At 59.2% G+C, this 59,048-nt stretch overlaps 2 protein-coding genes and 3 long non-coding RNA genes across 8 annotated transcripts in view; all 5 read left to right on the top strand.

The window, feature by feature from the left end:
* Window positions 1-2,501: 2,501 nt before the first annotated feature.
* On the top strand, window positions 2,502-5,092 carry LOC142823397 (uncharacterized). The gene is made up of 4 exons (XR_012898614.1): window positions 2,502-2,871; window positions 3,278-3,309; window positions 3,921-4,003; window positions 4,287-5,092. It is a non-coding gene; the product is annotated as an uncharacterized LOC142823397 (long non-coding RNA).
* Window positions 5,093-6,772: 1,680 nt separating this feature from the next.
* LOC142823386 (maestro heat-like repeat-containing protein family member 7) lies at window positions 6,773-49,335 on the top strand. Of its 4 annotated transcripts, none has more exons than XM_075914394.1 (12): window positions 6,773-8,504; window positions 18,174-18,607; window positions 18,896-18,999; window positions 19,314-19,436; window positions 46,690-46,757; window positions 46,872-46,977; window positions 47,247-47,342; window positions 47,508-47,612; window positions 48,002-48,137; window positions 48,367-48,461; window positions 48,710-48,862; window positions 49,215-49,335. In XM_075914394.1, exons 2-12 carry the CDS (start codon window positions 18,175-18,177, stop codon window positions 49,230-49,232), a joined length of 1,437 nt encoding a protein of 478 aa, XP_075770509.1. In that variant the 5' UTR covers window positions 6,773-8,504; window position 18,174; the 3' UTR covers window positions 49,233-49,335. The 4 variants fall into 4 exon arrangements, with proteins under 4 accessions (XP_075770509.1, XP_075770508.1, XP_075770511.1 ...); XM_075914393.1 differs by lacking the exons at window positions 18,896-18,999; window positions 19,314-19,436 and adding exons at window positions 45,614-45,717; window positions 46,033-46,155 and having other exon boundaries at window positions 6,778-8,504; XM_075914396.1 differs by lacking the exon at window positions 18,174-18,607 and having other exon boundaries at window positions 7,626-8,504.
* On the top strand, window positions 21,672-22,921 carry LOC142823395 (uncharacterized). Its single transcript, XR_012898612.1, has 3 exons — window positions 21,672-21,746; window positions 22,275-22,427; window positions 22,781-22,921. It is a non-coding gene; the product is annotated as an uncharacterized LOC142823395 (long non-coding RNA).
* LOC142823396 (uncharacterized) lies at window positions 30,856-35,371 on the top strand. Its single transcript, XR_012898613.1, has 3 exons — window positions 30,856-30,944; window positions 33,176-33,293; window positions 34,660-35,371. It is a non-coding gene; the product is annotated as an uncharacterized LOC142823396 (long non-coding RNA).
* A 9,524-nt stretch (window positions 49,336-58,859) lies between the features above and the next one.
* Window positions 58,860-59,048, top strand: part of LOC142823394 (DELTA-thalatoxin-Avl1a-like) — a 15,047-nt gene continuing 14,858 nt past the window's right edge. The window contains exon 1 of the mRNA XM_075914429.1: window positions 58,860-59,048. This exon is cut by the window's right edge and continues 55 nt beyond it. The gene's annotated coding sequence lies outside the window, so the exon portion shown is untranslated.

Here is a 59,048-nt window from a genome sequence, read left to right as displayed (position 1 = left end):
GCGGGTAGAAATGGGGAGGGGCAGGAGAAGGGAAAGGGGAGGAGATGGAGGAGAACAGGGGACAAGAGTGGGGGCGGGGATGAGGAGCAGGACACAGGCAGGGCAGTGGTGGTGATGGCTGAGCGATGAGAACAGCTTGCGGGGAACTTAGCTCTCCCCCAGCTGTACACGCGATACTAGACTGACTCTAGTCTCTCTGCGGCTCCCCGGCTGGGCTCTCTCTCCCACGTCTCCCCTCAGGGTGCCTGCCGGCTCCCCTGCTCTCTCTGAACGCGTCCCTGGGGCCATTGTTACCATGAGGTGTCTGGTCCCTGGAGCGTCCCCTGTGACCCGCTTTATCTTCTGCAAGGACGGGCGGGAGGCTGCCAGCCAAGTGTTCACCCCCGGGCCATTCACCTACCACCTCACCCGTCGCGTCTCCGGCCCGGGGGACGCTGGGAATTTCTCCTGCTGGTACCAGCACAGGAGTGACAATAAGGAGCTGCTGAATTCCAACCTGAGCCTCTCCAGGACGCTGCGTGTGACCGGTGAGGCCCTGAGGCCCAGACCTGCCCCACCCAGAGCAGCCGGACCCCACTGCTGGGGCAGGAACCAGGGGCTGTGCTGAACAGAAGGGGCTCCGGGGCAGCTGGCATGTGTGGGCAGCAGCCCCCGTCACACCCCTCCTGCAGGGCAGGGACTCCCTGCCCCCCATCACTGTGTCTAGGGGAGCTGGCTGGGCCGGCACAGCCCAGAACAGCCCCGGTTCCTGGAGCACCCCAAGGTGCCAGAGAGCCCAGCAGGATAGTGACAGCCTGGGCTGGCTGGGTTTTCACAAGCAGGGCCAGGGGCTCTGCGGGCCCTTCCCAAACTCTGCTCATGACTGGTGCTGCCAGTGGCTTGGGGGCTGGGATTAGAGGAGCGGTCTGGTGCCCAGCTGGGGGGCTGGGATTAGAGGAGCGGTCTGGTGCCCAGCTGGGGGGCTGGGATTAGAGGAGCGGTCTGGTGCCCAGCGGGGGGCTGGGATTAGAGGAGCGGTCTGGTGCCCAGCTGGGGGGCTGGGATTAGAGGAGCGGTCTGGTACCCAGCTGGGGGACTGGGATTAGAGGAGCGGTCTGGTGCCCAGCTGGGGGGCTGGGATTAGAGGAGCGGTCTGGTACCCAGCTGGGGGGCTGGGATTAGAGGAGCGGTCTGGTGCCCAGCTGGGGGGCTGGGATTAGGGGAGCGGTCTGGTACCCAGCTGGGGGGCTGGGATTAGAGGAGCGGTCTGGTGCCCAGCGGGGGGCTGGGATTAGAGGAGCGGTCTGGTGCCCAGCTGGGGGGCTGGGATTAGAGGAGCGGTCTGGTGCCCAGCTGGGGGGCTGGGATTAGAGGAGCGGTCTGGTGCCCAGCTGGGGGGCTGGGATTAGAGGAGCGGTCTGGTGCCCAGCTGGGGGGCTGGGATTAGGGGAGGGGCGGGCTGGCATTATGGGCCGCCCAGCTAGCCAGCAGGCAGGTTGCTTGCTGGCCCTTGTTCTTGCCCAGGTCTCTGCGCAGCTGGAAGGGGGCAGGATAGAAGGGGGCAGGGGCTGGAGTTCAGGGATTCCCTTCACACCCTCTGCTGGTGTCTGGCTCCTTCCCAGAGCCAGTTGCAGCCCTGGCCCCTCTGGCCCCCTCCTCCCTTTACTGTGACCGTTCCTTTTGCTGCAGGTGCCCAGGACGGAGCCGTCGCCGCCAGCCCAGGTACCCGCATCCAGCACTAGGGCTGTTCTCAGCCCCCGAGCTCCCTGAGGGTCTGTCCTGGCCTGGGGAGGGCTAATCCCTGCCGATGACCCAGGATGGGGGAGGAAACAGGTGCAAAGTCCCTGCACAACACGGCCACTGCCAGAGCCAGGGATAGAACCCAGACATCCTGGCAGCCACCCCCCACTCTAACCACTAGGTCTTACTCCCCTCCCAGAGCTGGGGATGAAACCTGGTTCCCAGCCCTCCTGCGCTAACTGCTAGGCCCCATGGCCCTCTGTGCAGTGGGAGGCTAACCCCCCATCCCATTGCGTGTGCTGGTGTTGCCCTCTAGTGGTGAGCCCAGCTGGCTCAGGTCAAGCCTCTGAGGGTATGTCTACACTACCCTCCTAGTTCGATTTGAATTTCCCGGGCTTCATTTGCATAAGCGGGGAGCCGCCATTTTTAAAACCCCGCTGGTTCGAACCCTGTGCAGCGCGGCTACACGGGGCACGAACTAGGTACTTCGAACTAGGCTTCCTAGTTCAAACTACCGTTACTCCTCATCCCTCTGCAGCCACGGTGCAACGCCCGGAGCCCAGGGATAATGGGGACAGACAGAAGGGCGGGGGCTCAGGGTGCATATCGGAGCCCTCTGGGCGCTGGCCAGCCCCTGCCTAGATGGAGGTCGTCTGGCAGCGGGTGCCAGCACAGCCGCAGCGTGGTGGGGGCAGGAGGGGCCTGCGCGGTTCCTAGTGACGTTCTCCCTCTTTCTTCCAGTTGTGTCGTCCTGGCGAAGACCCAGGTAGGTGGGCCCCGGGGAGGAGTCCCCCTGGCACGGTGCCCCTGGGCTTCCCTTGCAGCAGGGATCAGGGCGGGGGGATTTTGGGGGCACAACCGAACTGCGCGGGAGGGTTCCGATGTCCCTGACAGCTGGGTCCCCTCTGCAGCCTGCTCCCCCGTCCCACGGCCCTCTGATCCCCTGGCCGAGCTTGGGTGCGGGCTGGGCCATGCTGCAGGGGTGCAGTGGGTGGCAGGGCAGGGGGTCGGGGGTGGCATGCGCTGAGCCGGCTGTGTTTGTCCTGCACAGGCAGCCGGGCACGGGAGGCCCTGGCCATGACGCTGCGGCTGGTGTTGGCGATCGTCACGGGGGCCCTGGCAGTGGCGGACACACCGAGGGGCAGCTGCACTGTGAGGGCCTGCCAGGCTCCCCCATGCCGCTGGGGGGGGGGGGCAACACGAGCTGGGTCCTTTTCATCTGGCAGCTCTCACTGTCCCCGCCTGATGGAGACGGGGCCCCCTCCCTCACTGTGACCGTCCACCCCCACCCCGTCTGGGGGTCCCAGCAGTGCACCTCCATAGGCTGACGGGGGCACCGTGTCCATGTGCAGCGCTGGGCCTGCCGCTGCAAGGGCCGGGGAGCGCTGGTGGGGGAAGGACCCCCCAGTGGAGCTATAGGTGGGGGAGTCTGGGGGCTCCCCGGACTGGGGCTCCCCAGGGATGGAGAGGTTAGGGGTGTCTGGCTGGAGGGGGAAGAGGGTGGGAAACTGTGGGACCTGCCCATGTGATTCAATCTAACCCCCCATCTCTCTCTCAGATGCTGACATTGGCCAGTTCTGCACCTCCAAGGTAGGTGCTGCACCCCGGCCCTGGCTGCAGTGGGGGGTTCAGGCCTGGATGACCAGGGGAAGGGGGAGCAGTGAGGCAGGGGCCCTGGGTTTCCCCTACTAAAGCCAGAACTGACCCTGTCCCGGCACCCAGGGTGAGGCTGAGCACCGGGTGGACCCTGCTGCCATGGGGCTAAGCATCTGGGGGCCTTGCCTCCATGGGGCTGAGCACCTGGGGGACATGCTGCCGTGGGGCTGAGCACCTGGGGGACCTTGCCTCCATGGGGCTAAGCACCTGGGGGACATGCTGCCGTGGGGCTGAGCACCTGGGGGACCCTGCTGCCGTGGGGCTGAGCAGCTAGGGGACATGCTGCCGTGGGGCTGAGCACCTGGGGGCCTTGCCTCCATGGGGCTGAGCACCTGGGGGACATGCTGCCGTGGGGCTGAGCACCTGGGGGACCCTGCTGCCGTGGGGCTGAGTATGTGGGGCAGCCCACCTGCAGGGACTCTGCGATGGGAGTTGCTAACCCCGGTTGGGGGGCTGGGGGGGGGGGCGCAGCAGCTCCCAGGCAGAGGGATGGGCCTGGCCATGGGCAGTGCAGCCTGAACTGACCCCTCCTGCCTCTCTTCCAGACACTGCCCCCCGTGCACTATGACATGGTGACCTACGAGCACTGAGGTGATCCTGTGCTGCTGCCTCCTGCCCCAGGAGCCTGGTGAGTGGGGCTCAGTGCTGGGGGTGAGGGGGGGGCACCCACCCAGCAGGGGCCAGCAGGGGGCGCTGGGGGGGTAATGGGGGGAGGGGCTTGCACAGTTGCACACACCCAGGATGGCTGTGGGGCACATCGGGGGCTCTGGGGATAATGGGGCAGGTGCTGGGGCAGTGGGATCGGAGGTGGCAGGACAGGGGGCTGGGTGCCCCTAGCGGGGATAAGGGGGGAAGTAGGGCTGGGGGTTGCACTGTGCATAGCTGAGCCCCCTCCCATTTTCTCTCCCCAGGACGTGGAGGGGACGTCCCTCGCCCGGCTGGCTGAGGGGCACCAGGACTCCTGGGCGCAGGGAGGGCGCTGGCTGGGTGCTGGGGCTGCGCTGGAGCCTGGGAGCGGGCTAGAGCCACCAGAGCCTCTCTGCCCCCCGCCCCCGATCTCCAGTGAGGCTTGTTCCCGGCATGACCCCCATGCCTGCAGCTGGGCCCTGGACACTGCTCGGCCCACACGGGAGAGGAGGAGGCACCTGCTCTGCCCTTGGATCTGTGGGCACAGGCAGGCTGTGAACCAGTGGTGCCAGCAACCTCCCCCAAGCGCGCTGGTACCAGCCCCTCAGCAGCCTGCGAGCCGGGGCCCTGCCCAGCCCCACAACGATGGCCAGGGCCGCTGGGGTTAATGCAACGAGACGCGCCCAGCTGCAATGGCCGAACCCCCCGGGCTCCGGCAGCCGTGTCCCTGCGTCCCTCTGTCCATCTGTCGGGCGCTGGGGCTGGGCTCGCCCTGCAGGTGGCAGCTGGTTTCTCTCCATAACTCTGCAATCGAGAAAGGGCCCTAAGCCCGGGGTGCAGCCAGCGGATCCCAGGCTCAGTTCCAGCAGCCTTGGTCACAGCAGCCAGGAGGCGGCATGAGGAGCATGACTGGGACTGGGGGGGGGGGGGGAGTGTGAAAGAGGCTCACGGTGCTGGACTCCACCAGAGTCCTCCACTGAGAGGGGGACACTGCACAGCATCAGCCTTCTACCCCACCCACTGCAGCACAGCGCCCCCTGCTGAGCCCCGTCCCGCCCACTGCAGGACAGCGCCCCCTGCTGAGCCCCGTCCCGCCCACTGCAGGACAGCACCCCCTGCTGAGCCCTGTCCCGCCCACTGCAGCCCCGTCCCACCCACTGCAGCTCAGTGCCCCCTGCTGAGCCCCGTCCCGCCCACTGCAGCACAGCGCCCCCTGCTGAGCCCCGTCCCGCCCACTGCAGGACAGCACCCCCTGCTGAGCCCTGTCCCGCCCACTGCAGCCCCGTCCCACCCACTGCAGCTCAGTGCCCCCTGCTGAGCCCCGTCCCGCCCACTGCAGCACAGCGCCCCCTGCTGAGCCCCATCCCACCCACTGCAGCACAGCGCCCCCTGCTGAGCCCCATCCCACCCACTGCAGCACAGCGCCCCCTGCTGAGCCCCATCCCACCCACTGCAGCACAGCGCCCCCTGCTGAGCCCTGTCCCGCCCACTGCAGCACAGCGCCCCCTGCTGAGCCCCCGTCCCACCCAGTGCAGCACAGCGCCCCCTGCTGAGCCCCGTCCCGCCCACTGCAGCACAGCGCCCCCTGCTGAGCCCCCTCCCGCCCACTGCAGCACAGCGCCCCCTGCTGAGCCCCGTCCCGCCCACTGCAGCACAGCACCCCCTGCTGAGCCCCCTCCCGCCCACTGCAGCACAGCGCCCCCTGCTGAGCCCCATCCCACCCACTGCAGCCCCGTCCCACCCACTGCAGCACAGCACCCCCTGCTGAGCCCCGTCCTGCCCACTGCAGCACAGCACCCCCTGCTGAGCCCCCTCCCGCCCACTGCAGCACAGCGCCCCCTGCTGAGCCCCGTCCCGCCCACTGCAGCACAGCACCCCCTGCTGAGCCCCGTCCCGCCCACTGCAGCACAGCGCCCCCTGCTGAGCCCCATCCCACCCACTGCAGCACAGCGCCCCCTGCTGAGCCCTGTCCCACCCACTGCAGCCCCGTCCCACCCACTGCAGCACAGCACCCCCTGCTGAGCCCCGTCCCGCCCACTGCAGCACAGCGCCCCCTGCTGAGCCCCGTCCCACCCACTGCAGCACAGCGCCCCCTGCTGAGCCCCATCCCGCCCCTTGCTGAGCCCCGTCCCGCCCACTGCAGCACAGCGCCCCCTGCTGAGCCCCATCCCGCCCCTTGCTGAGCCCCGTCCCACCCACTGCAGCCCCGTCCCACCCACTGCAGTACAGCGCCCCCTGCTGAGCCCCACTTCCCCATGCCCTGCCTCCACTCACTGCCCTCTAGGAAGTGACTGCGTCTGAGCCGACAGGGCAGGTCCTCGGCAGGGAATCGCTCCAGCAACCTGGGAGTGATACAGGCTCCCTCAGGACCCACTTGCCTGGAGGGGCCCAGCGAAGCCGCCCCACGCTCCCTCCCGCAATGGGCTGAGACTGGTCAGACTTCTGCACTGGTCCTTAGTGGCTCAGCTCCAGCGAGACAGGTGGGCCCCACAGGTGGTCAGATGCAGAGACTGCTCCGAGCCGGCATCCCACCAGCAGGCAGAGAGAAGCTGGCGGGCGAGACTGGGAGACAGAAAGGAGCCCTCAGCTGACCAGCAGGCAGGCTGAGAGTACGTGGTGGGTGGCCGGGGAGAGGAGCCAGTGGGCTGACAGGGCTTCAGGGCACAGTGCAAGCAGAGCAGGACGGAGGCCCTTCTGGGCATGGGCTCAGCTCCATGGTGCCATTGTAAACCTGGCTCTGCTCCCACGAGGGAATAAATGTGTGAACCCCCCACCCCCCACTCCAGGACAGGCCTAGCCTCATATCTCCTTGATGCCGGGAGAGTCACCACTGGGGGCTCCTCTTCGGCCAGTTCGACATTACCTAGCCCAGCTGCAAACCCTCGTGCTGGCCACCCGGAGCCCTGTGAGTGTGTGTGAGCTGGGCACGGCACGGCCAGGGAGCCGCACGCCTGGTGCAGGGCGAGTTGCCAGAGCGCTGCCTGCTCCGGGCTTTGGCACAGGCTCGGGGGGTGAGAGCAAACACCTCTGCACAGCCCCATGCCCTGGCAGCGACACGCCTCAGCTCGGGGGCAACGCTCATCTTAGGCCTTGTCCACAGTGGGGAGCTCTCGGTTCTCGTCACCTAGCTCAGCTGCTCCCTGGGCTGGGGCAAGACAATATCAGCTTGAGGTCTTGGTAGCTGAACCCAGCGTCCCCCCCTCCCCCCCGCCAGCTCTCGGTTCCAGCGGCGGCTCCCTTGGAACAGACCAGTGGATGATGAAGCGCGTTTACCAACGAAAGCTGCTCCGCAGCCGGCGATCACACAGGCGCCAAACGCCTCCATGGTCCACTGAGAGCCCCAAGGGTGGGCATAGACCCACAGCCCCCAGAGAGCATCAGGGGCTAGCAGGGACTGGGCCACTGGGCCCTCGCTCCGCAAGGAAGCCGTGTTCTCTGGGATTTGCCGAGATAGTGACATGGGAACAGGTCTTGGGTATAAGCTCAGGTGTGATTGTGCTCTAGGTACATGGGGTACCCCCCAGGGTGAGGCCGGTGCCGTGATGCCCCTGCCCTGGGCAGACAAGGGCTGTGTCGACCCTACACGTGCAGGACTGTGCCGCTGGAGTGTTGTAATACAGACCCTGCAGCAATGGAAGGGGCTTTGCTGTCACTGTAGTTAATCCCCCCTCCAAGCGATGCTATCCAGGTCAATGGGAGAATGTTTCTGTTCACCTTCTGCTGGCTACACCAGGACATAGGTCGGCTTCACCACGTCCCCAGCGCTCTGGATTTTTCACACACACCGATGCAATATAGCTGGGTTGACCGAAGTTTTAGGTGGGCATAGACCCACAGCCTTCAGCTGGAGTCAGGGTGTCCTCACGGCCATCAGCCTGGCTTTAACGGCATCGGCTGGTCCTCGCCCCCTCAGCCAAACCCGGGCACCTGATCCTCGTCCCCTCAGCCAAACCTGGGTGCCTGTCCCGAGTCCTCCAGCCCTCCGTGGGTCGTTTCTACTGAGTCCCTGCAAACCTGCTCCAGGAACTGCCCCTCCTGCCCCATGTGTCCCAGAGCCAGCTGTTCCAAGAGGAGTTTGCTCAGCATGTTCCCAGAACACGGATTTCACAATCCAGTGATATAAATAAGGCCACAGCGCTGGGCACGAGGGTCACTTCCCCTCTGTGGTCTCCATTGCACACGCCCATTGGGGCAGTGCCAGGGGGTGCAGAGGGAGGGGTCTCAGCAATGAGAGGCCTGTCACACACCCTGCCCCCTTGGGTGCCTGCCCCATCTCCCCCACCTTCCAGCCTGTGACCGTCACACCGAGCTCAGCCTGCCTCTCTCGCTAGGGCCATCGCCTGCACTAGTGCCTGGCTACGCTGCCCCGCAACCTCTGCTGTGGGGCATGGGGTTTCCTGGGCACTGCCTGCTCCCAGCTGGACGCCCCCGTGGCAGGAGTTCAGCTGCCTGCTCTGGAGCTGGGTACACAAGGATCCCCATCCTCCTGGCCTGGCTGTGGGGTGAGTGGCCTTTTCCCTTTGCTCTGGCTTTGAGTAGCCCCGTGGGCAACCTGCTCTCCTCCATCCCCACCCATCAGGCACAGCATAGCTGTGTCCTGGGAGCCGGGACTCCTGGGTGCATTGCTGCTGGGGCCAGGAGAGTGGGGGCGATGGTTTGGGGAGGGTCTTTCCAGGGTTTATCTAGCTGCATGTACGATTTTACAGCACAATAAGTTTAGCTTTTGTTTAACGTCTGTCAGTGACTCCTGGAGGTGTTTCCCAGCCCCCCTGGGCTGGTTTCTTTGGGAACACGGGGCATCGGGCTGGGAGGACACGTCATACAATCCCCGTCACACGCTTACCAAGCGCCATCTTCACGCGCGTGAGGCTGTTCTCCCCTCCCCCGTTAGGAGGCTGGTCCCGACCCCCCTTCTCATTTCCAGCCTAACGTGATTCCTGGCTAGTTTATCCCCAGTAGCTCTTGTGCCAACACTGTCCTTTGGCTTCACTGGTTCCTCTCCCTCCCCGGGGTTCCCTGATGGGGTCCTACAGAGCAGTCAGCTCCCCGCTCAGCCTGCGCTGTGCCAGCCAAACCCGCCCTGCTGTGCTTGGTGCTGTGCACCACACGGCCAGGGAGAGCTTTTACCCTGCTGTGCTCACAACCAGCCATGACACGTGCTGTCCCCAGACACAGCCCTTCTCCGGCTCTGGCCATCACTGGGGGACAAGGACACGTTACCATCCCAAATCGCAGCTCCCTCTCAGCCCCCACTGGCATTTCCAGAGGGCTGGCCAGCCGCTCTGTGGGCCCACACAGACCCGCCGGCCCCGTCGCTGGGGCTGAAAGCAGAGCTCGTCGCTGAGAACGTTTGCAGATGACACAACCGGGGAGTGTAAATACGGAACGGGACAGGTCACGGATTCAGCGCAAGCTGGGCACTTTGTAAACTGGTGCAAGCAAACAATCTGTGTTTTAACAGAGATACGAGCAACTGTGCACAGCTAGGAACCAAGCCCACGGGGCTGACGAGCGGCCCGCAGCCCCCTTGGCCTAGGAGTCTCTGGCTCTGAACCTTTCCCTCGGCCCCTGTGCGGGGTGCGCGGGCTGGGCAGGGTCTGCGGAGCCCAGAGACTCTCGCAAGGCTGCAGAAAAGAGGCAGCACAGTGAGAGTGGGACCCGCGGATGTAGCCAGGAATAGTGGGGGGATGGGCCAGGCTTGGTGAGGGGCGTGGGTCATGGGGTGCTGAGGAGAGCGGGCGAGGGTTGGTGAGGGGGCATATGTCAGTGAATGGGGGCGAGGCAGTGGGGCAGGAGGGCCCGGGCCAGTCAGGAGGTGGGGTGAGGAGAGGTGAGGGGAGGGGTTCAGTGAGGAGGGTGGGGAAAGGGTTCGTGGGGGGTGAGCCAGGATCAGTGAGGCGTGTGTAGCGAGGGTTAGTGAGAGGTGTGAGGTAAAGGTCAGCGACGCGGAGGGGGAGCCAGGGTCAGTGGGGGTGGGCCGAGGGTTGGTGAGGGGCCAGGGTCCCACTGTGATATAGCAACAGGCCCAGCTGGACAGGGCCCTGCAGAGGGAGCGAACCCAACAGCAGAGACGGGGTTGCCAGGGGCTGGAGGATCAGGGCCGTGCTGTGTGGGAGCAGGAGACAGGCAGAGACCCCGCAAGGGGGAGCAAGTGGGCAGCAGGGCGGGCTGAGCTGTCCCAGAAACATCCCCCCACACGCTGCCTTGAGACCCGCCGTGCAGGGAGCTGTGACTGCCCCGGCCTTGGGGGCGTCCAGCAGCCCCTGAGCCGGGCAGATGACTGCAACTGGCTCTGCAGAGGTTTGCCTGGTCCTGTCCTGGGGAAAGGCCTGTGTTAGCCGTGTACGGCCTGGACAAAGGCAGCCCCACCTCACAGCAGGCCGGAGCTCAGAGGAGGAAGGGTTTTTCTTTTCTCGGTTTCTTTCCTTTTCCATTGACTCTTGGCTACAGGGGCTGAGCACCCACTGACTGGTGAGTACTCGGCTGGGGCAGTCACCAGGCATTCATCAGCGGGGGCAATCACCAGCATTCACCTTCCAAACCAGGCTCTGTTGGGGGGGAGATGTGAGGCTAGTGCAAAAAGAGAAAAGAGGCGGGAGGCTGCTGAGATAATTGGTATGGAGAGAGCAGGTGAGTGAGGGGAAGGGACACAGGAGATACGTGAGTGTTACTGAGATCAGCTCTCCACTGTGCCCCCTCCCAACAGAGGTGGGAAAGCATCAAGGGAAGCCATAACCCAGTGGATGAAATATCACCTCAGCACACCCCCTTCTGGGGTGAGCAGCCACAGCACCGAATTTCAGCATCCCAGAGAAGAGAGTGTGACTGCTGAAGGTGTGTTGGTTTGTATAGAACCGCAGAGACGCAGGACTGGAAGGGACCTTGGGAGAGCATCTCGTCCAGTTCTCTGCACACATGGCAGGACTAGGTATTATCGAAACCTTTCCTGACAAGCGTTTCTCTAACCCACTCTAAAAAGTCTTCAGTGAGGGAGATTCCTCAACCACGCTAGCTCCCTAGGCAATTTATTCCTGTGTTTAATTGAATTTCATCCTGTTTACTTCAGACCGTTACTCCCGTTAGCCCAGATCATTTTGACTTTTAATCTTGTCCTCCAAAGCACAAAGCACTGCAACATGTACATTCAGAGTCAATCATTCAGTATGTTTCCCATGCAGGTATCAGCTAGAGTGTGACGATTGCTTTAGCATGTTTTCAAATCTTTCAGCTGCTTAGTGCACCCTTAAACTTGCTCACAAATTCTCACCCCTTGCCAGGCTGTTCCAGGCAGAGAGAAATCTGTTGTGTTTGTGTTGGCGTTTTGTGTGTGCTCTTCTTTACATGTCAGATGTGGATAAAAGCACAACCCCAGATAGCCCCGCCCATGTTACTGATTGGAAAGCTGTCCAGTAGCCAGGCAGGAGCGCTGCAGCTCACAGACGCCGACATGTGGACAGCAGCTGGGGAGGGGGTGCTGTGTGGTGAGGGGACAAGGTGATCTGGAAGCCCCTTTGCCATAGTCTACAGTGTTCAGGTTCGGCCTTCGGGATGCAGGAGCAGCTGTGAGGTCCCTCAAGAGGGAGGATAGCTGGTAACAGGGCAGTAGCCCAATCCCAGAGTGTTCTCGGGGCCCCGTAGGCAAGGCCCTGCTGGTGTAGCCTCTCTAGGTAAATTGGGGCAAGAAATCTCCTGGAGTTACTAGTGTCCCTCCGCTTCCCCAGCCTGCTTCTCTGTGTAGCGGATAGTGAGGGGTGGGCTGCTTCCTGTCCCCCCAAGATAACTTAGGGTGGGGTAGGGTCCCATTTTGCAATACCCCGCCCCTAGTGCCATTACAGTATGTCAGTGTAGCCCAGGGGTGTCCAGCCTAAACCTGAGAAGGAGCCAGAATGTACCAGCGCCCATTGCCAAAGAGCTACAGTTCTATGTCACCAGCCCTGATCAGCTCCCCAAACAGCTCTCACCACATCCCGCCCACTGGCAGCCCCACCGGTCAGCGCCTCCTTCTCCTTTTCCTCCTGCCCACTGGGATCCGCTCTCGCTCAGTGGGAGACACTGGAGGGGAGAAGCGTGGGTGTGACAGGCTCAGTCGGAAGTGGCAGGATCCTGGGGGGAAAGGGCCTAGGGCAGAGCTGGGGTTGAACAGCGAGCACCCTCCGGCTCAGTGGAAAGTTGGCACCTGTAGCTCCAGCCCTGGATTTGGTACCTATGCAAGGAGCCTCATATTAACTTCTGAAAAGCCGCATGTGGCTCTGGAGGTTTAACTTTTTTATCTTATTTGGCATCTTCGTGTCTGGTCCCTTTCCTTTGGAGAGCAATTCTTTTCCAAAGTTGGACTGGTTGATTTAGTTGGGTCGGTCCTGCTCTGGGCAGGGGGTTAGACTCGATGACTCCTGAGGTCTTGTCCAGCCCTAGGATTCTAGGATTCTGAATTGTCTTCCCATCAGGAGCTGTGCTGGACTGTTTTCAGCAGCTGCTATGGGTGTGGCTCTGTAACTGAGAAGAGCAAGGAATGGATCTTCCTGCTATCGGGTTTTCTTGGTTCCCTATACAGCTCCTTCAGCCTCTCCATTTGCTTGGGGTAATGTGGGGAGCTTGGGATAACAGTTTGTTCGGAATGACAAATGCTGCTGCAGTGAACTGTGGTCCATTGTCTGTCACTGGTTGCTCTGGAATACCAAGTGAGCAAAAATGCACTTCAGTGTCTCGATAACACCGCAATGTGCCTTTCAATTACATTGTCTCTATACACCCGGAAAAATAATCCATGGTGACCAGGTAATGAAGGACTCTGAATTTCCCTAAATCTGCAGCTAGTCTCTTCAAGGTCTCTCTGGTGGGAACGTTTGTGCGCTATATAGTTCAGTATTGTCTCTTATGTTGAGTTGTACTGGTTCCCCTTTCAAAAGCCCAGGGTCCTAAGAACATAAGAATGGCCATACTAGAGCAGAGCAATGCTCCTAGCCCTGTACCCATTCTGTTTTCAATTGGAGTCAATGCCAGGTGCTTCAGAGGGAATGAACAGATCAGGCGATCATCAAGTGATCCATCCCCTGTTATCCACTCCCAGCTTCTGGCAAAAAGAGTCTAGGGACACTTCAGAGCATGGTGTTACATCCCTTCCCATCCTAGCTCATAGACCTGTCCTCTATGAATTTCTCTAGTTCTTTTTTGAACCCTGTTATAGTTTTGGTCTTTACAATATCACCTAGCAAGGAGTTCCATAGGCTAAGACTAGAGCTTTGCATTGAGAGTGAATGTGATCAAAGAACCACAGACAACCAGCGACCTTCTGAGCTGCAGTGTGGCAGCCAAGATGGGCCTGGTGAGAAAGGCAGAAGAACTTGCTGGAAGATTTTCTGATATAACACTTATTTCTGTGGTGAACTCGCACAGGCAGGTCAGATAAGTCCAGGGCTAGTTACAGCTGTTTTAGGTGACTTCTACTCTGGGAGGGACTGGAGGGCTACATCTAGGCTGCAGCACTTTTCCGGGATACCGGCGTATCCTGGAAATCAATGCCATGTCCAAGGAGCGTGTCTGCTTTTTCAGAAAAAAATTCAAAAAAGCAGACGTGCTCTTTTGCCATCCCTATAAACCTCGTTTTACGCGGAAGAGGGATGTGTCAAAAGAGGACTTTTTTTCCAAAATGTGGCACCATGTAGACATGCCAAATTTTGGAAAAGCCTCTTTTAACAGTAAAGCGGAAAAAGATACACAATTTGCGTACTGCAAATGGTGTTTCTTTTTCCGATTTATCTTTGCAGTGTAGACCTAGCAAAGTGTAGATTTTAAGTCCCATCTGAAATGCCAGAGACATCAGCTCAGGAGTCAATTTTATAGAGAATTGTCTTGCCATTAGCATTCAGTTTCATTCTCCAGACATGCTCTCTGTGATCACCGGTGACAGATCCCACAAACAATGGCTCTTGGTTGTTTGCGATGAGTCAGATCCCTACGTGCTCTGGTGCTGTACACAGCTGCAAAATGCCCATAATTCATGTAAATATTATACCATGTGCCTCTGGCTGGACAGGCTGAATTTTTCCCTTCTGCATATAGGCTGGGATTTGTCCCTCTTAATCTGAGTGGTCTCTCTCCTGGTCTCAGGGGGGGGTCTTACCCCAATACGTTCTAACACACAAGTGTCTGTTTATGGCTTCTGTCATGGTCATGAGGGATGACCAGCAGCCTGGGAACTAAGGAGTTAACTATGTCCCTATACCTAGCCAGGTAGCATTCAGCCAATAGAAATGCAGGTAGGGATTTCAAACTGAGACAAAGGGATTTTGGGGGTTTCCCTCCTTTGTCTCTGGGCCGGTTTGCTCTAGAATACTGAGGGAGACAGAAGACATGTCTCTCTCCAAGAAAAAGACTCTTCAGAATGTGTCAGAAGGGTAAAGTTTAGATAAATCTGGGTATGTCTACGCTACAGCACTATTTCGAATTCACTTATTTCGAATTAGTTAATTCGAATTATGCTCATTCGAAATAACGCATCTAGACAAAAAAACTAATTCGAAATAGAATTTTTCTAAATAGCACGTCCACAGTGAGTGGACCCTGAATTGAAGGTAAGGCTGGCTGGAACCAGTGCCGGCAGGGCATCAGGGTCGGACTTAGTGTATGGGGCTGTTGCCTCAGGCTAGCCGAGGTCTGTGATTAAAGGGACCTGACTCCCATCCTGGACAGACAGTTCTCAGGTTTCTCCGCTTGCTGGTCCACCTCGCTAAGTGCTCTGCTTGCCCTCACTCGGGACACCACGGCACGCTGCAACATGGAACCAGACCTGCCCCCGGGGACTCTGCTGCGTCTCGTGGACACGTTGCCGGCAGCCTGGCTGCACTGTCTGCAGGCTGCCATCCGGGAGGACCATCGAGGGGATGTCAGGATCCAGGGGGCCCTGCGGAAGCGCTTCCACCCTGGGGCTTGTGCCCCACTCCTCCCTCTCATCCTTCCACTTACCCTTCCCTAGCCCCCCCTTCCTGATGTCAAATAAAAGACACGTATTTTCAAAAATAGCAACGTTTATGGCTCGGTCCTCAGCCAGCTGCTCCCGGCGGAGCTGCAGGTCTTCCCGCGTCCAGGCCTCAATGGTGTGGTGCAGGGCTCTCAGGACCCCCAGGTGCTGGTCCCAGTACTCCTGCCAGGTGTGGGAGCGCCCTGCACAAGCAGCTGGTGCAGCTGTAGAGAAAGAAGAGAAGTGGTCAGTTCTCCCTGGGGACGCAGTGGACGATGCCCAGCCCGCCCCTGCGACGTGAGGGCACCCGTGCCCTGCACTGTCAGAACCGATGTGCTTGCACAGAGGCCATGGTCAGGATGTCTGGCTCTCCCCGGGATTGGGAGCTGCCCCAAGACTGCACCCATGCCCCTGTGCCGTGTATAGTGTGGCCAGGGCGGGGGGGGGGGAGATGTCCCCTGACTCTGTGTAGAAGGGGCCTGTGAAGGGAGAGCATCCTGCAGGGTCCCGCCCCGGGGTCGGGAACGTGTCAGGTCTCTCCTCACACGCATGTGCCTATTGGGCCACGGCCCCTGGGTGGCAGGGCATGTGCTCGCAGGTGCACAAGTGGCTGCGTGATCTGTGGGAGGCATGGCCCACGCGCGCGGTCCCTGGTCTCCCTCCCGCCTCCCCCCCCGGGCAGGGGACAGTGCTGGCACTTACCTGGTATGGCCTCCCTGGACGACCCTGCCGACTCCAGTGCCGGGACAGCTGGTGGTGGCCCCTCTGCTGTGCCCAGGTCGGGGCCCTCTGGCCCCAGGTCGCTGTCTCCCAGGCTGGCACAGACCGCCCCGCCCCCCAGGAGTCGGTCGAGGGCGGGGAAGTAGGGGCAGGTGGCAGCCCCTGCGGCGCCGCCCCTGGTGGCCCTGGCGTACGCCTGCCGCAGCTGTTTGACCTTCACGTGCACCTGCTCCGGGGTGCGCCTGTGGCCTTTCCTGGCCATGGCGGCCGCTATGCGCCTGTAGACGGCCGCGTTCCTCCGCCTAGAGCGGAGACCATGGAGGTTGGGGGGCTGCCCCCAAACCTCAATGAGGTCCATGACCTCCACACTAGTCCAGCAGGGTGCGCGCTGTCTAAGGCCCCTGGCTGGCTCCTGGGCAGGGGAGAGCTGGCTGCTCCAGGCTGCCATTGTGTGGCCACTGGCTGAGGGTCTGCAGCTGCTGGCAGGCCTGGCTCTCGCACGTGCCCAGTGGCAAGTCTACCCCTGTAAGGGCCCCAGGGCTGGGGAGGGGAGAGGAGTTTTCCTGGTTTGGCCCTTTAGGGCGCTCCAGGGCAGTGGTGGATTCTCCGCGTGTCGATGGGTCTAGTGCAGGCCAGAGGCCTCGCTGGGATGCGCTAGGGCAAAATCCAGGGCCGGGACCGGACAGAAACCCGTGAGAGGCAGCGGGGCGAGTGGGAGGCTCTAACTCTTGCTCCTGGGCCAGGAAGTCCAGTGCTGGGTGACACCAAGGCCACGTCTGCATGGCAGGCATTTTGCACAAGAACAAGTGTTCCTGAGCAACAGCTTGTGGCGCGTCTACACTCTATGTGTGTTCTTGCGCAAGTAAATTTGCAGTAAAGCATCAGAGAACAGGGCTTCTTGCACAGGAGTTATTCCTCTCCCCACGATGACTAAGCCCCCTTTGTGCAAGAGCTGTTGTGCAAGAAGGCAGTGTGGACGGGCACCAGGGGCTTCTTCAGCAAGACACTTTTCTGGCTAAAATGGCCAGCAGAGCTTTCTTGCGCAAGAGAGCGTTCACACTGCCATGGACGCTCTTGTGCAAAAGCCCATGGCAGGGTGGAGGCGCTCTTGCACGAGACCTTTGGCGCAAGAACTCCGGCGTGAAACAGTTCTCGTGCAAGAAGCCTGCAATGTAGGGCAGGGAGCAGCCTATGGGGCTACTGGAGCCGCTGGCTGCAGGGTGCCCAGTGAGGGAGGGGGAGGGACCCCTAGGAATGGCTCCAACTTCCCAATGGCCAGAGGCAGGACATTTGCCTGGCAGGGTGAGGTGGGGGGGCAGTGACCTCACAGGGGCTTTGGGCAGCCCTCAGCACATAAGGCTGCTGGGATTTTGTGGTTCCCAGAGAGTCAGGAGCTGGGCAGAATCAAGGGTCTTCAATTCAATTCAATACTTTATTCAATGTGCACAAAGGGAAGGCCCCTGGCACTAAAATCAGCCAGAGCCCCTCAAGCAAAGAGCCCCTCCCCTTGCTGTTCTATAGCACATGGTTACAGGTTACATAACACAAACTTCTAAACCAATCAGATTCAACCTTTCCGTACATGGCTTTGTTTGTCACATGCTTGTGCTTCTCTACTCCACATGTTGAGTTCACCCCCCTCCCCCTGGCCTTTCCTAGGCTGTTGCTAGGGTGGAGCCACAGCATGCGTCTTTCTGCACAGCTCCTTTCCAAAGCACGTTCTGTTTAAAATGAACACATGCAAACCCTTCAAGGCAAAGGGCAGGTGGGGAGGTGGTGACCTCACAGAGGGACCCACATCTCAGGCTGATAAAAGCGGGGGGCGGGCCCAGGGGACTTTGGAGACCCCCGGTTGCTTTAGCTCTGGTGCGTCTCCTCCTCACGGTTCATTCGCGTTCTGTGAGTTCCACATCCCGACACCTTTGTGACGAAGGTAAGAGCCCCCAGGGGTTGGATCCCGCCCGGGGCCGGCTGGGTTCCAGGCAGGCCCAGCCCTCGGTCAAGGGCCAGAAGGTGATTCCTCACCTGGGCTGCATCCTTAGCGCCACTGGGGCTTTCTCCTGGTTGGTTTCCCTTTTCCTCCATCCCCCCACATTTCTGCTCTGTTCTTGCCTCTCCTGTGACCTTCCCCTGCTGCCCCCCCCCAGCTTGTGACCCAACAGACTAGCTGAAGGACGGGGGGTGGTTTGCAGGAGCCGTGGGGCGGGGGATGCAGCCCCCATTGTGGGGACTGGGGAGGTGGGGCTGGAACAGGTCTATGCCGGTGTCTTTGGGGAGAACGCTCCACCCCCCACACCTTAGACTCTCCCCTGATTGGCCGAGCAGGGGCTGTTGATGGGCAGGAGACTCAGGTCCTTGCAGTGCCTGTGCAAGACCGAGCCAATAAGCAAGGGGCCATTTGGGGGCTGGGGGCAGTCGCTCTGGGGAGCTGGAACCCCTGGATTTCGCTCTGCAGGCTGCGCCCCAAGCTCCCCTTTGCTCCCCTCATTTGCAGCATGGCCAAATGCGTTCGGCTGTGGATCAAGAAAGCCCTGAAGATGGCCCCAGGGCCGGTGGGGAGCAGCTTCTCCGTCCCCGCGGGCGGGGAAGCTGGATCCCACCAGCTCGGGGCGACTCGCCCACCGGCCAGGCCCCCCCGGACCTGGCTCCAGAGGCGGCTGGGCAGGCGGGACCCAGCCCAGCGGGGGAGCCGGGTAGGGCGGCTCTGGGGCCTCCTCTGTGGAGAGAAACACCTGCCCCGGGAGCCCAGCCCCCATTACCACCAGGGGGCATCGCCCTGCCCGGCCCCCGGGGACCTGCCAGTCTCCGGGAGCCCCCAGCCCGTCGCTCCCCGCACCAGCCCCTGCAGCTGTGGGTCCAGCTCAGTCAGCAGCAGCGCCTGGGCCTCCAGCTGCAGCCGGGCCACCTCCTGCAGCCGCTCAGACCCAGGTGAGGGGCCGTGAACACGCTGGGCCCAGGGGCTCACCCAGTACCCGGGGGGGGGGGGCAGCCCCAGTGTCTGCCCCGCAGCCAGGGCAATGGATGGGGGCGGGGGCTGCTGCTTGGCTCTTGTTCCTGGTGGGGGCTCTGCTGAGGGCATTGGCAGATGTGAGGGTGGCAGGGGGATGGGTCCCTGCGAGGGGCGTGTGGGGCCCAACCTGCCCTGGGTCCCTGACATGGGGGCGCGTGACCCCTGCTGGCCGCTGGAGTCACCCTGGTCCCTTCCCTCCCGCACAGAGTCCCCCTGCGCCTCGGCGGAGCTCTGCCAGGAGCGGATGGACTCCCGGGTGGAGGAAGGGGCCATCTATGACATCGAAGAGCAGCTCCACACCCGGGACACGGTAGGAACCTTCTCCACACGGGGGGGACCCGAGATTGTTCGGCCCCTTCCCAGCACGTTCCCCCCCCCTCCGGGAGGGGCTTGTCCCTGGGGATCCCCCTGGGGCCCCTTCTCCTGCATGACCTGGGCCCCCCAAGCTGGGGGCTCTTGTCATGCACCAGCTGGGCCCCCACAAGCCTGAGGCAGCAGTTGGGGGGGAGTGTGGGTGCTTGGACAACCGGCAGCTCCCACCTCCACTCCTGGGAGGCCTGAGCCCTGCAGCTGTCCGTGGGGGGCAGGCAGGCCCCAGGCTCACAGACTCTCTCTGGGGTGCAGAGCCCAGCCGCCCTGCAGCGGTTCCTTCTGGCTGTCACCCCCGCCTGCCTCGCCGCCCTCCAAAGAGGCGAGGACACCCTGGCGCCGCGCTGCTGCAAGGACACCATGGTGGCCAGGATCGTTGTAAGCGAGTCGCGACGGCTGGGAGGAGGGGAGGGGATGCGAGGGCTGGACAGGGGTCTGCCTTGGCCATGGCGGCGGGTGGGGGTGCTGGAAACCGGATGGGTGGGGCCAGGAGTGCTGGAGGGGGAGGGGGAGGTGGACACGGGGAGGGTGGGTGGGGATGCTGGAGGAGGGAGGGACACAGAAATGGGGCAGGTCTGGGGTGCCGGACAGGAAGGGGGATTCGGGACAGGGAGGGGTCTCCCCGGGCCATGGGGGGCTGGAAGGGAGCCGAGCGGGCTGCTGGGGATGCGCCTGGGGAGCAGGGATGAGGAGGTTCAGAGGCTGGTCACCAGGGCAGTGAGGGGCAGGAGATGGCCTGGGGACAGGGATTGAGCTGGTCCCGGTTTGGGAGGGGGGTGCTGGGAGGGGCCCTGTGCCGGGCAGGGGGGCTACAGGGCAGCGGGAGGCAGTGGGGTTGGATCCTGCTGGGTGGGGGCTCTGGCCACGTGAGCGTCTTTTGGGGGCCCCAGCCTCACATGCCCCTTTGTCTCCTTGGGTCTCCCAGGAGATCATGGAGGACTCCCCCCCCCGCCCCGCTGGTCTTGGCCGACTGCCTCAACGCTACCTGCAGCCTCAGGTACCGACCCCCCCCCCCCCGCCGACTCCCCCCCAGAGCAGATCCCCTGGCCAGGGAGTGGGAAAGTCTCTGTCTCTGTCCCTCTCTCCTGCCAGCACCTTGCAGCCTCCCCTGCAGGCCCAGCTCCTGAGCCCCCTGCTGACGGCGGCCGTGGGACAGACAGTGTCTGGGGACTGGCAGCAGGAGCCCATCCACACGCAGGTACGTCCCTCCGGGCCCTGCTCCCGGGCTGGGCTGGAGCTCCAGAGAGGAGTGGAGGGGGGGTGGCAGAGGGAGGGAAGAAGCTGCAGGTTTGGATCCTTCCCTCCAGGTTTCCCGTTGCTCTCCCGGGGGGCCCGTCCCTTCCATGCCCAGCCTGGGCTCCTCCCTGCTCTGCGAGGCGGCTCAGACCCTGCTCAAGGCTGCACCCCGGAGCCAGCGGGTGGCCTGGATTCCCCAACCCCCCTCTGACCCAGGGCTCCCCCTTGTCTTGCAGCAGTTCATCCGGGCCCTTCCCTACGACCTCCAGGCCCTACTGGCGAGCCTCCTCGCCGAGTCCCCAGACACCGCCCGGCTGCAGCTCATAATGGAGGTGAGCCCCGTGGCGGGGACGGGGCCATTGTCCCTGCTTCCTCGGGGGGCCGAGAGAGGAGCAGTGTCAGTGGCTGGGGGGGGGCACAGTCTGAGAGGAGCCCCAGGCTCTGCCCAGAACCGGCACCTCCCTACGGGTCCTGACCTGCCTCTTTCCCCCCCAGCACCTGAGCCCGTGGCTGGAGTCCCCCCTGCCCCAGGAGCGAGCCAGGGCCCTTGGCAGCACCACGGCCCTGCTGGGAGTCGCCACCACCCTCCCGGGGTTTGACGTAAGTGACCTTGGAGCCGGGGGGTCTGGGGCTGCAGGGCGCGGGGCTGGGAGCGTCCCCGGGAGGCAGAGGCAGGGCCGGGAATGGGCCGGGAATGGGCCGCGTTCTCCTTTCCCCGGGGAGGGGCGACCCTGGGCCCTTCAGGGGGGCTCTTGAGGGACTGGGCCTGGGGACTGGGGAGTGGCCGTCAGTGGATCCCCTTGTTCCACCCCCGGAGTGACCCTTCAGTCGGGGCCATTGCTCAGGGTTGTCTCCTCGCAAGGCCGGCCCCGCCCCGCCCCGGGAGGTGTCTCCGTCCGTCCCCAGAGCTCAGACCCGCCTCGGCGGCCGTTTGCATGGGACGTGCAGCCCCAGGATGCTGAGGGACCCCCCCTCTTCTCTCCCCTCAGAACTCCGCCGACTGGCCGAGGATGGGTCACCACGTGGACCAGCTGGGCCTTTTTATTTCGGACCCATCCGAAGACGTCAGCCGGCTGGCCCGGGAGGGGGTGCACAGCCTGTATCAACTCCTCCTGCACCACAGGGGTAAGGAACCCAGCCGGGACCTGGGCCCCAGGGACACCCTGAGGGTGCCGGCGGCGGGGGGAGGGGACCCAGCCCTTTTCCCCCAGACTGGCCCAAGGGGGGATGCGTCCCTCTGTGTTCCCCTCCTTCTGCCCCCTGTGCCCCTCCATTTGCCCAGGGATGCCTGCAGGGGCCCGTGGGAGGGGAAGGGCTCAGACCTGCCAGCAGAATGACCCTGTTGTGTCTCTTGCAGGCCTCAACATCCACCAGACAGAGGACCTGTGGTGCAGGCACTGGTACAAGGAGAGGTGGGTCCTGGCTCACAGCAACACCGTCAGGGTGGGAGAGGTAAGGACGCGCTGCCAGGGCAGGGCAGGGCTCGGGGGTGGGGCTGGCTGGGGCCCTTGTGCGGGTAGGACGCGGGGGGGAAGCGGGGAGTGAGTCGCTGATCGAATGGTCGATGCATTTTCCCTCGACTATTCGAGCCGTGGACAGGGCGGCGCTGCCCCTTTGTGACGCTGTCCCGGCGTTTCAAAGGGGCGGCGCTGCCTAGGGGCAGCGCCGCACGGAGCCCGGATCTCCCGTAGGAGGGGAACCAGGGCGGGACGGGGGGCAACACTTTTCGATGGAGGCTGCTCCAAGATGTTGGCCAGTGGCCTAGGGCTGCTCTGTTGTGCGGATGGGGGTGAGGTCTGGGAGGGTCTTGGGGGCAGGAGGAAGGGGTGACCTGGGGCAGGGGTTGGGGTGCCGGGTGAGGAGAGCGTCTGGGTGCAGGGTCTGGAAGGGAGTTTGGGGGAGGAGGAAGCTGTTTTAGCCCCAGGAGTTGGGGCCGGGCTCTGGGCCGTCAGCTGAAACCTCCTGTGCTCTTGATTCCAGGTCTTTGGGCAGCTCTTCACAGCAGAGCAGGAGAACTGCTTTTTGGACAAGGCTCTGCTCGCTGCCCGCTCCCCCCTGCGGCGCCCCAGCCAGGCCGGGCTGGTCCTGGCCCACGCCCTGCATGGGCAGGCCCATCAGCTCCTGGGATACATGGTGAGCAGCAGGAGCAGATGCAGGAGAGTGGGGCAGGGCCAGGGTCTCCTTCCCATCCCCTCAGGGAGTCCCCCGCCCCTTTCCTCATGCTGCCCCCACCCCACGTCCCTGCTGGCAGAATCCCTCCTGCCCCTGCGAGCGTCCCTGGGGGTGGGGGAGGCTCTGAACACAGAAACTGTCCTAGGAGGCGGGAGGGGGCCGAGGTGTCAGGAGACCTGGGGGGGTCAGGAGCTCACCCTGCGGGCCTGATGGGGGGTGACCAGAGAGCAGGGGGGAGGAGGGTGGAAATGCTGGGGGGGCCAGTTCCCCTGAGTCCCCAGGGATGAATGTGACGGATTCTGCTTCCCTTGCAGCAGGAAGACAGCCAGTGAGAGCAGCAAGAGCTGAGGAGCCAGCAGCTGCATCCCCCTCCCCCCAACCCTCCCAATTGTACAGAATTGTATTTACATTCTGATTAAACAACATTTGAAAAAACATTTGGATCAGGCTTGGTCAATAATTTTCATGGGGGGGCCATTTTGGCAACTGATCAAGGGCCACATTTCTACCGAGGGTTTTGGGGTCTGGGACGGGGTGGTTGGGTGCAGAAGGGAGCTTAGGGTAGGAGCCTGCGTGCAGGGAGGGCGGGTATGATCTGGGGCGGTGGATAGGGGTGCAGGGTCCAGGAGGGGGAATGGGCGCAGGAGAGGAGTCTGGCCTGGGGGAGGGGCTCTGGGGGGTGCAGGTCTGGGAGGGAGCTGTGACCTGGGTGAAGGGGGAGCAGAGGGTTTGTGGGGGGGAGTCTGGCCTGGGGGAGGGGTGTTGGGGGGGTGCAGGGTCTGGGAGGGAGCTGTGACCTGGGTGAAGGGGGAGCAGAGGGTTTGTGGGGGGGAGTCTGGCCTGGGGGAGGGGTGTTGGGGGGGTGCAGGGTCTGGGAGGGAGCTGTCACCTGGGTGAAGGGGGAGCAGAGGGTTTGTGGGGGGGAGTCTGGCCTGGGGGAGGGGTGTTGGGGGGGTGCAGGGTCTGGGAGGGAGCTGTGACCTGGGTGAAGGGGGAGCAGAGGGTTTGGGGGAGGGGGTGCGGGTGCCAGAGAGGAGTCTGGCCTGGGGGAGGGGTGTCGGGGGGTGCAGGGTCAGGGAGGGAGCTGTGATCTGGGTGAAGGGGGAGCAGAGGGTTTGGGGGAGGGGGTGCGGGTGCCAGAGAGGAGTCTGGCCTGGGGGAGGGGTGTCGGGGGGTGCAGGGTCAGGGAGGGAGCTGTGACCTGGGTGAAGGGGGAGCAGAGGGTTTGTGGGAGGGGGTGCGGGGCCAGAGAGGAGTCTGGCCTGGGAGAGGGGTGTTGGGGGGGTGCAGGGTCTGGGAGGGAGCTGTGACCTGGGGGAAAGGGGGACGCGCCTGGGACCGGGAGGTGGGGAGGGGATGTGGGTGCCAGGGGCAGGCTCTGGCTGGGAGGTGCTTTCCTAGGCAGCTGCCACTTAGCAGGCACCTGAAGGCTGTAGCTGGAAACTGCTCCAGGTGGCTCTGCCCCTGGCAGGGGGGAGGGAGGAGGGAGCAGCCAGCATCATCTCTCAGCTGCGATTGGTCAGAAACTAGCCAATGGGAGCTGAGAGGTTTCCTGGGGGGCGGGACTGAGCACAAAGCATCCCTCCCCCTTCCCTTTTTTTTTTTTTTTTTTTTTTTTTTTTTTGATCTGAGGAAGTGGGTCTGGCCCACGAAAGCTCATCATCTAATAAACCATCTTGTTAGTCTTTAAAGTGCTACATAGTCCTGTATTTTCCTTCCCAGGCTGTAGCAGCCTCATTCAGGGTCTGTCCCCTCCCCCCATGCCAAGGGGGCCTGGTCTGCCCCCCCCCCCCCCCCCCAGAGCAGGGCCCTGCCCTGTGTCCGCCCCTTCCCTGGCCGCTGGCTTTGGTCATGGCGACCCCAGTAGGAAGCTCTCCCCTGTGTGGAAGGGTCGCACCAGCCCCAGGCCCCTTGTGCTGACCCCCAGGAATGTGCTGGAGCCGGGGTTGGGGGGTGGGGTGGGGGCTGCTGGGATGGGCCAAACCCCCAACGCTGGGTGCAGGGATTGTGGGGGATGGGCCGGAGCTGTCGGCACCAACTTGGTGTGGGGGGAGGTGGCTGGTGAGCAGAGTCAGTGACGGGTCTGTCAGTAGGGGAAAATGGCCAATTGCCACCTGGGGTGTATGGGGGAGCCCAACTGCCACCTGGTGAATGGGGGAGCTCAATTTTCAACTGTGGGGAATGGAGGAAATAATGTGGAGTGGAGGGAGCGAGATGGGGGGGGGCTGAATTGTTCCCGGAGGGGAGATCTCCCTGGCTTGGGGGGCGTTTCCAGCAAAGCCCTCACATAAGAGGGAGACAGATGGGGGGGTAGGGAGAGGACGGGGATGGGCAGGGTGGGTAGAAATGGGGAGGGGCAGGAGAAGGGAAGGGGGAGGAGATGGAGGAGAACAGGGGACAGGAGTGGGGGCGGGGATGAGGAGCAGGACAGAGGCAGGGCAGTGGTGGTGATGGCTGAGCGATGAGAACAGCTTGCGGGGAACTTAGCTCTCCCCCAGCTGTACACGCGATACTAGACTGACTCTAGTCTCTCTGCGGCTCCCCGGCTGGGCTCTCACTCCCACGTCTCCCCTCAGGGTGCCTGCCGGCTCCCCTGCTCTCTCTGAACGCGTCCCTGGGGCCATTGTTACCATGAGGTGTCTGGTCCCTGGAGCGTCCCCTGTGACCCGCTTTATCTTCTGCAAGGACGGGCGGGAGGCTGCCAGCCAAGTGTTCACCCCCAGCCATTCACCTACCACCTCACCCGTCGCGTCTCCGGCCCGGGGGACGCTGGGAATTTCTCCTGCTGGTACCAGCACAGGAGTGACAATAAGGAGCTGCTGAATTCCAACCTGAGCCTCTCCAGGACGCTGCGTGTGACCGGTGAGGCCCTGAGGCCCAGACCTGCCCCACCCAGAGCAGCTGGGCAAAGACAGCCGGACCCCACTGCTGGGGCAGGAACATGGGGCTGTGCTGAGCAGAGGGGGCTCTGGGGCAGCTGGCATGTGTGGGCAGCAGCCTCCGTCACACCCCTCCTGCAGGGCAGGGACTCCCTGCCCCCCATCACTGTGTCTAGGGGAGCTGGCTGGGCCGGCTCAGCCCAGAACAGCCCCGGGTTCTGTGAGAGACTTGGGTGGTAGGCTGGGTGTGGGCTGGAATTAGGGGAAGGGTCTGGGGGGCTGGTTGGTATTAGAGGTAGGATCTGGGGGCTGGGATGATGGCTGGGATTAGGGATTAGGTGCCGGGGGCTGGGATTAGGGGAGGGGTCTGGCTGGGATTAGGGGCTTTTGTTATCGCTGAGGTCACTGCCTGGCTGGAAGGGAGCAGGGTGGAGTTAAGGGATGGGACCGGGGCCATTTGCCAGTGTCGCAGCCCTGGCCCCTCCTCCCTTTACTGTGACTGTTCCCTGCTGCTGCAGGTGCCCAGGAGGGAGACGCTGCCGCCAGCCCAGGTACCCGCACCGAGCACTAGGGCTGTTCTCGGCCCCCGAGCTCCTTGGGGGTCTGTCCTGGCCTGGGGTCTTGTCCTGTTGGCATAGTTGGTCCACCTCCCCCAGAGGCAGTCGCTATGGCAACGGGAGAAGCTCGCTGAGTCTCTGGCACTGCTAAAAGTCCACTGTGCCGTTTCTGGAGTGTGATGCTCCTGGGTCAACGTATTAGATTTGTTTGAGGACGTTTACGTGGGGCTGCTGTGATGTAAATGAAGAAGGGGGCAGGTTCTCCCTTAAGGTACCTGTCTGGCCCCTTTCACTGAGTAGTTGAGCACCATCATTCATGTGCCTGGGAGGCGGTGCTGTTAGCATCCTTGTACAGATGGGGAAACTGAGGCACATGCCCGCAAACACCATACGGGGAGCATGGAGCGGAGCAGGGACTCTCACTCGTCCCAAGTTGGTGCTTTAACCCAGGAACCATCCTGCTTTACCCAGCCTGCTGTAAGCAGGTACATTTCAAGAGAGCCCTCCGGCCCCAGGCATTTCTGAGCTCTGACTGCTTGTGGCTTGTTCTTTGTCTATACAGGTTGACTGGTCTCCCAGGTGCTACTGTAGTACACCGAATAGTACTAGGAATGTACAGCACCTGGCACAATGGGGTCTGGTTCCATGACTGAGGCTCCTTGGTGCTACGGTAGTACACCTCATAGTAAACAATGTACAGCGCCTCGCACACCTGCTCCACAACCGGCGTTCCTAGGCGCTACCCCAAGATAGGCTCATGCTTGCTCCAACCCCAGGGCTGCCGCTGGCAATACTGAGGCGTAACAGACGAACCCTAGTCTCGTATGGACCGCTCCATCTAAACCAGCGAAAGCCTGATGCAAACCTACACAACTGGCTGCCTCGTTCGCCCTGAGATGGGGACACCGTGCAGACGCGACTCTTGCACCTACAGCAGGGCCTTGTCGTGGTGAGAACGCCAATGAGCACTTCAGTGGCGGTTACCTTCCTACCTCCCATTGACGTTCCATGGGAACTGAGCACCTCACTTTGTACCTTTCACCATCACGCCTCCCGTCCTTTGGCCAAGATCCATAAAGCTACATAAAACCCACCTGCAAGCAGCTTTATGGATCTAGGCCGAAGGACAGCGCTCATGTAACCCACACGCCTACTGGGTGGGTGTACTGTCCCAGCCAGTGGCACGGAGACCACGTCCAGAGACAGTGACTCGGCTCTGCAACTTTAGCGGAGAGCCAGGTGGCTTTTACCTCATGCAGTAGAGGAGGCTCCAGACTTACAAACCAGGTAACAGAACTTTTGCATTCTCCTCCAGCAGCAGGCGCTCCGACACAGCTGGACTGGGTACAACACCTGCAAATAACCCAGGGTATGTCTACACTACAAAGTTAGTTCGAACTAACTTTCATAGGCGCTACACTAGCGCTCCGCTAGTTTGAACTTAATTCGAACTAGCGGAGCGCTTAGTTCAAACTAGGAAAACCTCATTTTACAAGGATTAAGCTTAGTTCAAACTAGCTAGTTCGAATTAAGGGGTGTGTAGCCCCTTAATTCGAACTAGTGGGAGGCTAGCCCTCCCCAGGTTTCCCTGGTGGCCACTCTGGCCAACACCAGGGAAACTCTATTGCCCCCCTCCCGGCCCCGGACCCCTTAAAGGGGCACGGGCTGGCTACGGTGCCCATGCCAGGTGCAAGCCTGCCAGCACCCAGCCAGCAGACCCTGTACCTGGTACGGATCGAGCCAGCCACCCGATGTCCCCCAGCCCTCCCCCTCTTCCCGGGACCAGGCTGGCGGCTCCCGGGAGCTTGCCCAGGACTGCAAGAGGCGGGCACCCGCCTAGGCTAGTGCGGACATCGTGGACCTCATCCACAACCTCCGCACTAGCACAGGAATGTGGCCGTCTAGGGCAGGAGAGCTGCCAGCCTGGCCACCCAGGAGCAGATTTACATGAAAATCAAGGTGGTCGAGTGAGACCCACGACCCTGAGCCCTGAGCTTAGAACATAAAAACATAAGAATGGCCGTACTGGGTCAGACCAAAGGTCCATCTAGCCCAGAAGCCTGTCTGCCGACAGCGGCCAACACTAGGTACCCTGGAGGGGATGGACCGAAGACAATGACGAAGCCATTTTTCTCGTGCCATCCATCTCCAGCCTTCCACAAACAGAGGCCAGGGACACCATGTCTACCCCCTGGCTAATACCACTCCATGGACCCTACCTCCATGACTTGATCTCACTTCCCTTTAAACTCTGTTCTAGTTCTAGGCTTCACAGCCTCCTGCAGCAAGGAGTTCCACAGGTTGACTCTTTGCTTTGTGAAGAACAACTTTCTGTTACTAGTTTGAAGCCTGCTACCCATTCCTTTCCTTTGGTGTCCTCTAGTCCTTCTATTATGGGAACTAATGAAGAACTTTTCTGTATGCACCCTCTCCACCCAACTCCTGCTTTTAGAGACCTCTATCCTGTCCCCCCTCCGTCTCCTCTTTTCTAAGCTGAAAAGTCCCAGTCTCTTTAGCCTCTCTTCATATGGGACCTGTTCCCAACCCCTGATCATTTTAGTTGCCCTCCCCTCTCCCAGCCTCTCTCTTCCCCTCTCCCACCTCCTTTTCCCAGTCTCCCCCAGTTTTGTTCAATAAAGACAGATTCAATTTTTGAACACAATTGTCCTTTATTTTGTACATCAAGAAGAGGGGCTAGGGAAGGGTAAGTGGAAGGAGGTGAGGGAGGAATGGGGTACGAGCCCCCGATGGGGAGGACTGGGCTGGCTTTTGGGGTGGAAGCTCTCCTGCAGCCCCCCAATTGTCCCCTCTCCCCAGATGGCAGCCTGCAGCAAGTGCAGCCGGTCTGATGGCTGAGTGCTGTGATGTGCCCAGTGTGGGTACTCCGGGCACTCCAAGCCAGGACTGCTTTGCAAGCGGGGCACCCCTGAGAACTGTCTGTCCGGGCTGGGGGTCGGGACCCTTTCAGCGCAGCCCTCGGCTAGCCTGAGACAGCATCTCCACGCTCTAAGTCCTCCTCTGATGCCCTGCCGGCACTGCTTCCGGCCATCCTTAACCCCGGTTCAGGGTCCACTTAATGTGGACATGCTAGTTCGAATTAGCAAAACGCTAATTCGAACTAGTTTTTAGTTCTAGATGCGTTAGTTCGAATTAGCTTAGTTCGAATGAACTAAGTTAGTTCAAATTAGCGCTGTAGTGTAGACGTACCCAAAGAGAGGCAGCCTGGCCAGATGCAACTATTCATTAACTTCCAGGCCAGAGAGGGCCATTGTGATCTTCAGTCTAGTCTGGCATCCTATGAAGTGCACACAGGCCCTTCTCTTCCACTTGTTTAGACAGAGGCACCCTGGGGCACCTTAAAGACTAACACATGTATTTGGGCATCAGCTTCCAGGGGTAAAAAACACTTGAACCTGCTTTTCCTCCGCAACAGCTGATGCCCAAATAAATCTTCAAGGTGCCACAGGACTCCTTGTTAGTAATGACTGTTGGGGTTGCCCCTCTAAGGCTATGTCTACACTGCAAGCTTTTTGCAAAAGAACAGCTGTTCTTGCGCAAAAACTTGCAGAGCGTCTGCACTGCATGCATGTTCTTGCACAAGTAAATTTACAGTACAGCATCAGAAAACAGGGCTTCTTCCGGAAGAGTTATTCCTCTCCCTACGAGGAATAAGCCCTCTTGCGCAAGAGCTCTTCTAGAAGGTGGCAGTGTAGACAGGCAACATGAATTTCTTGCGCAAAAAACCCCTATGGCTAAAATGGCCATCAGAGCTTTCTTGTGCAAGAGAGCGTCCACACTGCCATGGATGCTCTTGCGCAAAAGCACATCTCTTCCACAAAAGCACATGGCAGTGTGGACACGCTCTTCTGGAAGACCTTTTGCACAAGAACTCTTCTGCAAAACAGTTCTTGTGCAAGAAGCCTCCAATGTAGACGTAGCCCACGAGTTTTAGGGGGGTAGCCGAGTTAGTCTGTAACAGGAAAAACTTAAAACACAATGGCTACGTCTAGACTGGAATGATTTTCCACAAATGCTTTTAATGGAAAACTTTTCCGTTAAAAGCATTTGCGGAAAAGAGCGTCTAGATTGGCACGGATGTTTTTCCGCAAAAGCACGTTTTGCGGAAAAGCGTCCGTGCCAATCTAGATGCACTTTTCCGCAAGAAAGCCCCGATCGCCATTTTTGCGATTGGGGCTTTTTTTGTGCAAAACAAATCTGAGCTGTCTACACTGGCCCTTTTGTGCAAAAGCTTTGCACAAAAGGACTTTTGCCCGAACGGGAGCAGCATAGTATTTCCGCAAGAAGCACTGATTTCAGACAGTAGGAAGTCAGTGTTCTTGCAGAAATTCAAGCGGCCAGTGTAGACAGCTGGCAAGTTTTTCCGCAAAACCAGCTGCTTTTGCGGAAAAACTTGCCAGTCTAGACACAGCCAATATATAGTCATCTTAAAGATTAACAAACCATGTAGATGGTATCATGAGCTTTCCTGGGCATAGCCCACTTCTTCAGATGACTGGAGTGTTGTATGTCCAGAACCAAAATGAATAGGGGAGGAAAAAATGGGAGGGGGGGGAAGGAGGCAGTGGGTATGTAAATATCACAGGGAAAACCCAGCTGGTATGTAACAGGCACCACTGATAAGAGTTGTTGGGAATTTCCCAGGAACCGATCGGGGTTTCTTAGGAACAAGTTTAAAAAGGGGTGAGAATCGGGGTGAACTGGGTGGATGCCTGGGTGAGGGTTGGGTCGAACAACGCAGGGAGGGAAAAGCAGGAGCGTGGGGCGTGAGGGCAGGTGAGCGCTGCGGTGAAAGCCACGTGCGCAGGCCGGGCCGGGCCCCTCTCTCCTCCAGCTGACTTGCAACTTCCACTGCCGGCCCACGTGGCCCTCGGAGGGCGGAGCTTCCCCTTCCCTGCGCCCGCCCCTGGGGCCCTCCAGCCAATGGGAAGCGAGGGCTAATGTTGCTGGTGTTTCAACATTCGGAGCCGGCTGGAACAGCTGCTGCCGCGGGCCCGGGAGCTGCGAGCAGGCAGGAGGCGGAGGTGAGGGGCGGGGGGCGGTGACTCCTGGCCCCGCAGCGCAGGGGGGTCCGGGTCCGTCCGGGGTTACCAGGCCGCGCACTCCCCTCGCTCTTGGAGGCGACGCTGGTGCCAGTGTCTGCTTCAATGCGACCCTACAATAACAAGCCCCAATCGGCCGAGTCGCTGCTTGTTTCACCTCGTGTCCCCCTGCGCTGCAGAAATCCTGCCTGTGCTGGGCCAGCCCTGAGACACGGGGTTCCCCCTGCATTGTAAGCAAGCTGCCCCCTTCTCCCCCATGCTCCCCATTCCCTGAATATCAGTCCTGCCCCCGCAGCCTGCACAAATCTTCATCCTTTAGGACCAAATAGGAAGGGGAGGGGGCGAGGGATTATTTTCTTTATTTCCACCCCCCCAGCGGAAGGAGCTGTTCTCTGTGTCTGTGTTTACAAACCAAGGAACGTGTTTCTCCCTGGTTTGGGTTGGGGTTTTTTTTTTGCCTGTTTCTTGACAAGATTGATTGAAATGTTGGTCTGACTAGAGCAGACCCCAAGTTTAGTGCCCTGCCCTGAAGCAGGACGAAGTCAACCAAGACCTACGGGTTTGTCTAACCCTGTCTAATTCTTTCTTCCCACCCATGCTTCCCCAGAAGGGATCAGACAGGCTGTACACAGCGGGTGTTTAAGTCTCAGCTTGACAAAGCCCTGGCCGGGTTGATTTAGTTGGGATTGGTCCTGCCTAGAGCAGGGGGCTGGATTTGATGACCTTCTGAGGTCTCTTCCAGCTCTATGATTCTATGATTCCCTCCCCTTTCCTTCACCATCATTAATATCCTTTTGCAGTGAGTTCCAGAGGTTGATTATACACTTCAAAATACGGCCGTTTTAACTAGAGCTGGAAGGAAGTTTTCTGAGGGGATGTTTTTCCATTGGAAAACGCTGATTTTAGTGACCTTTTGTTTGGAAGGGGAAAACTCCACCATTTCAGAACATTAAAATGTAGTTTTCCATTCCTGAAATGACTCTTTGTTTGGTCTCTTTAAAGTTTATCTTCCGTAATTCACCGTAATACATTTTAAAAAAGTCAAAATCTAAACAAAATGTGAATTTATTTGCAGAACTGTGTGTGATCAGGAAAAAAAAGTCAAAATCCTGGAATTTCTAGTCCCAGTTCAACCCTACTTTTAGCCACCTTGGTGCCAGGGATGTAAAATCTCATTTAATTAGCTAACCAGTTAAACAATACGTTGAACCAGTTAACCGAATAAATGGGACATGTAGGGCGAGTGGTCCCCCTGCGTGTTAAAGATGGGCTTGGAGCAGCCCCCACACCTACCCCCGTGGCACACTGCTGTGACTGCTGAGCAACCCTACCCATGGTGTGCCAGAGTGCCCTCTGCCTATGGCTGGTGGAGGGCTGCTCCAGCCCCCACTGGTTAACCATAACCGGCTTACTGGTTAACCATTCACTTCCGAACTTGGTGTCCCCACTGCTAACATTAGGACAGTGGTCCCCAACACGGTGCCCGCATTTGTATGTGCCCACCAAGTGCTCAGGGCTGGCCTGGCCCCGGGCACGTGGCGCATGTGCGGTGCCGGAGCTGGCCCCGGGCGCATGGTGCACAGTGAGCGCCGGCCCCGGGGGCGCCGCAGATTGGCTGCCTGCGCTATGGCCACGTGGTGCATGGGGGGAGCGCAGGCCCCGGGCGTGCGGCACTTGCAGGGTGCGCCGGCCCCGGGCACGCGGTGCTTGGCGGGGGGCCCGGCCCTGGGCGTGCGGTGCTTGTGGGGGGGGGGCGGCCCTGGGAATGTGGCTATGGGGGGGCCCCACCCGGGAATGTGGCTATGGGGGGGTCCCCGCCCCCAGGTGTGCAATGGGGGGCCCCGCGCCAGGGCGCCCTGCGGGCAAACGGCCACGCCCCTTGGCGCCTGGCAACCTCAAATGGTTGGGGACCACTGCATTAGGAGAAGCCATTGGCTGCCTCCCCTGCCCCGCCCCATTCCTTCTTTTACATTCCCCTGCTCCCATGGGGGTCACGCTGCCCCCCTTTGAGAGCTGATGCTGAAAAGTGCTGGGAAAGCTCGGGGCGATTATCTGCCTGACCCCGGTGAATAGGAGCTGCCAAAGGCCCTGAAGTGTGACAGACCCTGGAGCTGTGACCGGCCCTTTCACCCAGCAGGATGTGCCGAATGCCCCAGAGGACCAAGGGATGGTGGGCGTGGCACTTCAAGCACACCTTGATTTTCTTCTGTCAGGGCTGGGGCATGGGACTGTCCAGGCTGGGTTCCTGTGATTTCCCGCGCGTGCTGGGCGGATGGTTTCCTGTCCAGTGCAGACTGCCGCTGGTGCGGGACCTTTGCATATAAACGCTGGGTAAGTCCTGGTGGGTTTTTAATGGGCAGTGCCATGTGGTTTGGTAACTCAGGGTGCCCCTGTATAAAACTATGGGACACCAACATTTTGAATACTGTGTACAGATGTGGTCTCCTCACCTCAAAAAAGATATTTTGGCCTTGGAAAGGGTTCAGAAAAGGGCAACTAACATGATTAGGGGTTTGGAACGGGTCCCATATGAAGAGAGGTTAAAGCAATGGGACTTTTCAGTTTAGAAAAGAGGAGACTGAGGGGGGATATGATAGAGGTCTATAAAATCATGAGTGGTGTGGAGAGGGTGAATAAAGAAAAGTGATTTATTAGTTCCCATAATAGAAGAACTAGAGGACACCAAATTAAGTTAATGGGTAGCAGGTTTAAAACTAATAAAAGAAAGTTCTTCTTCACACAGGGTGTAGTCAACCTGTGGAACTCCTTGCCAGAGGAGGCTGTGAAGGCTAGGACTATAATAGAGTTTAAAGAGAAGCTAGATAATTTCATGGAGGTTAGGTCCATAAAAGGCTATTAGCCAGGAGATAGAAATGGTGTCCCTGGCCTCTGTTTGTGGAAGGCTGGAGAAGGATGGCAGGAGACAAATCGCTTGAACATTGTCTTTGCTCATCCCTCTTTGGGGCACCTGGTGCTGGCCACTGTCAGCAGACAGGCTACCCAGTACTGCCGTTCTTATGTTAGGGTTCTTGGTTGGGGCACAGGGCAGAGCCCATCGGTTCAGAGCTGCTAAGAGCAGAGTTATTTGCACTTACGTCCCAGCCAGACTCCCTCCGTATCCCCTAACGCAGGGCTGGGGGGATCCTTTTTTGGGTCGGGGGACACAGAGAAATCCGTCGGGCCTTGTAGGAGTTGGGCGGCAGGAGTGGAGCTTAGTGCCTACGGGGCCAAGGGAAACAGAGAGGGCACCATGTCCACAGGGCCGGGGTGCCATTTTCCCTAGGGCCTCCGGGGGGGGCGGGGGGGGGGAGTGTGTCTATGGTCTAGGAGCCAGGGCCCACCAAAGATGAATCCGACCCAGGCTCTGGTACATCTCTGCAGCGCTGCCGGCCGGTTCCCCCACCTCTTGGTCCTCAACCCAACTAGACCCGCTTCCCGACGGCTGGTTGCCCCCCGGCCAGCCCCGCTCCCTCCAGCCCCCTCCCAGCCAGCCCCGCTTCCCAGCGGCCGGTTCCCCCCCACCCCCTCTCTTCCAGCCAGTCCCGCCCCCCGCCCCCCCGGTCCCTGCTGTTCGGTATTTTTTTTAAACCATCTGGTAACCCAAGCAGGTGGGGGTGAAAAGGGCACAGAACTGCCCGCACAGGCGCGTCTGGGAATGAGATGCTGCTCTAACATCTCCGCCTCTGTTCACTTCCAGCCCCTGCCTCGTGGCGCTGGCCCCCCCGTGGCCTGGGAGGGTTCCCCAGGCGCACCATGGCCCGGCATAGCAAGCTGCAGAAGCACATCCTGAGCCTATACAGGCAGTTCCTGCGCGCCGGCCGGGAGAAGCCGGGATTCCTGCCTCGCATCCAGGCCGAGTTCCGGAAGAACGCCAGCATCCCCCGGGCCGACGTGATGCACATCGAGTATCTGCTCCGCCGTGGCCAGAGGCAGCTGGCGCAGCTCCGAGACGCGAACACCAAACAGATGGGCACCTTTGTCCAAGCCAAACCCGAGGAGCAGTGACCCCTGCTGGTTGGCGCAAGCGTCTGTCTTGTACTGGGACGGTTGGGGGTGAATTCACAGATCTGCCTTCCTGGTTCTCACATCCTTGTGCACCCTCGTGTCCGACCACAGGGAAGGAAACGTCCCGTCGGTGCCTGGCTTGGCATTCGCTGGGCTAAACGAAGCCGGGTTTAGGTGTCTTTATAGGCAGCCACTATAGGGTGAATTTAAGAAGCTGGTCTCGCTCATCCAGGCTTTTAAACAGTTCAGGTGTGGATGGGCGATCTGGAGGAGATGCTCTTGTTTCCAGGACCTGGTACACAATTCATTCTACCCCTGCTGGCTCCTCTCTTCCATCGTTAGCCAAAGACGAACAAGCCAGTTAGCCCAGGGAAATAAAAGAAAGGGAGAGCGGTGGCGGAAAACCCCGTGTCTGTCATTTTCTCCAATGATCCCTCAGTTGTCCGAAGGATGGGTAGGGGGCCCGGGCCCTCCCTCTCCACCGGGCCCCGACCCCGGGCCCTATCAGTGGTGGGCGGTTCCTACCACTGGCTCAGCGGGGAGTTCTCCCCGAAACGTGCCAAGCCCGCCAGGGCTTTTCCTGCCCCAGGTTGCTTCCTACCCCAGCCCTTTGGCCGACGGAGATCCCGCCCGGCGCTGGGCTGGCGGTGGCACTGACGTTGGCAGGCCCGAGGTCTGGGGCAGCAGCGACAGGGGATCAACAGCGGGCGCTGCGGTCGAGCTCGGCCCGGGGACTGTAGCGGCAGAGGCAGTTGGCCCCTCCGCCCCGAGGCCAGCCACAACTGAGCTGTCTCCCTGGCTTTTGTACCTGGCCCGCAGTTGGAGCATGCCCTGCACTGCTGTGGGGGCGGGGCCTGCTCAGCCCAGCACTCCAGTTTGCTCCTCCCTTGGCCAGTGCGGGGCTGGACCAAGGCATGTGCGGATGTGCACCACCAGTAACACAGGCTGCCTCCTCTGGGGGCTCTGCTGATCAGCTGAGTGGCACCTGAATTTCACCCGAGCGGCTGCCCATGCACACAGCTTGCAGAGCACACTGGCCCCTGACTGGCCACTGGCCGAGTGTGTGTTTGTGTATATTGGTGTGTCCCTGTATGTATGTGTACACTGTGTTTGTATTTTTGTGTGTCCTTGCATGTGAGTGTGCGTGCCTGTGTGTGCACAGTGTGTGTGTGCATGTCTGTGTGTGCACTGTGTGTGTGTGCACTGTGTGCACTGTGTGTGTGTGCATGTCTGTATGTGCACTGTGTGTGTGTGCGTGTCTGTGTGTGCACTGTGTGTGCACTGTGTGTGTGTGCATGTCTGTGTGTGCACTGTGTGTGTGTGCACTGTGTGCACTGTGTGTGTGTGCTCTGTGTGCACTGTGTGTGTGTGCATGTCTGTGTGTGCACTGTGTGTGTTTGCATGTCCTTGTATGTGCACGTGACGTTGTAAGTGAACATCTCTGAATCTTTCCGTGTCTCTGCAGGGGTGTTTATGTTTGTGTCCCTGCGTGTGTGCTCCACCTGTGGGAGTAGTTAGAGGGGGGGGGGTGTTTGGAGACAGGGTGAGGGGCAGGTGGTGGAACCTCCATCCCTAGAGGTTTTTAAGTCTCTGCTTGACAAAGCCCTGGCTGGGTTCATTTAGTTGGGGTTGGTCCTGCGTTGGGCAGGGGGCTGGACTCGATGACTCCTGAGGTCTCTTCCAGCCCTAGGGTTCTAGGATTCTGTGATAGGAGGTGTAATGGGGATGGGTAGATAGATGAGGTGCATGGGGACAGACAGACAGGCAGACAGACAGGCAGAGGGTGCACAGGGACAGACAGATCACTAGATAGATATCGGCAGTGTGTGGGCGCCCAGTCGGCCCCAGGGGATCAGCGAGACGAGGTGGCTGGGTCGTGACTCTCACTGGACAGCACCGGCGGGCGGACGGGCGAGGGAGACGAGGTTTCGCGCTGACACAGAGCTCTCCGGCAGGCTGGGAAATGGACTCCCAGCCCCACAGGTAAACCCAGGGCGATGCAGACGGGTTACCCCAGCGTTAGCCCAGATTGCCAGGAACCAGCCGAGGGGACGTGGCCTGTTAACAGTCACAGGGCCAAAGCCATGACGCCAGCATGGCCAGATGCCAGAACTCCTGCGGCCTTCCTACGCCCCTGGGTTTATGGCTTATTCCTGCAACTGGCAGCCTAGGGGCCCTGCCTTTGTCCTGCCGGCCTTCTGGGCCACTTCTCCCACAGAGCCCTTGCAAGCTGGGTTAGCTCCGGCCACACAGCCTGCTGCCCCTGCGGTTAGCCGTGCGGCTGGGCCCTTTCCCAGCCTGGCTCTCTCCCTGCACAAGCTGGTCCAATACGAGATCCCCGGCCCTGTCCCTGAGAGGTGCAATGGCTGGGCTGGCTCCGCGGCGCGGGTAGGGCTGCCAGTGTCTGGCACTGAACCGGACAGTCCGGTAGCTGGACTTTGTGTCTGGGAAACAAATAGAGAAAATACTGGCTGCATAAAGTGAGAGGGGAGGAAGAGATGTTTTCTGGGTTCCCACTGTGTGTGTGGGGGGGGGGGGCAGGGCTGAGGTTTCCATGCCCATAAGCAGGACAACAGAGATTTCTCCCTGCCTGCTCCTCTTGGGAATGTCGGGGGAGATTTCTCTGGGGGCCGAGGTACCGGGAATTCCCCAGCTCCCCTGAGTGCGGCAGCTCCCCACAACCGTGGCCCCGACCCCACTTACCGTCCACGTTCTCCTGGGCACTGGGTACTGCAGGGAGCATCTGACCTCCTGGCTCAGCTCAGCCTCAGGGCGGGAGGACTCCAGCCGGGTGCGGCTCCCCCCCGGCCTGCGGCTGGACAGGACACAGCAGGGAGCGGTGACCCCGTCTCCCATCGCAGCCTGGCCCTGGGAGCTGGGCCCGATGTGGGAGGGGGCAGGGGCAGCCCTCACCAGCCATGGAGAGAAGCCGGGGGGAGGGAAAATTGACCATGAGCCCCGAACACCTTGTTCCACCCGGGTCTGGCAGAGGGAGGGTCCGTCCGTGGGGCACAGACTGACAGTTAGTCAGGGATGTGGGTTAGGAGGTGGAAAGGGGGCTCTACGTGTGGGGCACAGACTGGAAGTCACGGACCTGGGACAGGTGCTGGAACGATGGGCTCTCTAGGGCACAGACTGGCAGTCAGGGATGTGGGGCAGAGGCTGGCAGAGGGGGGCTCTGTCTGTGGGGACAGACTGGCAGGTAGTTAAGGAAATGGGGGACGGGGTGATGGGGGGGCTCTGTGGGGCACAGACTGGCAGTTAGTCTGGTCCATGGGGAGGTTGATGACTGATGACAGGAGACTAGCTGGTCTGTGGAGGTGTCGGGGGGGGGGAGTTTCTAGGATGCGGGAGATGGGGGTGGGGTTTGGGCAGGGGGGCACAGGCAGTGGTGGGCTGTGTGTGCACTGATGATACAGGATGCAGTTAACAGGTAGAAAATCTTCACACCTGGCAGCTGGACCAGCTGATGAGATCTGTGGTGCTGCCTTTGAGCATCCCCTCCGGGAGCAGGTGGGGCTGTTGGATTCACTAGTCCGATGAGGCACTCGAGGGACAGGGCCAGCTGGGCCCCAAGCTCCCTAGGGGGGGCTGTGCTGAACTGGGATGGAAGGGAGGAGACAGGGCCCCATCAGTGTCCTGCTCCCAGCTCCCAACCCCCCTGGGCCAGGCGCCTCCCTCCCCACGTCCCTCTGCTGGAGCCACCGGGGAGCGGAGTTAACGAGACCCCCAGCTCCTGGGGAGAAGGGCGGGGGCAGGGCCCCCCATGGGGACTTGCACCCCCAGCTGGTTTTGCAGGGTTTGGACTGGACAGAACCAGCCCCTTCTCTGAGGCCTCACCATGCTCCCTGCAGCCCTCTTCTTCCCCCAGCCTCAGTCACTTGCCCCAGGCTGGGGTAGGGTTTGGGGAGAAGGCCCTGTGCTTGGAGTGTAGGAGGGGCTCTGGTCCTAGCCCAGGGTGGGACAATGGGGTCCAGGAAGCTCTTCAAGTTGCAGGCTCTGGCACTGAGTTTGGGTGCAGGGAGACTCGTATCTGCAGCAAGAGGCTGGTCTCAGGGCTGGGACGGGGGTTCAGAAAGCAGGCTCCGGCTGGGCTGTTGAACTGCGATGGCTTCCCATGGGAAGCAAGACTGAAGGGAAAAACAACTGAGGAGAGTTGGAAGTATTTCAAAGGGACGTTGTTAAGGGCCCAAAAGCAAACAATTCCGCGGTGTAGGAAAGATAGAAAATACAGCAAAAGACCAGCTTGGCTTAACAAGGAGATCTTGCATGATCTCAAAATAAAAAAGGAGTCATATAAAAAATGGAAACTAGGACAAATAACAAAGGATGAATATAGGCAAGCAACACGGGAATGCAGGGGCAAGATTAGAAAGGCAAAGGCACAAAATGAGATCAAACTAGCTACAGGCATAAAGGGAAACAAGAAGACCTTTTATAAATACATTAAAAGCAAGAGGAAGACCAAGGACAGGGTAGGCCCACTGCTTAGTGAGGAGGAAGAAGCAGTAACAGGAAACTTGGAAATGGTGGAGATGCTCAATGACTTCTTTGTTTCGGTCTTCACCGAGAAGTCTGGAGGTGTGCCTAACGTAGTGAATACAAGCAGAGAGAGGGTAAGTTTAGAAGATAGGATACACAAAGAACAAGTTAAAAATCACGTAGGAAAGTTAGATGTCAGCAAGTCACCAGGTCCTGATGAAATGCATCCCAGGATACTCAAGGAGCTGATAGAGGAGGTATCTGAGCCTTTAGCTATGATCTTTGAAAAATCATGGCAGACAGGGGAGATTCCAGAGGACTGGAAAAGGGCAAATATTGTGCCCATCTATAAAAAGGGGAATAAGAACAACCCAGGAAACTACAGACCGGTCAGTTTAACGTCTGTCCCAGGGAAGATAATGGAGCAGGTAATTAAGGAAATCATATGCAAACACTTGGAAGGTAATAAAGTGATAGGGAATAGCCAGCATGGGTTTGTGAAGAACAAGTCATGCCAAACTAATCTGATAGCTTTCTTTGATAAGATAACGAGCCTTGTGGATAAGGGAGAAGCGGTGGATGTCATATACCTAGACTTTAGTAAGGCATTTGATACGGTCTCGCATGATATTCTTATTGATAAACTAGGCAAATATAACTTAGATAGGGCCACGATAAGGTGGGTGCATAATTGGCTGGATAACCGTAGTCAGAGAGTTGTTGTTAACGGTTCTAAATCCTGCTGGAAAGGGATAAGAAGTAGAGTTCCGCAAGGGTCTGTTTTGGGACCCATACTGTTCAATATCTTCATCAATGATGTAGATATTGGGATAGAGAGTACGCTTATTAAGTTTGCAGATGATACCAAACTGGGTGGGGTTGCGACTTCTTTGGAGGATAGGGACATAATTCAAAATGACCTTAGCAAGTTAGAGAAATGGTCAGAGGTAAACAGGATGAGGTTTAATAAAGAGAAATGCAAAGTGCTCCACTTAGGAAGGAACAATCAGTTCCATACATACAAGATGGGAAGCGACTGTCTAGGAAGGAGCATGGCGGAAAGGGATCTAGGGGTCATAGTGGACCACAAGTTGAATATGTGTCAACAGTGTGATGCTGTTGCAAAAAAAACAAATATGATTCTAGATTGTATCAACAGGTGTGTTGTAAGCAAAACTCGTGAAGTCATTCTGCCGCTCTACTCTGCACTAGTTAGGCCTCAGCTGGAGTACTGTGTCCAGTTCTGGGCACCACATTTCAAGAAAGATGTGGAGAAATTGGAAAGGGTACAGAGAAGAGCGACAAGAATGATTAAAGGTCTAGAGAACATGACCTATGAAGCCAGGCTTCATGAACTGGGCTTGTTTAGTTTGGAAAAAAGAAGATTAAGGGGGGACATGATAGCGGTTTTCAAATATCTAAAAGGGTGTCACAAGGAGGAAGGAGAAAATTTGTTCCTCTTGGTTTCTGAGGACAGGACAAGGAGTAATGGGCTTAAAGTGCAGCAGGGGAGGTTTAGATTGGACATTAGGAAAAAATTCTTAACTGTCAGGGTGGTCAAATATTGGAATAAATTGCCAAGGGAGGTGGTGGAATCTCCTTCTCTGGAGATATTTAAGAACAGGTTAGATAGACATCTGTCAGGGATGGTGTAGACGGAGCTTGGTCCTGCCTTGAGGGCGGGGGGCTGGACTCGATGACCTCTCGAGGTCCCTTCCAGTCCTATTATTCTATGGTTCTATGGCTTCTGGTGCTTCAGCAGTGAGGTTAGGGAGGCTTCCTTCGGCCCGGGCCCTGCACCGCTCCGGACAGCCACTAGCATGATGCCATTCGATGCCCCTCCTCTACACGCACTGAGCCCACAGCCGCTACTGGCCACCGTTCCCCGTTACTGATCAGTGGGGGCTGCCGGAGCGGTGTCTGCAGCAAGGACAGTGTCTGGAGACCCCCCCAGCAGTGACTTTCTCTGGGGTGGCAGGGACATGCCAGCCCTTCCAGGAGCAGCAGTTACCGTGGGGTGTGTCTACACTTGCTTCCTCTTTCAGGAGACAAATGCAAATGTAGACATGCAGAATTGGAAATGAAGCCAGTATTTAAATATCCCGTGCTTCATTTGCATATGTGCACAAGCTCTGATGGCCATTTTAACCATAGGGCTTTCTTGCACAACAAATGCATGTTGCCTGTTTACACTGGCCTCTTGAGCAAGAACAGTTGTGCAAAAACATGCTGCCTGTCTACACTGGCCGTGTGTTCTTGCACAAGTACCCTGATGTTCTACTGTATGAAATCAGGGCTTCTTGTGCAAGAACTATGATGGTCCCGCTCAGGAATAAGCCCTTTTGCACAACTGTTCTTGTGCAAGAGGCCAGTGTAGACAGGCAACATGAATTTCTTGCGCAAAAAAGCCCAATGGTTAAAAGAGCCGTCAGAGCTTTCTTGCGCAAGAGAGCGTCTACACTGGCATGGATGCTTTTGGGCAAAAGCACATCTCTTCCACAAAAGCACAGGCCAGTGTAGACGCTCTCTTGTACAACTACTTTAATGCAAGAACTCTTGCGCTAAAGAGTTTTTCCGCAAGATTATGCCAGTGTAGATGTAGCCCCGCAGTAGTTTAAGACTTGGGGCATTTGGAAAAGGAGGGGGAGCTACATGTGTGCGGGGTGTATTGTTGCCCTCTGCTGGATGGACTGTAAATGATCAATGTATGTATCATATGCCCTATAGTGCTAACAGTTAATGGGGATTCTTCTCTAGCTCACGCCTGGCATTTTCTAAAGTAATATATACCTGTGTGTGTTTGTGTGTGTGTGAGAGAGAGAGAGAGAGCAAGTGCTTGGGGGCTCCCTCATGTCTCCTCCCTATCCTGATCTGCTTGGCTTCAGCACAGGAAAGAAGAAGTAGTGCAAGCTGAGTGTGTTTGACATCAGGTGGAAGCAGGGCAATGGAGGGATAGTGGGGCCAAGTAGCAAGAGCACTTGGCTTCTTTTCCTGCAGACTGAGGGGGTGGGGAATGGGTTGGGCTGTATAAATCAGATGCTGCTCCATGCCTCAGTTTCCCCCTTCATACAATGCTGATGACACCGAGAATGTTTGTAAAGTGCCTTGTTGTTAGCCTATGGGGCAGAGGGGGAATCTCGGTCTCAGAAGCAGACTGGGGGGAGGTAGAACCCCACCTAGGCAGCGCTGGTTCCACTACATCACACTGCCAGACCGGTCTGAGTGGGTCCCTCTCTTGGCTGCTCCTCCCCCCAGGAGGAGTGTGTTACTCTCCATCGGCTGCAGGAACCAGTGCGACGCCTGTCCTCGGATGGTGTATTGGGATAATGTACTGACAGCTCTTCTCTGCCACCCGCCCCCCCTTCTCCTGCCGCTGCAACATCAAATTAACCCTCCTGGTCTGCCCCCGTCCTCCCTCCGGTACCAGGAGACCCCACACATGATGGGAGAGGCTGCAAACTGGGGAGCAGGGCTGAGGGCAGCAAACCAGCCCCCAGAGCCCTGCAGGGCCTGGCCATGGGTGCGGGGAAGCGGGAACTGACGTGAGGAGCATTTAGAGGTCGGGGGGGGCAGTTGTGGGGAAGGGGGACAACGGAGCCACGAGCAGGACAGGGGGTGAAGTCCTGGGAGAAATCAGGCTCCATGCTCAGCTGTGAGTTCGAGTCCCCATAGACAGAAGCGCCCCAGGGCAGTGGTGGATTCTCCGCGTGTCGATGGGTCTAGTGCAGGCCAGAGGCCTCGCTGGGATGAGCTAGGGCAAAATCCAGGGCCGGGGCCGGACAGGAGCCCGTGAGAGGCAGCGGGGCGGGTGGGAGGCTCTAACTCTTGCTCCTGGGCCAGGAAGTCCAGTGCTGGGTGACACCAAGGCCACGTCTGCACGGCAGGCATTTTGCACAAGAACAAGTGTTCCTGAGCAACAGCTTGTGGCGCGTCTACACTGTACGTGTGTTCTTGCGCAAGTAAATTTGCAGTAAAGCATCAGAGAACAGGGCTCCTTGCACAGGAGTTATTCCTCTCCCCACGATGACTAAGCCCCCTTTGTGCAAGAGCTGTTGTGCAAGAAGGCAGCATGGACGGGCACCAGGGGCTTCTTCAGCAAGACACTTTACTGGCTAAAATAGCCAGAAGAGCTTTCTTGTGCAAGAGAGCGTTCACACTGCCATGGACGCTCTGGTGCAAAAGCCCATGGCAGGGTGGAGGCGCTCTTGCACGAGACCTTTGGTGCAAGAACTCCGGCGTGAAACAGCTCTCGTGCAAGAAGCCTGCAGTGTAGGGCAGGGAGCAGCCTATGGGGCTACTGGAGCTGCTGGCTGCAGGGTGCCCAGTGAGGGAGGGGAGAGACCCCTAGTAATGGCTCAAACATCCCAGGGGGGTGGCCAGAGGCAGGACATTTGCCTGGCAGGGTGAGGTGGGGGGGCAGTGACCTCACAGGGGCTTTGGGCAGCCCTCAGCATATAAGGCAAAGGGCAGGTGGGGAGGTGATGACCTCACAGAGGGACCCACGTCTCAGGCTGATAAAAGCGGGGGGCGGGCGAAGGGGACTTTGGAGACCCCCGGTTGCTTTAGCTCTGGTGCGTCTCCTCCTCACGGTTCCTTCGCGTTCTGTGAGTTCCACATCCCGACACCTTTGTGACGAAGGTAAGAGCCCCCAGGGGTTGGATCCCGCCCGGGGCCGGCTGGGTTCCAGGCAGGCCCAGCCCTCGGTCAAGGGCCAGAAGGTGATTCCTCACCTGGGCTGCGTCCTTAGCGCCACTGGGGCTTTCTCCTGGTTGGTTTCCCTTTTCCTCCATCCCCCCACATTTCTGCTCTGTTCTTGCCTCTCCTGTGACCTTCCCCTGCTGCCCCCCCCCCCCCCCCAGCTTGTGACCCAACAGACTAGCTGAAGGACGGGGGGTGGTTTGCAGGAGCCGTGGGGCGGGGGATGCAGCCCCCATTGTGGGGACCTTGGCTGGAACAGGTCTATGCCGGTGTCTTTGGGGAGAACGCTCCACCCCCCACACCTTAGACTCTCCCCTGATTGGCCGAGCAGGGGCTGTTGATGGGCAGGAGACTCAGGGTATGTCTACACTACCCCACTAGTTCGAATTAGCGGGGTAGTGTAGGCATACCGCACTTGCAAATGAAGCCCGGGATTTGAATTTCCCGGGCTTCATTTGCATAAGCGGGGAGCCGCCATTTTTAAAACCCCGCTGGTTTGAACCCCGTGCAGCGCGGCGACACGGGGCACGAACTAGGTAGTTCGAACTAGGCTTCCTAGTTCAAACTACCGTTACTCCTCATTCCACGAGTGTAGACATACCCTCAGGTCCTTGCAGTGCCTGTGCAAGACCGAGCCGATAAGCAAGGGGCCATTTGGGGGCTGGGGGCAGTCGTTCTGGGGAGCTGGAACCCCTGGATTTTGCTCTGCAGGCTGCGCCCCAAGCTCCCCTTTGCTCCCCTCATTTGCAGCATGGCCAAACGCATCAGGCTGTGGTTCAAGAAAGCCCTGAAGATGGCCCCAGGGCCGGTGGGGAGCAGCTCCTCCGTCCCCGTGGGCGGGGAAGCTGAATCCCACCAGCTCGGGGCGACTCGCCCACCGGCCAGGCCCCCCCGGACCTGGCTCCAGAGGCGGCTGGGCAGGCGGGACCCAGCCCAGTGGGGGAGCCGGGTAGGGTGGCTCCGGGGCCTCCTCTGTGGAGAGAAACACCTGCCCCGGGAGCCCAGCCCCCATTACCACCAGGGGGCATCGCCCTGCCCGGCCCCCGGGGACCTGCCAGTCTCCGGGAGCCCCCAGCCCGTCGCTCCCCGCACCAGCCCCTGTAGCTGTGGGTCCAGGTCCGTCAGCAGCAGCGCCTGGGCCTCCAGCTGCAGCCGGGCCACCTCCCGCAGCCGCTCAGACCCAGGTGAGGGGCCGTGAACACGCTGGGCCCAGGGGCTCACCCAGTACCCGGGGGGGGGGCAGCCCCAGTGTCTGCCCCGCACCCTGGGCAATGGATGGGGGGGGCTGCTTGGCTCTCTTGTTCCTGGTGGGGGCTCTGCTGAGGGCGTTGGCAGATGTGAGGGTGGCAGGGGGATGGGTCCCTGCGAGGGGCGTGTGGGGCCCAACCTGCCCTGGGTCCCTGACATGGGGGCGCGTGACCCCTGCTGGCCGCTGGAGTCACCCTGGTCCCTTCCCTCCCGCACAGAGCCCCCCTGCGCCTCGGCGGAGCTCTGCCAGGAGCGGATGGACTCCCGGGTGGAGGAAGGGGCCTTCTACGACATCGAAGAGCAGCTCCACACCCGGGACACGGTAGGAACCTTCTCCACACGGGGGGGACCCGAGATTGTCCGGCCCCTTCCCAGCACGTCCCCCCCCCCTCCGGGAGGGGCTTGTCCCTGGGGATCCCCCTGGGGCCCCTTCTCCTGCATGACCTGGGCCCCCCAAGCTGGGGGCTCTTGTCATGCACCAGCTGGGCCCCCACAAGCCTGGGGCAGCAGTTGGGGGGGGAGTGTGGGTGCTTGGACAACCAGCAGCTCCCACCTCCACTCCTGGGAGGCCTGAGCCCTGCAGCTGTCCGTGGGGGGCAGGCAGGCCCCAGGCTCACAGACTCTCTCTGGGGTGCAGAGCCCAACCGCCCTGCAGCGGTTCCTCTTGGCCGTCACCCCCGCCTGCCTCGCCGCCCTCCAAAGGGGCGAGGACACCCTGGCGCCGCGCTGCTGCAAGGACACCATGGTGGCCAGGATCGTTGTAAGCGAGTCGCGGCGGCTGGGAGGAGGGGAGGGGATGCGAGGGCTGGACAGGGGTCTGCCTGGGCCATGGCGGCGGGTGGGGGTGCTGGAAACGGGATGGGTGGAGCCAGGAGGGCTGGAGGTGGACATGGGGTGGGTGGGTGGGGATGCTGGAGGAGGGAGGGACACAGAAATGGGGCAGGTCTGGGGTGCCGGACAGGAAGGGGGATTCGGGACAGGGAGGGGTCTCCCCGGGCCATGGGGGGCTGGAAGGGAGCCGAGCGGGCTGCTGGGGATGCGCCTGGGGAGCAGGGATGAGGAGGTTCAGAGGCTGGTCACCAGGGCAGGGAGGGGCAGGAGACGGCCTGGGGACAAGGATTGAGCTGGTCCCGGTTTGGGAGGGGGGTGCTGGGAGGGGCCCTGTGTCGGGCAGGGGGGCTACAGGGCAGCGGGAGGCAGTGGGGTTGGATCCTGCTGGGTGGGGGCGCTGGCCGCGTGAGCGTCTCTTGGGGGCCCAGCCTCACACGCCCCTTTGTCTCCTTGGGTCTCCCAGGAGATCATGGAGGACTCGCCCCCCCCGCTGGTCTTGGCCGACTGCCTCAACGCCGCCTGCAGCCTCAGGTACTGACCCCCCCCCCCGCCGACTCCCCCCAGAGCAGATCCCCTGGCCAGGGAGTGGGAAAGTCTCTGTCTCCTGCTGCTGAATTAACAGTCTCTGCCCCTCTCTCCTGCCAGCACCTTGCAGCCTCCCCTGCGGGCCCAGCTCCTGAGCCCCCTGCTGACGGCGGCTGTGGGACAGACAGTGTCTGGGGACTGGCAGCAGGAGCCCATCCACACGCAGGTACGTCCCTCCGGGCCCTGCTCCCGGGCTGGGCTGGAGCTCCAGAGAGGAGGGGGGGGGGCAGAGGGAGGGAAGAAGCTGCAGGTTTGGATCCTTCCCTCCAGGGTTCCCGTTGCTCTCCCGGGGGGCCCGTCCCTTCCATGCCCAGCCTGGGCTCCTCCCTGCTCTGCGAGGCGGCTCAGACCCTGCTCAAGGCTGCACCCCGGAGCCAGCGGGTGGCCTGGATTCCCCAACCCCCCTCTGACCCAGGGCTCCCCCTTGTCTTGCAGCAGTTCATCCGGGCCCTTCCCTACGACCTCCAGGCCCTACTGGCGAGCCTCCTCGCCGAGTCCCCAGACACCGCCCGGCTGCAGCTCATAATGGAGGTGAGCCCCGTGGGGGGGACGGGGCCATTGTCCCTGCTTCCTCGGGGGGGGGCCGAGAGAGGAGCAGTGTCAGTGACTGGGGGGGGCACAGTCCGAGAGGAGCCCCAGGCTCTGCCCAGAACCGGCACCTCCCTACGGGTCCTGACCTGTCTCTTTCCCCCCCAGCACCTGAGCCCGTGGCTGGAGTCCCGCCTGCCCCAGGAGCGAGCCAGGGCCCTTCGCAGCACCACGGCCCTGCTGGGAGTCGCCACCACCCTCCCGGGGTTTGACGTAAGTGACCTCGGAGCCGGGGGGTCTGGGGCTGCAGGGCGCGGGGCTGGGAGCGTCCCCGGGAGGCAGAGGCAGGGCCGGGAATGGGCCGGGAATGGGCCGCGTTCTCCTTTCCCCGGGGAGGGGCGACCCTGGGCCCTTCAGGGGGGCTCTTGAGGGACTGGGCCTGGGGACTGGGGAGTGGCCGTCAGTGGATCCCCTTGTTCCACCCCCGGAGTGACCCTTCAGTCGGGGCCATTGCTCAGGGTTGTCTCCTCGCAAGGCCGGCCCCGCCCCGCCCCGGGAGGTGTCTCTGTCCGTCCCCCGAGCTCAGACCCGCCTCGGCGGCCGTTTGCATGGGACGTGCAGCCCCAGGATGCTGAGGGACCCCCCCTCTTCTCTCCCCTCAGAACTCCGCCGACTGGCCGAGGATGGGTCACCACGTGGCCCAGCTGGGCCTTTTTATTTCGGACCCATCCGAAGACGTCAGCCGGCTGGCCCGGGAGGGGGTGCACAGCCTGTATCAACTCCTCCTGCACCACAGGGGTAAGGAACCCAGCCGGGACCTGGGCCCCAGGGACACCCTGAGGGTGCCGGCGGCGGGGGGAGGGGACCCAGCCCTTTTCCCCCAGACTGGCCCAAGGGGGGATGCGTCCCTCTGTGTTCCCCTTCTGCCCCCTGTGCCCCTCCATTTGCCCAGGGATGCCTGCAGGGACCCGTGGGAGGGGAAGGGCTCAGACCTGCCAGCAGAATGACCCTGTTGTGTCTCTTGCAGGCCTCAACATCCACCAGGCAGAGGACCTGTGGTGCAGACACTACTACAAAGAAAGATGGGTCCTGGCTCACAGCAACAGCGTGAGGGTGGGAGAGGTAAGGACTCGCTGCCAGGGCAGGGCAGGGCTTGGGGGTGGGGCTGGCTGGGGCCCTCGTGCGGGTAGGAGGGTCTTGGGGGCAGGAGGAAGCTGTGACCTGGGGCAGGGGTTGGGGTGCCGGGTGAGGAGAGCGTCTGGGTGCAGGGTCTGGAAGGGAGTTTGGGGGAGGAGGAAGCTGTTTTAGCCCCAGGAGTTGGGGCCGGGCTCTGGGCCGTCAGCTGAAACCTCCTGTGCTCTTGATTCCAGGTCTTTGGGCAGCTCTTCACAGCAGAGCAGGAGAACTGCTTTTTGGACAAGGCTCTGCTCGCTGCCCGCTCCCCCCTGCGGCGCCCCAGCCAGGCCGGGCTGGTCCTGGCCCACGCCCTGCATGGGCAGGCCCATCAGCTCCTGGAATACATGGTGAGCAGCCGGAGCAGATCAGGAGAGTGGGGCAGGGCCAGGGTCTCCTTCCCATCCCCTCAGGGAGTCCCCCGCCCCTTTCCTCAGGCTGCCCCCACCCCACGTCCCTGCTGGCAGAATCCCTCCTGCCCCTGCGAGCGTCCCTGGGGGTGGGGGAGGCTCTGAACACAGAAACTGTCCTAGGAGGCGGGAGGGGGCCGAGGTGTCAGGAGCTCTGGGGGGGTCAGGAGCTCACCCTGCGGGCCTGACGGGGGGTGACCAGAGAGCAGGGGGGAGGAGGGTGGAAATGCTGGGGGGGCCAGTTCCCCTGAGTCCCCAGGGATGAATGTGACGGATTCTGCTTCCCTTGCAGCAGGAAGACACCCAGTGAGAGCAGCAAGAGCTGAGGAGCCAGCAGCTGCGTCCCCCTCCCCCCAACCCTCCCAATTGTACAGAATTGTATTTACATTCTCATTAAACAATGTTTCAAAAAACATTTGGATCAGGCTTGGTCAATAATTTTCATGGGGGGGCCATTTTGGCAACTGATCAAGGGCCACATTTCTACCGAGGGGTTTGGGGTCTGGGACGGGGCGGTTGGGTGCAGAAGGGAGCTTAGGGGAGGAGCCTGCGTGCAGGGAGGGGAGGTATGATCTGGGGCGGTGGATAGGGGTGCAGGGTCCAGGAGGGGGAATGGGCGCAGGAGAGGAGTCTGGCCTGGGGGAGGGGCTCTAGAGGGGTGCAGGTCTGGGAGGGAGCTGTGACCTGGGTGAAGGGGGAGCAGAGGGATTGGGGGAGGGGGTGCGGGTGCCAGAGAGGAGTCTGGCCTGGGGGAGGGGTGTCGGGGGGTGCAGGGTCAGGGAGGGAGCTGTGACCTGGGTGAAGGGGGAGCAGAGGGATTGGGGGAGGGGGTGCGGGTGCCAGAGAGGAGTCTGGCCTGGGGGAGGGGTGTCGGGAGGTGCAGGGTCAGGGAGGGAGCTGTGACCTGGGTGAAGGGGGAGCAGAGGGTTTGGGGGAGGGGGTGCGGGTGCCGGAGAGGAGTCTGGCCTGGAGGAGGGGTGTCGGGGGGGTGCAGGGTCAGGGAGGGAGCTGTGAACTGGGTCACAGCACTAATTCGAACTAACTTAATTCAAATTACTTAATTCGAACTAAGCTAATTTGAACTAGTGCATCTAGACCTAAAAACTAGTTTGAATTAGCATTTTGCTAATTCGAACTAGCATGTCCACATTGAATGGACCCTGAACCGAGGTTAAGGATGGCTGGAAGCAGTGCCGGCAGGGCATCAGGTTAGGACTTAGAGCGTGGAGCTGCTGTCTCAGGCTAGCCGAGGGCTGTGCTTAAAGAGACCCGACCCCCACCCCGGACAGACAGTTCTCAGGGGTTCCCCGCTCGCTTGTCTAACTCGATGAGGGACAGCAAAGCAGTCCTGGCTTGGAGTGCCCTGAATGCCCACACTCGGCACATCACAGCACTCGGCCATCAGCCCGGCTGCACTTGCCGCAGGCTGCCATCTGGGGCAGGGGTCAATCGGGGGGCTGTAGGAGAGCTTCCACCCCAAGGAGCCCGCAGAGACACCCCAGTACTCCCCATCGGGTGCTCATACCCCATTCCTCCCTCACCTCCTTCCACTTACCCCTCCCTAGCCCCCCTTCCTGATGTACAAAATAAAGAACACGTGTGTTCAAAAATAGAAACGCTCTTTATTGAACAAAACTCGGAAAGACTGGGAAAAGGAGGTGGGAGAGGGGAAGAGAGAGGGTGGGAGAGGGGAGGAGGAAACCTGGGAGGAGGGAGCTGGAAGGCGGAAGTCAGGGGAAGAAGGAGGAGGGGAAGTATCAAACTATGGTACGCCATATCTTCAGTACTGCATACAGATGTGATCTCCTCACCCCAGAAAAGATATTTTGGCCTTGGAAAGGGTTCAGAAAAGGGCAACTAAAATGATCAGGGGTTTGGAACAGGTCCCATATGAAGAGAGGCTAAAGAGACTGGGACTTTTCAGCTTAGAAAAGAGGAGACCGAGGGGGGGATTTGATAGAGGTCTATAAAAGCATGAGTGGTGTGGAGAGGGTACATAAAGAAAAATTCTTCATTAGTTCCCATAATAGAAGGGCTAGAAGACACCAAATAAAATTAATGGGTAGCAGGCTTCAAACTAATAAGCGAAAGTTCTTCTTCACAAAGCAAATAGTCAACCTGTGGAACTCCTTGCTGCAGGAGGCTGTGAAGGCTAGAACTAGAACAGAGTTTAAAGAGAAGTTAGATAAATTCATGGAGGTTGGGTCCATGGAGTGGTATTAGCCAGGGGATAGAAATGGTGTCCCTGGCCTCTGTTTGTGGAAGGCTGGAGATGGATGGCACGAGACAAATGGCTTGGTCATTGTCTTCGGTCCATCCCCTCCAGGGCACCTAGTGTTGGCCGCTGTCGGCAGACAGGCTACTGGGCTAGATGGAACTTTGGTCTAACCCAGTATGGCCATTCTTATGTTTTTATGTTCTAAGCTCAGGGCTCAGGGTCGGGGTCTCACTTGACCACCTTGATTTTCATGCAAACCTGCTCCTGGGTGGCCAGGCTGGCAGCTGTCCTGTCTTGGAGGGCCACTTTCCTGTGCCTAGTGCGGAGGTTATGGATGTTGGAGGCTTCCCCCCAAACCTCGATGAAGTGCACAATCTCCGCACTAGACCATGCAAGCGCCCGCCTCTTGCGGCCCAGGGCAGGCTCCTGGGAGCCGCCAATCTGGTCCCGGGAAGAGGCGGAGGGCTGGGTGGCAGTGGGTGGCTGGCTCGTGCCGTGCCAGGTGCAGGGTCTGCTGGCTGGGTGCTGGCAAGCTTGCACCTGGCATGGGCACCGTAGCCAGCCCATGCCCCTTTAAGGGCTCTGGGGCTGGAAGGGGGGCAGACGAGTTTCCCTGGTGGTGCCCAGAGTGGCCACCAGGGCAAGCTGGGGAGGGCTAGCCTCCCACTAGTTCCAATTAAGTGGCTACACAGCCCTTAATTCGAACTACTTAATTTGAACTAGGCATTAGTCCTCGTGGAATGAGGTTTACCTAGTTCGAATTAAGTTCGAACTAGCGGTTTGTATGTGTAGTGCCTATTAAAGTTAATTCAAACTGACGGCTGTTAGTTCAAATTAACTTTGTAGTGTAGACATACCCTAAGGTGCCAGAGGACTTCTTGTTGTTTATGGAGATTCAGACTAACATGGCTACTGCTCTGATACTTAGGGCTTCAAGTCATACGTTGCTCACTTACTTGTGTCAGCCTTTCTTAGTTGTAAGGCGTAAAATAGCTCAGCTACAATCTTGCAGGCTTCAGCTCACAGGCCTTGTGGTTCAAGCTTACTGAGACATCTAGTACAGGATTGTCTTATACTTCTATAGCCCTACAACATAACTCTGTTTAGCACACAGTGATTATATGTGACCTAACATGCCAATTCATCATAAACACACAATAAATGAATCATGAACTAAAATAGGCTACATGGTCCTATAAAATTCTGGGAGTTGAACAGTGGGGCACTTCCAGCCATGGGCGACCATGTTGTGAGGACCGACTAGAGAGTTTCCGCTCAGAGGGGGCTATTGGACCACAAGTGAATGAAGATTTGACTTCAACTTCTTTTTTATCATGACTAGTGGTTGGAACCAATCTTGGTGCTACGTTTCCTGGGCTGGAAGCCGTCCGGATTCATCTCTTCTTACTCCCAGCCACTACCACTCTAGCTGAGAGTGAGTTGTTCTTTGGTTCCTTAGAGTAAGAGATGAGGTAAAGTTGTGCAGTTTTTAGTAATGAGAAAGTTGGTGACCTGCAGAGGGTGAACGGAGCGAGCAGGGAGTGGGGCTGCAGGGGAAAAGCAGAAAGTTCATGGGTGGGGCTGCAGGTGAGGGGGCAGAATGAGGGAGGGGCTCTTGCCTCAGAGCTCTGGCCAGTGACAAGAGCTTGACCCTGGCCTGCGTCAGAGAAGTAAGTTGGGGGAGGAGCTGTGGGGGAAGTGGAGGCAGCTGGTGCCGGCATGGAGTGTGCGTGTGTGTGTGGGGGGGGGGAGTTGTGAAAGTTATGCTTTGGCTCACCTGGCACGTGATTAATTCAGTGTAGCTCTCAGGCACAATGGCGTAGCCAGAGCTCTGGTTTGTCTTTCAGCACTCTACAGCCACATGCCCACAGAAGCACGTCAGGTGCTTCAATGAATTGTGCTGGCTGCTGCTTTAGCAGACACAAGGTTGCAATAAGGCAGGGGTGGGCAATAAATCATTTGTGCTTCGCCAGGGTTAGCCGGGTGGGTCACTTCTGCTATATTTACCTGCATCTCTGCGGATACGGGCAATCGCAGCTCCCATTGGCCAGGAACGGCGATCTGTGGCCAATGGGAGCTGTGATCCCCCACCCCGCAGAGGTGAAGGTAAATACGGTGGTTTGGGGGCCCACCGGGGGCTAACACTGGCAGATTGGATCCAGTCAGCAGGCCGGTATTCGTCCGCCCCTGCTAGAAGGTGAGTAATTCCTTTGTGGCTGCTACTTCATCTGCATCCGTGGAGGTATTGGACACTGCGCTGTGAGAACGGTGCCGGTGCTCTAGAGGGGCCTGCAAACAGAAACTTCATTTTGATTGTTTAAAAGATGTTGCCAGAGGCTAATTGCCTGGATGTGAACAAGTAATTTCTACTGTGAGCTCAGAATTGTGACCCTTTCACTGCCTCTGCATGCGAGAAAAGTTTAGTGTGTCCTCCCCAACTGGACACGCAGGCTATTGCCAGTCAGCACGGAGGTACTTTGACAGGGGTATGTGGAAAGCCCTTAGTTCCCCATAGCCAGAGCCATCTACATTCCAGCCTGCTGCGCTCTGCCTCCTCACCAGAGTCCCTGCCTGCTGCAATTTGTCTCCCCACCAGGGGGCAGCGTCTCTAAAACTTTTTTTTCTAAGGAGCCCAGATGTAGATGCCTGGCCCCAGAGGTGCGCACATGTCCCCCCTCTAGAGAGCTACGTATTATTGCCCCTCCCGTCCACACTACCCCCACGGGGACGCCTCCTGGCTGTGTCTAGACTGACGCTTTTGCAGAAAACGTTGCCAGCTGGCTACACTGGCCACTTGAATTTCCGCAAGAGCACTGACTTCCTACTGTCTGAAATCAGTGCTTCTTGCGGAAATACTATGCTGCTCCCATTCGGGCAAAAGTCCAGTGTAGACAGCTCAGATTTGTTTTTGCGAAAATGGCGATCGGGGCTTTTTTGCGAAAAAGCGCGTCTAGATTGGCACGGACGCTTTTCTGCAAAAAGTGCTTTTCCGGAAAAGCATCCTGCCAATCTAGACACGCTTTTTCTGAAAATACTTTTCATGGAAAACTTTTCTATTATAAGCATTTCCGGAAAATCATGCTAGTCTAGACGTAGCCCCTCTGATCTCGTTCTGAATCTTGCTCCGAGACTTTCCGCGGCTGCGCAACTTGGTGCAGCCACCCTGAGACATGTGCTCAAAAAAATGGCCCCAGCTCAGTCTCCTCGGCCATCCTTTTCTGACCCCTGCCCATCACAGAACCCCCCCACCCACTCCTGTACACACCCCCAGCCTCTGGCCGAGTGCCCCATGGCCTCAACTCAGCATGTAGAGAAGGCCAGGGACAGAGACTCACCCTCTACTGGTTCCAACCTGCACATGCCTCATTCCCCCTGGACACTGACAGAGAGGCCCCTCCTCTGACTTCTCCCATTTTACATCGACACAAACGTTACCTGTTCCACGCCAGGTGTGGGTGGTGACCAGCCCGACCCCTTGTACCCGCGAGTGTGAACAAAACCATCCATTGCTCGGTCAGCTCTTACCACCAGTCCCTGCGTTCCTGGCCCAGCTCTTAAGGAAGGGTTTACACAGGCAGAGAGTTATATGTTCCCTTGGTACCTGGGCTCCAGGAATATTCCTGGCCCAGGGGCCCAGCTCCAGCAAAGTTCATGGCCGGGGCTCTCCTGTCCTGCCACCCCCTACCTGCTCCCCATGTACTCTTCCTCGCCCCACCACCTGACCCCACAGGAAATACAAGACAGAGGAGTCCTGAGTTGTATGGAGAAGGTTGGGCAATCAGCTAGTTATCTACGGTGTCTGCACACGAATGCAGTAACCCTGGGAAACACGCGTACTCGCGGCCAATGTAGACAGGCGGCAAGATTTTGCGCAAAAGCAGCTGCTTTTGTGCAAAATCTTGCCAATATAAATGCAGCTTCTGTGTTCCACTGATTTCTTCCTCAACTGTGGAACTCCACCCGACATAACAAAGTGGCACCGAGAGTGGGAAACCTGTGCTGCCTCCGGCAACAGAAGCAGTGGAAGTCAGTGTAAGAAAATAAAGCTTTTTGCTGTTCTGGAAGGTGGGGGTAAGAACTGACAGTGCAAACTGAAGCGAAGATCAGTGGAGCTGAGAGACTGGGAAAGAAAGACGAGAATTGCAGCAGCCATGGCTACGCTTACAGGGTCACTGGGACCTTCTGGGGGGACTATAAAGCAATGGCCCGTACATAGGGAGCCTTTTGAGCTTTTTGCTATTGAGAATGACATTAAAGAGGAGAAGAAGGTGTCAATATTTGTAAGTGTTGTAGGGGCTAAGACCTGCTTTCTGCTGCACTGCTCCCTGTTAAGCCAGAGACCAAATCTTACAGTGACATTGTGGAAATCCTGGGGTCACATTATGCTCCAAAACCACTGGTAATTGCAGAAAGGTCTAGGTTCCATAACTGAGGCCAAAAAGAAAGTGAAACATCTGTACAATTTGTAGCAAATTTGAAAAAGCTCGCGGCACACTGTGAATTTAAAGAGATGTTAAATGATGCCATACAGGACAGGTTACTGTGTGGCCTGCACAGAGTAGCTTCCGTTTATTAACAGAAGCCCAGATCACCCTTCAGAAGGCCATTGATATTGCAGTCTCCATGGAATTGACCACACGGGAGGCACAAAATCTCAGTGCATCTCCTAGGGTGCACAAAGTGTCCCAGGAACCTACCCACAAAACAGCTGGGAGGCAGGAATGTTACTGCTGTGCTAAGCCAGGTCACCATGCATCAGAATGCTGGTGTAAGGACCCTGTGTATCAATACAGGCAGTTCCCGAGTTATGCGGATCCGACTTATGTCTGATCCGCAGTTACGAACGGGGTTTTTCTCGCTCCGGAGGACGGTAGCGGCGGGACGCCCAGATGCGCCGCGGTCCCGCCACCCGTGTCCTCTGGGGCGAGAAAAGCTGCTCCACGTCTCCCCGGTCTGCTGGGGGGGGAAGCCCCCCCCAGCAGGCCAAGGAGACGCTGAGCAAAGCCGCGAAGCACGCGGGCAGCGGACAGCCCAGACGCGCCACGGCTGTCTTTGCTCCCCGTCTCCCTGGTCTGCTGTCTCCAGAAGACCAGGGAGATGGGGAGCAAAGCCTCAGAGGACGCCGGCAGCGGGACGGCCGAGGCGCGTCTGGGCTGTCCCGCTGCCCGCGTGCTCCGTGGCTTTGCTCCCCGTCTCTCTGGTCTGCTGGTCTCCAGCAGACCAGGGAGACGCGGAGCAAAGCCACGGAGGACCCAGGCGGCGGGACCGCGGTGCGTCTCGATCCATTGCCCGCGTCTCCCCGGTCTGCTGGGGGGGGGGGAACGCAGCTAGTGCGCGCCCTCCCCCCAGCAGACCAAGCTTTTCTCCGGACGCCTGTGGTAGAGCAGCTGGGGTGCTGCTGGGTTGGTCCAGTAGCGCCGAGGAGCGGCGCTACTGGACCAACCAAGCAGCACCCCAGCTGCTCTTCCTCAGGCGTCCCCAAGTCAGCCGCTGCTGAAACTGACCAGCGCTGACTACAGGAAGCCCGAGGCAGAGTTGCTCTGACCCGGGCTTCCTGGAATTAGCTGCTGATCAGTTTCAGCAGCAGCTGACTTGGGGATGCCTGGGGTTCTTAAGTTGAATCTGTATGTAAGTTGGAACTGGCGTCCAGATTCAGCCTGTTGAAACTGATCAGCCGCTGATTCCAGGAAGCCCAGGGCAGAGCAACTCTGCCTCGGGCTTCCTGTAGTCAGCCGCTGGTCAGTTTCAGCAGCGGCTGAATCTGGACGCCAGTTCCGACTTACATACAGATTCAACTTAAGAACAAACCTACAGTCCCTATCTTGTACGTAACCCGGGGACTGCCTGTAGTGTGGAGAAAAGGACACATTGAGCGTGTCTGCAAACAAAAGAGAAAAAGGCCTGTGGTTTGGCAGACCAAAAGGGGAAATCTGTATCCCATTGAGCAGATGCCTGATGATCAAGGTGACATCCCCTGTGAAGAACTGCCCTGCTATGGTTTGTTTTTGGAAGGGGGCTCCCATGAATAACTCCACTGTTGGATGGCAAACCTGTACGCATGGAAGTGGACACTGGTGCAGCAGTTTCATTGCTCACAGACACTGGCTGCGTCTAGACTGGCAAGTTTTTCCACAAAAGCAGCTGCTTTTGCAGAAAAACTTGCCAGCTGTCTACACTGCCCGCTTGAATTTAAGCAAGAACACTGATTTCCTACTGTCTGAAATCAGTGCTTCTTGCGGAAATGCTATGCTGCTCCTGTTCGGGCAAAAGTCCTTTTGCGCAAAGCTTTTGCACAAAAGGGCCAGTGTAGACAGCTCAGATTTGTTTTACGCAAAAAAGCCCTGGTCGCGAAAATTGCCATCAGGGCTTTTTTGCGGAAAAGCGCATCTAGATTGGCACAGACGTTTTTCCGCAAAAAGTGCTTTTGCGGAAAAGCATCCGTGCCAATCTAGATGCTCTTTTCCGCAAATGCTTTTAACGGAAAAGTTTTCTGTTAAAAGCATTTGCGGAAAATCATTCCCGTCTAGACGTAGCCACTGTGTATAAGGAAAAGCTACAGCATCTTCCGCATAAGGCAACAAAGATCATTCTGAAGACACATACTGGAGAAGTGGTATCCCAGTTGGGTACTACTGATGATGGTGGTGCTCAATGGACAGACTGCTGAATTGCCAATGTTTGTGGTGAAAGGTCATTACCCAGCCTAAATGGGTAGATTGTGGCTTAGGAAGATCCTGCTGAGCTGGGCAGAAGTGCACTGGATGACTAAAGAAGAAACAGCTCTGACCGATGTATTAAAGAAACATGCTGCTGTTTTTGGAGAGGCTCTGGGAAGTTTGAGGGGAATCACCATGAAACTGAACATTAAACCCAGCAGCCAGCCAAAATATCTGAAGGCCAGAACTGTGCCATATGCCGTCAGGCCAGAAGTTGAAGTGGACCTGGAGCGCTTACTCAGAAATGGAGAGCCTTGTCACGGCACCAGTATTGACGCAGCCAGACTTTACTAAACCCTTCATCGTACAGACAGATGCATCAAATATAGGGGTGGGGGCAGTCTTAGCCCAAGAACAAGGAGGAGGTGATAGGCCCATTATACACCTGAGCCGCAAACTACTGCCAAGAGAGCAACGCTATTCCACCATAGAAAAGGAAGCCCTGGCCATTAGGTGGGCCGTAGAAGCATTGAGATACTACCTCCTGGGCAATACGTTCCTCTTAGTGGCAGACCATGCACCATTAACATGGATGCATATCATGAAAGAAGCTAATCCCCGTATAATGAGATGGTACCTGTTTTTGCTGCAGTATTAGTTTAAAATAGCGCACCGGGCGGGACGGGAACATACAAACGTAGACTTTCTGTCCAGGTGCGCAGGGCGGGAGGAGGCAGGGGAGGAGACAAAAGAAACTAGGGGGGAGGGGTGTGACAGGGGGACTCACCCCCGCACTCTCGGCCCCAGGAGCCGAGGCCCCGCACCCCATGCGGCTGATCAGCTGGCGCCGGGAGTCCGGTGCAGCAGCACAGGCTGCAGAGCCGGGGGAAAACGGCGCGGCCGGCACGCATGCGCAGGGCGGCCCGGTCTATAGCCGGCGGGCACTAGGACCCAGGAGCCGGAGGGCGGCCCATGGAGGGGTGGGCAAGATGCCGAGAATTCAAAAGGGCGGCGGGAGGGAGGACTGGGGAGAGAAGGGGAGTTTCTGCTCTCAGAGTCCTCCGCAGGGCACGAAAGGGACTCCGCGGGAGGCAGTGCGGCACCTAGAGCTGGGATCCCAGCTGCCAAGGTGGACGGCCAGACCAGTGAGGAGCGGGACAGAACGGAGCAGTCCCGGGCTGGTGGCGGTCGCCGGACGGACAGTTGGGGGATGGCGGCCCAGAGATCCAGGAGACGACCCGAGTGGACAGCG

This window comes from Pelodiscus sinensis, chromosome 33, assembly GCF_049634645.1.
Source record: "Pelodiscus sinensis isolate JC-2024 chromosome 33, ASM4963464v1, whole genome shotgun sequence".
NCBI lineage: Eukaryota > Metazoa > Chordata > Testudines > Trionychidae > Pelodiscus > Pelodiscus sinensis.
The sequence above is the reverse complement of the archived record's forward strand: the minus strand, read 5'-3'. Positions and strand labels throughout refer to the sequence as shown.

Excerpts from the sequence above, each read along its gene's own strand:
- LOC142823386 (XM_075914394.1), top strand. The coding sequence starts at position 18,175 with ATGGCCAAATGCGTTCGGCTGTGGATCAAGAAAGCCCTGAAGATGGCC. Across the intron at positions 46,978-47,246 it reads AGGAGCCCATCCACACGCAG|CAGTTCATCCGGGCCCTTCC; the intron begins GTACGTCCCTCC and ends CTTGTCTTGCAG. Across the intron at positions 48,138-48,366 it reads ACTCCTCCTGCACCACAGGG|GCCTCAACATCCACCAGGCA; the intron begins GTAAGGAACCCA and ends TGTCTCTTGCAG.